The 72,089-nt window shown below is 35.8% G+C and overlaps 1 protein-coding gene across 1 annotated transcript; it reads left to right on the top strand.

The window, feature by feature from the left end:
• Positions 1–34,434: 34,434 nt before the first annotated feature.
• On the top strand, positions 34,435–61,091 carry LOC131052568 (uncharacterized). Its single transcript, XM_059211741.1, has 25 exons — positions 34,435–34,633; positions 34,948–35,055; positions 35,151–35,246; positions 35,363–35,455; positions 35,535–35,617; positions 35,730–35,996; positions 36,136–36,275; positions 36,384–36,476; positions 36,569–36,722; positions 42,290–42,581; positions 42,890–42,997; positions 43,093–43,191; positions 43,308–43,400; positions 43,480–43,562; positions 43,674–43,763; positions 51,797–52,028; positions 52,117–52,224; positions 52,318–52,413; positions 52,529–52,621; positions 52,699–52,781; positions 53,108–53,359; positions 53,496–53,635; positions 53,970–54,144; positions 60,525–60,712; positions 60,956–61,091. The coding sequence occupies exons 2-25, from the start codon at positions 34,980–34,982 to the stop codon at positions 61,089–61,091; spliced, it is 3,270 nt and encodes a 1,089-aa protein (XP_059067724.1). The 5' UTR covers positions 34,435–34,633; positions 34,948–34,979.
• The last annotated feature ends 10,998 nt before the right edge of the window (positions 61,092–72,089 follow it).

Here is a 72,089-nt window from a genome sequence, read left to right as displayed (position 1 = left end):
TTCAAAATGAAATCAAAGCAAACCAAATGCAGATATCTCCTTCATGTGGCTCCATTGTTCTTCTTTCACCTTCCAATTTGATGTTGTTCTCACCTACAAAGTGCATTTGCAAGTGGAAAGCAAGTTGTTGATGAAATCTATAGCATAAGGTTACTCGAAAATGTGATTTATTGATCCCCATCTTTTGATTGAAGAAACTCATCCAATTTATAGACAAATTGGAGAGAGGACAAGATTAGCATGAAATTGATATTAGAGGCAATTAATTTCAAAAATGGCGAAATTGAGTTGAAGGAAGAAGGTTATGACACCTTCTATGTCATGAATTATGACATATTGCCAATGCAAAGGTTAGAGGACTAAAAGCTTATGACATCTTTCTATGTCAACGATATGATGCATGAGAAATTCATGCTTCCACCGAAGCACAAAAATAGGGAGAGACTAGAGAGGATTTGATTAGGTGGAAATTGAATTTAGCAAATTAGAAAATGAAGTGGAAATTAGGAATTAGGAAAAATTAGAAATGATGAAATAGAAATTAGGTGAATTAATTAATAGGTTTTCATCCATTAATTAATTCATGAAAGAGACCTAGGACTAAATAAATAGATTTATTTAACCCACAAAGAATAAGAAAAGGATTAAATGAACAAATCATAAAACCCTAGAAATAAGAGGACAAGGAATTAGGTCAAGACAACAAGAAATTAAGGTTCGGTCATGATTCTGACTGACAAAGGACCAATGTTGATAAATTATTGAGATTGGTTGACAAAAATCAATGACAAATTGACCAAGATTGACAAGGAGATCAAATTGAAAAGCGCCAATTGATTGAAGAGGACAAGGATCGATGATGAATCAATCGCAAAATGACAAAATTGGCAAGGACAAGGATCGATGACGAATCAATCAAAAAATTGATGATATTTGACAAGGACAAGGATTGATGACGAATCAATCGCAAAATGACAATATTGACAAGGACAAGGATCTATGATGAATCGATTGCAAAATGACAATATTTGACAAGGACAAGGATCAACCAAAATCATGACTGAAAATTGCTATCGACAAGACCTAATTCAAAAGCAAGAAAAATGAGGAATGCAGAAGAAGGACTCGATGCTCGCAAATGATAAAGACCAAGTGCACAACATAGAAGAAATGTTAATGTGACGCAAGAACCCTAAAATAAGGCAATGCGCAAATGTTAAAGTATGACTCCGCAAGCGTTGACCATTTTTAGATGTCTACAACTACAACGAAAATTCCTCCAAAGAAAACAAGAGAGTGGTTTAAAGACAAGCCTTGGGTCTCAAAACCTAAGCGTGATTTTACTCCTCTAGATGAATCATATGAATCGAATTTTAAAACTTTATTTGCAAATAATATGATAACATTGCCAGACAATTCCAGACCATATGACCCAGAAATTAGACCCATATGGTGGAGAGAAAATGAATACTGCGACTATCATCGGAACAAGGGACATAACATAAACAACTGCATGAAACTCCGGCATGAAATCCAAGATCTCATTGATGCAGGAAAGATCATTGTTGGAAGTCACACGGCTAATGTTGATCATAAGGCTTTTAAATATCCCTTACCCAACTATGAACAAGGAGAATCCTCAAAATCCAAGGGAGGAGCTAGAGTCAATTATACTTACACTAATAACAATAATGTGATCAACATGATTGAATCTGTTCAACCTGAATATTGCAATGTGATCATAGTCCAAGATCATCAAAGTCAAACACAGACTGCTAATGTCGTGACTCGCACTCAAAGGAAGATTTCTCTCCCAGGAGCTAGTCCCCCAACTTTTGATCAAATGACATCAAAATTGCCAAATAGACAAACAGACACAATCATGGCTAAATCGAAACAACCAGCTTCATCATCTTCTCCTGGTTATAGTATTGTCGAACAATTGAAGAGAACCAATGCTCAAATCTCCATTTTAGAACTGCTTAAGATCTCTTCTTCTCATAAAGAGGTCCTGGACAAGGCTCTACTTACCACCAGTGTCCCTAAAGATTCAGACGTAGATTGGTTTCAATCTATGGTAGGTCACCTGACCTCACCCCATTACCTCACATTCTCTGAAGAAGATGATAATTCACTGAGTCACCCACATAACTAGCCATTACACATTGAAGCCATGATTCATAAACATCGCGTTAAACGTGTTTTGATAGATGGAGGCGCTGGGTTGAATATTTGCACCTACAATCTATTGACACAACTAGGATTTTCTGAGAATGTCATTGATCCAACAAAGAAGATAACAATCAAGGCTTATGATGAAGAGGAAAGAACTTCTAAGGGACTGGTATCATTACCAATCAGAGTAGGACCTGTGGAAAGAGATGTCATTTTTCAAGTCGTGGACCTTCATCTTTCATACAACATCTTACTAGGTAGGCCATGGATTCATGAAATGAAAGCAGTACCATCTATGTATCATCAATGCCTGAAATTTCCCTATAATGGAATAAAAGTCAATATTCCAGCCGATACAGGCTATACCTGCAATGCATTAACCCAGGGTGCTGATGCTTTTGTTCCTAATAATAGAGCAGCTTCTGCAGCTAAAAGTTCAGAATCTTTGCTAAAATATTTGGAAAAGAAACTAAGAATCACAAACACTGGCATGGATGGTTACAAGATAGAGCCTATACTCTCACTAATGTCTCTTCCTCCATCACCAAGACAGTCGGGAAAACCATCAGAGGGTATGAGGCCTCAAACTTCAACTCCAAAAGTCATTTATGATGGCATCTTTATACAGTCCTCTACTTCTCTTGTAGGTGAAATAGAAGGGGGTGATGTCCTTAAATCGCTCTTCAAAGAAGACAGTGCAGATAAAGAAATATGACATTGTGAGATTTCTCTGACACAATATGGTCCAGGCTATAAGATGCTTCAACGCGTGGGATATTCAGGTATTGGTCCTCTTGGCAAATGTCAAAAAGGTATTGTTCAACCTATTCAGTTACAAACTAAGTCTGCCAATGATAAAGTTGGACTAGGATATGATCCAAGAAAGTCATCAAATCATAAGCTCACATCTCACCATCAACGTAAGTGGAAGAAAAAGGTACTACCTTTAACAACACAAGAAATTGATACTCAACAAATTCAGGAGGAATGCGATGGTGAACAAAAAGAATTGCCCACCTAGAGAGAGGAAAGAGATGGTAATCAAGTTCCAGTTATATCAGCTATAATACCATAGGAAGTAGAAGTCCCAGAGGATATGAGAGACAAAGTATACATAATCAGAGAATTGTTTGCACCGTTGAACATTCCGGTCACATATACTGGCGGACAACAAGTAGATGATTCAGAAACTAATTCAAATGAGTATGAATGGGGTCTTGGCCATCTCTCAGATACATCTACTATAGAAACCCCTGAAGAATCCAGAGTTATTATAGATGACGCACAAGAGATGATACGCCTAAGAATGCAAAAGGAAATAGAAGAAATCAAACTAAAAAGACAAGAAGACTATGAACGACAGCTGAAGAAAGAAAAGACACAAGCAATTTCTTCACCTACCAACCCTCCTAATGAGATAGGACAAATCAGGTATGAAACTACACAAGAAGAACTAGAAGCTACAGAAAAAGAACCAGTCATTAGTCCAAAAGAAGCTGAATGGAACAGACAATAGGGATTAACAGAACCGTCAAAGTCATGTCCACAAGTGTGTCAAGTACAAGCAGTTAATGAACCGAATCACAAAGGAACTTGCAGCCTTGCAGCATCAAAGATGTAGGTGTTGATACTATATATACCTTTGCTAAGCCACTTGAAGATGAGTCGGCAACTTCATCCTATGACTTTGATGACTCAGACAGGAGCTCTATTTATGACAACAACTATTCAACAATGCATTATGACTACTCTGTCATGAATGATGAGATATTGTCTACTGTTACACCATGGTATGTAGTCTAGTCTGAAGTAGGTCAGTTGAGTTAGGTCCAATAAATACTAATATGAATTTCAATAATCGTGTCATAACTCTTCCTGGTCTTGAGACACATACGCAAGGTAGTCTTCTAGAACTCGACTGGTCAGTCCGAAGCCATGATGATAGTACCGTGAACTCCCTTGAGCCTATTCCAACCTTATCCTTAATGCATCCAGAACTTATTGATAATACTCTTTATAACCAACCCTTGAATGTACCTACCTTTGCCAATGACTATACACTAGCCTACTATCTCAATGCAGTTGAACCCATGTACTCTTCCACCAGCGAACAGAATGAAAACATGACTGAAGCAGATATCAGGTATCTTAGTCGCAAAAACAAAAAAAATGAGAATAAAAGATCTGATGGTGAAAACCACATTGTGGTAGTGTCAGAATCTAAAAAAGAGAAAATAAAGGACATACCTAAAGGTGAAAACCTCTCTGAGGCGCCTGAAGGTGAGATACTTGATATACTGCCAAGTCACTTCTAGGAGAGATCTTCCATATTGATCGAGCCAACTCAGCCAGTAAACATTGGGAGTCAAGAGACACCACACATCATTCATTTAGCTCAATCACTATCAACAAAAGAGTTAAAGGATTTCAACAACCTTTTTCTAGAAAAGAAGATCAACTTTGCATGGACATACTCAGATATGCCAGGACTAGATCCTGATCTCATCATGCATCACCTCTCTATTATACCAGGAGTAAAACTAGTCAAACAAAAACTCCGAAAGATGCATCCTCATGTGACACTGCTAGTCAAGGCTGAACTAGAGAAATTGCTAAAATCTGGATTTATCAAAGCTATAGACTACGCAGAATGGATATCAAATATAGTACATGTATCAAAAGAGGACAAATCTATTAGATTTTGCACAGACTTCGGGGATCTCAACAAGGCATGTCCAAAAGATGATTTTCCATTGCCCAACATTGACATGATAGTAGATAAGACTGCTGGATATGAGAAGTATTCATTAATGGATGGATTCTTTGGTTACAATCAGATCAAGATAGCACCTGAAGATCAAGAGAAGACAACTTTCGCATGTGAGTGGGGAACCTTCTGCTGGAATGTTATGTCGTTTGGTCTAAAGAACGCAGGAGCAACTTATCAAAGAGCAGTAACCACTATCTTCCATGATATGATGCATAAAAACATGGAAGATTATATTGATGACACCTTGGTAAAAACTATGAAGAGATCTATGCATATTCAAGAGCTAGGCCTCATACTAGATAGAATGGAAAGATTCAAGCTCCGCTTAAATCCAAAAAAATGTGCATTTGGAGCAACATCAAGAAAATTGCTTGGGTATATAATATCAAGAAAAGGAATTGAGGTTGACCCTGAAAAGGTCCAAGCTATAATGGAAATGCCTCCACCCAAGAATATCAATCAGATGAGAAGTTTACAAGGCCATCTTCAGTCAAAAAGGCGTTTCATATCTCAGCTAGCAGACAAAGCTCAACCCTTCACGAAGGTATTAAGGAAAGGGATTCAATATAATTGGGATAAAGATTGTGAATGACATTTACAACAAATCAAAGAATATCTTTCTAATCCACCCATATTAATGCCACCAAGTCAAGGTAAGCCACTGATCTTGTACATATCAGCTACGGATACTTCACTGGGGGCACTTCTGGCACAACAGGATGACAATAAAAAGGAACAAGCTATCTATTGCATCAGCAGAACTTTGGTGTCATATGAAATGAATTATACTATAATAGAGAAAGCATGCTTAGCTTTGGTCTTTGCATCACAAAAATTAAGGCATTATATGTTGGCACACTCTATTAAGCTGGTAGCCAAGATTGATCCACTCAAGTATCTTCTCAGTAAAGCAATGCTTACAGGAAGACTGACCAAATGGGTCATGGTCCTTACAGAATTTGACATTGAATATGTGGAATGTTCAGCCATCAAAGGACAAGTTATTGCAGACCAACTTGCCGAAGCTCCACTGGAAGACGATCAACCTCTGCATATAGAATTCCCAGATGAATCAATCATGCACCTTATTGAATAATCATGGAAGATGTTCTTTGATGGGTCTTTCACTCAACATGGTTCTAGTGCCAGGATACTATTTATTACTCCCCAGAAATACTCAATTCCAAAATCTTACAAGATTCTCTTCCCTTGCACAAACAACATTGCAGAATATGAAGCTTTGGTAAATGGGATCAAGCTGGCCATCGAGTGGAAGATTGTGGAATTACACATCTATGGAGATTCTCAACTCATTATCAACCAAATCAATGATCTATATCAGACAAGAGATGAGAAATTCATGCCTTACAAGAGAATGGTGGATGATCTCAAGCAATATTTTACCTTCATATCATTTCAGCGGATCCCCAAAATAGCAAATAGAGCAACAGATGCAATGGCCACTTTGGCATCTATACCGCAGCTACAGGAGTTTAATTTTCACTTTGAATTCCTGGTGGATGAGTTACATTACCCTACATATGATTCTCCTGAGTCCCAGATGGTATGTTCTATTATTGGACATGACTCATCTCGTTATAGCCACATTTACTCTTACCTATGTGACCAAGTTGTCCCTGCCAATCTTCCCCGAATTGAAAAAAGAAACCTAATCCGAAATGCGTCACGGTACATCATCATTGCTAACGACCTATTTAGGAGAGGTTTAGATAATACTTTTCTTAGATGTCTAGAAACTGAAGAGTCCCAACGCACATTATCTGAGGTTCATGAAGGTGTTTGTGGATCCCATTCGAACGGTCTAACTTTAGCACGAAAACTACTAAGGGCTGGCTACTATTGGCCAGACATGGAGAAAGAAGCTATAAAATTTGCTAAAACCTGTGAAAAGTGCCAACTACATGGGCACCTTATTCATGCTCCAGCAAGGGATCTCATACCCTTTGTGACACATTGGCCCTTCCAACAGTGGGCATTTGATCTGATTGGTCAAATATATCCTGCATCATCTAATGGACACAAATTTATTATCACTGCCACTGAGTACTTCACTAAGTGGGTAGAAGCAGTTCCCCTCGTCAAGGCAACTAGCAAACAAGTAGCTCTCTTTATTCTTAATTATATTATCTACAGGTATGGTATACCTTCATCAATTATAACGGACAATGGAGGACAATTTAATAACAAAGATCTAGATGAACTCTGTGAGAATTTTAAAATCAAACAACACTGGTCCTCAGTATATTACCCTCAAGGTAATGGACAAGCAGAGGCATCTAACAAAAACCTACTGACTATCTTGCACAGAAGAGTGAAAAAATCCGGGAAGGATTGGCATCTGCAGCTCAATCCTGCACTGTGGGCTTATAGAACAAGTATCAGAACACCTACTGGGGCTACACTTTTTTCTCTGGTGTATGGGTCTGAATCAGTATTACCTATTGAAGTAGAAATACCATCTCTAAGAGTTTCCTTGCAAGGTCTTGTTACTGATGAAGACTATAGAATATCTAGATTGCAAGAGCTAGAATTGCTGGATGAGCATCGGCAAGTGGCATTTGATCATCTCAGAGTGTATCAAAAGAGAATGTCTAGAGGATATAACAAGAAAGTTAGACACCAAGAATTTCAAGTTGGTGACTTAGTTCTAAGAGAGAATCCTAAAAATCAACAGTTTCGAGATAACAAAGGGAAGTTTGAACCCAACTGACTGGGTCCCTATATTGTTACTACATCTTTTGGCTCTGGTGCTTATCCACTTTCAACATCAGAAGGAGAACAGCTCCGCGAACCAATTAACACCATCCATCTGAAGAAATTCTTCACCTAAATATTCTCTGCTCCAGCAGCTTTTACAGCAGAAAAAGTCCTGAAAAAATCATAAAAATCAGAAAATGTCCTGAAGAAATCCTAAAAATCAGAAAAAGTCCTGAAGAAATCATAAAAATCAAAAAAAGTCCTGAAGCAATTCAAAAAAAAAAGAAAAAGAAAAAAAAGAAAAAAACAAAAAAGAGAGAAAATGCCTTGGTGAAAACCTGGTAAACAGGCACCTCGGTAAAAAAATAAAAAAATGAATCTCTGCCAAGCAAGTGAAAACCTGGTAAACAGGTGACTCTTGTACTCAAGTGCTCCATCTATCAACGTAACGTTGGCATTCTTGCTTTCTCTTGTACATATTTCAGTCACTTTTGTGACATCCTAGTTCGTTGGAACCTTCATGGCTTGAAACCGATCAATGTCTCAGTCTTAGGTAATCAACAGAGCACATTACATGTCCTAAGCAATATCAACCAAGTCAATCTTACGTCAGTGAAACCTGGTCATCCACTCTGAGTTAGTTACCTGTCTCCTGACTACTGAAGAGTTTTATCACTGAGTTAACAAGCAAAACAACATAATGGAAAACAATCACTAAACAATTTGAGCTATGCATGGAAATTTTCTTTGTGTGCTATCTTTTATATTGGTTTTTGATTATTATCCCTCTGAGTAACTCGAGGAAGTATATCTTAACTAAGAGGAGCAAGGATTGGGGGAATAATATTTTTTTTGTTTTCTGCTTGAAGGAATGATCCCAATGATCTGGAAACATCTAAATTAGCTAGGTGTCTGTGATAAGAGCCTTCACATCAAGGTGGAATCGCCTCACATACCTCGACTCCGCTTATTTGAATGCTACAGGGAGGCCCATATCATTTCCTTGTCTGGTTTGAGGAAATTTATTTATCATGCAATCCAAGTCCCTGTGAAATCTGTCCAAGGATATGAACAAAAAAAGGGTCATTGCGGACACGATCATTAATATTGCATATACAAAGAAAGGAACTCTACTCTGCCCGCTATAATTGTAAAATGCTTAATGATGACAATTAAGCTTTTCAAAGTCCAGTGACTAGGTTTAGGTTGCATCTCATTTTTTGTATCTCAGTTTGCATTTCATTCTGCATTTTGTTCATTTAGAGTGATTTTGGTATAGTAGCAACACTAATCTCTGTATCGTCTGAACAAGAGTCGGGAGCGTCATCATTTCTTTGCTAAGTGGTCTCTTTTTCATCATCGTTTCTCCAATCGAGTACTTGTGTTTTGAGATGTTAGCTGCATACATATAGATTCATACATTTACTATCATTCATTTCCATTCATATTATTGCATAGAAAATGAAAAAATTGCATCATTCACTATCATTCATTTGCATTCATCTTATTGCATGGAAAAATAAAAAAATTACATTACTCATTACTCATTCACATTCATTTATTTGCATATGAAAAGAAAGAAAAATAAGACATCCATATTCATTTGCGTTCATACATTCATACTGCAAAGAAATACACACATATAGAATAAAGCATATAAAAGACATCTCATAAGCGAATCAACACAAGTACGATGAAGTCAAATCGGATCTCGTATATATATATATATATATATATATATATATATATATATATATATATATATATATATATATATATATATATATATATATATATATATATATATATATATATATATATCATGTCAAGTATAAGAGTACAAAATGATGTCAAATGACATATACAAACTCCCATCAGAGCAAGAATCATATAGGCTACAAAAAATGGGTGTGTCTACAAAAAATATCCGAGCTACAAAAAGAAATAATCTAGCTCGCACCTTCTCCCTCATCGCCTGGTGGAGGAGGAGGAGCCTGATGCTCAGGATTTTGTCGAGGTGCCTGAGCTCCCTTTGACTGTGCCATATACTATGAATAGGGTATCACCTGCTACGCAATAGGAACTATAACACTAAATGCTGCAACATAGTAGGTTGCCCTACTACTCTGGTGAAGGACCTCCTGTCGCAAGGGATCTATCTCTGCTCTTAGTGCTGCAATCTAGCGATCACGCTCGACCCTCACCTTGGCAAGTTGTTGGTCCCGCTCTGCTAGCTGAGTCTTAGCCACTATCATCTGTGACTGCAGCTCTGCAAGATGTGCCCTCATCGACCCTCCAGCATCCGTCCCCTGCTCTCTCGGAGGCTCCTCACCTCCACCTCCACCTCGAGCTCCACCCTGCTCATCCCTGCGTTGCCGGACCTGTCTCAGAGTTGCTCGCTCCTCCTTAGTCCCACCCAATCTCACATGGACTCCTCCTAGGGATCCACCCTCACCCCTCTGTTGTCCACCCTCAACAAGCACCCTGATGCTGCTAGCACCAGGATCACCACCTGTCCGCCGTGGAGCCTCAACTCTCTATGTCTCTCCCTGCCTGTGACCCGGCCTATGGCCTTGTCCCTATCCCTATGCTGGTGCGGGGTCATCATCCTCAACATCCTCAATATGAGGAGCCTGCTCACCCGGATCTGTAAATCACGGGAATGGATGCTACTAAAAATGATCTCTATACTGGGGCAATACCCCCGCATCTGCTACATCGTCCAAGTAATCCCACCTCAAGTGATGTAAACCTGTCAGCTCCTGCATCACCAAAGTGTATGATAACCATGGAGACCATCCCTGTCTCTCCTCATCTACATACCGAGCATAAGTTGTATACTCTTGCGAGATCCCCTAAGGCCGGCCATACTGCCTCATCACTCAAGAAATGATGAATCGCTCCACAATGGTCTGTGATCTCCCGATCAATGGGTATATAACAAACAGGTCCCTGTGAACTAGCATCCAGTCATCCCATAGCTCTAAACCTCTCTATGGTCTCCATACAATGGTTATCAGGTCATCGAGCTGGCGTCTCCAAAAATCTGTCTTTCCCAGATGGGGCTGTGTAATATATCCAGCATACCTATAAATGATCGGCTGCCCAAGCTCTCTGTTGTCAACTACTATCAGCCGACAAATGGGAAGGTGCTCCCAAGCCCACACCTACAAAATATATACCCGGCAGCCATGCTCCGCCCATCTCTGTATACGATCTCATGCATCTCTCGATACATGTGGGCCAATAAACAAGTGCCCAAGCCAAGTCTCTGAGGGGTCTCTATCAACCTCTCTAACATTCAACCCCATCCGCACTAGAAGCCCTGTTGCCCTCTATCTGGCATAAGAAAATAGCCTATGAATCCTACTAGGATGCATGCCAGAGGATACTCCTCACTGTACCTGCTCATAAGAATATCCCAGCTCATGGACCGCGTCAAAATGTCAGGATCATCGAAGACATGCCTGACTACCTGCAATCTTGGAAGGTGCCCTGAATCATAATCCACCTTATCCCCAGCAAAAGGGATACGGAGGATCTTGTATACATCCTCAGGAGTGATGGTCAACTCCCCCACCGGTAGATGAAATGTGTTATGCTCTGAATGAAACTGCTCTACCAACACCGTTCCTGTGGTTCACACGGATATCAGGTACTTTCAACAAATGACTCAAGCCACACAAATCAATATGAGCTTGCTCAACCTTAGATAAATCTTGCACTAATGTCATCGTGGGAGGATACACGCATCTAAATAACACAGGCGGTAATCGAACTTGCAAAAAACCCAATAACGAAGCATTAGAAAACATTCCAAATGAGCCTACAAGAGAAGTAAAACATCACACAAATCCAACTAAGTCAAATGCAAAATCAAAATTTCACATTTACACCTTCAAAAATGCTCATTGTCTCTCGAATGACAAAACACAGAAAAGCAGCATCTCATACGAGCCAAGAATAGTTGTAGTACAACAAACCAAGCTCAAACAACAAACTTTTAGACCCCGCACGACAAAATGGTCTTTTTACAGACCTGTCGTACGACACATGGGTGGCCCTAGAACGACAAAACTAATGACCTTAAATGACGACAAAAAATTTACCAGTTTTTCGTACGAGACAGGATCCTGTCTCGCATGATAAAATGTGATGCTCGACCCCAAACATGCGGAAAAATTGAAAAATGAACAAAAAAATTCAAAATTGGAAACACAAACAAGCTTAAGATCGATCACTTACCGATGGCTCATAGTTTCGAGGTCGATTATGTCTTCTCTGGCAGTTGAATCGATGCTAACGAGTACGGACCACCATTTTCTTCGCAGAAAGCTTTTTGAATTTTCAAACTTGGAGGGTTAAAATGAATTGAAAATGACACTTTTGTCCCATATATAGCCAAAAACCTAATTTTTCAACTTGCTCCGATGGACACGAAAATTGTACCCTTAACTAATTTGACCATTCTGATTCCATTTTCAGGATCGAAATCGAAATTCGAGATCATTTTGCTAGTCAATTTCAGAATTTTGACCACTTAACGCTTTTCATCAAATGATAATTTCTTTCTTCAACTTTACGCTCAATTTCTCATTAATCAACACTGAATCTCAATTTAATTTCTACAAATCAACTTTGCGCTCAATTTCTTGCTAAATTTTCAAAAATTCCTCTAAATCAATTTGTGCTCAAAACAACTTATCATCGCTAAAGAAATTGCCTATCATCATATACCCTCGCTATCTTTCGATTTCACTCTCGAGGGGCATACTTGTGACCTTATAACCTCACATCTTCAAATGTCGAGAAAATTTTCAAATCTTCATCAAAAGTCAAGCAAAAAATCTTTTTCAACTAAAGAAAATCAATCAAATAAGACCTCATCGCTAGGGGCATCTCAACTTCATCGCTTTATATCAAGTTGAGATTTCTCGATCATTTGAATCGAAACAATCGCTAGGAGCATATCAGTTTCATCGCTTCATATCAAGCTAATATTTGTCTTCATCTGAATCAATCTCTTAACGTTAATCAGTTTCATTGCTTTTCATCAAGCTGATTATTCGTTTAAACTCAATCAAGGGTTTAAAGAGTTTCTTTAATCACACTAAATCTAAGCAGGTGTTCAGTATTCATTTCTTGATCAAGCTGAACAGTTTATCCTTGCTCATCGTGTCTTGATCAATCAAGTTCAAGATCGATTTTTATCATCACTCACTATGTCTAGATCAATCAAGTTCTAGATCAGTAAGATCTGCTTCTTGATCAATCAAGTTCAAGTTCGGTATCTTTTGTTTTCTATCATTGCTAAGTTCAATCAACTTCGGGATCGATAGCGCTTTAATTAGACTTCATTCAGCTTTGTCGCTTTGAATCAAGCTAAACACCTTGCTTTGCATCTAGTTCGTGATCAATCAAGTTCAGAACTGGTATCTCCTAGACATCAAATTTTCTTTGAACCAACGCACTGCTTGCACATTAATTCAAAGAGGGGCAAATGTAATACCCTAAAAATGGTCATCTAAACCATGAGCCCCTAATCTCGACAACATCACTAAGGTCCTAACCAAAGGCAATTAAATAAATATTGAGCACACAATTAATTCTTTAATCATCAAATGTCACATGGCAAAATTAATCAATCAATATTAATTAAATATTTATTTAATTAATCGATCATTCCAAGAAAATTATTTTAAACAATTATCTTATTTATTTTGTTAAATATCCTAGCATATTTAATTAAATAAATCAATTTGCCATTAAATCATCAAAAAGAGGAATTTAATTAAATAAATCAATTGAGCACAAATATTCAAAAATGGAAATAAATCAAAAAAGGAATTAATTGACCAAGAAAGAACTAAAAATTTGAGAAAAGAAATCAATTGGAGATAATCTTGAAAAACAAATTAAAAATTGATAAATAATCTCAAAGAAAGCAATTAAAACAATTAAATATTAAAATTGAATGAAATAGAGAATAAATCAGTTTTTTCTGATTTTATCTTAATTTTAGTTCAATTTCCTTTAAAACTGAGAAAAGCATCCAATCACATCAATTCACTTGGATTGTGCTTCCTCTTTGAAAATCTTGACCACTCATCATCATTTCATCTTAGCCGTTGGTTTCTTTCTGAATTTTCTATAAATTTAGGCTCTCATCTCTCATTCAAAAATCCTGGAGGCTAGAGAATATATTGTTATTATACTGTTTTTGCTCTAGGTTCATTGATATATTGCATATTAATTATTTCACATTGATTAAATCATTTAGCTTAATATTGCAAAAATCTTGTTAGATTAATATTGCATCCATCTAGCATTCATCATGTTCATATAGATAAAATCCTTCGTCTTGATGTTGTCTAGTCACTAGTATTGCTTATAATCTGAGAGCAATCATATACTCGCATCTTTTAGAAGGCAATGGGTTGATTTGTTATGGTTTATTATTCATTGATTATATCTAATTAACCATGCATGTAATGACTTGATTGAAGTGTTGTGCAACAAAGATTTGTTAGTAGTTTGGCTTGTTTCAAATGATCACCCCTTCCTGCAAGCACACAAGTTAGGTAAATTTTAAATCCAAAAGACTTTGTGAAATAAGGGCCTTCAACAAAATGATTTTGCTTTCAAGACAAGCTGCACCAATTTTGTTAGCTAGATCAGAAAATGTTAGCTCAAAATAAACCAAATCTGAAATCCGAATGACGAAATAAAACCGCAAAACTGGATAACAAACCGAAATGCAAAAGCTGAAACACAAACACGGTTAAACCTAACACAAATGCTACAGAAAAACGTAGACACATCTAGATTTGACACAGATGCGTCTTTGGGACACAGATGTGACTACAGAACACAGACGTGTCTGAAGGCTTCACAGACGCGATTTTGGAACAAAAACGCGACCCAGGAATCTGCAAAAAAAATAAAACTAGTGTCAAAGATGCAGACGCGAGTCCAGAGATTACAGACGTGGCAGAAAATCAAAAACGTGATCTCAAAATGCACAAACGTGAAAATGTCAAAATATTGTCGGAAATGTCATATCTGCAGCTTCAAAAACACAAAATCTGCAACAAAAGATGTTAAATGAAAAAGGGACAAGAGTCCCACCGAGCGTGTCAAAATGTTTATGATGAAAATGGATAACAACAATATTGAAAGACTAAATGAATTCAACCACAAAACCCTAGCCTAACAACAACAAAGATCCACCATAACATATGAAGATTACCTAAGACAATGCAAATCAAATGTCCAATAGGGTTTGGATCTCCATTCTTCCTATCTGCATTGATCTTTCTTGATATATTTGCTCTCAGATTTTATGTGTGCACAAGAGCTCAACAAAGAACAGAAATGTGGTTGCAAGTAGGCTTGATCGCATATGAAAGTTTGAAAGCATAGAGTAGTCGGGGGGAGTAGATTGAATAGATGATTAGAATGATTAGGGTTGATAATGAAGGAAGCATCCTCTTATATAGAAGACACTGTAGCAAATTTACGGATAAGATTGAGAGGTGTAAAAGATAAATGATCGACTATGATTAGAGGGTAGGTAGAGGAAATAAGAAAATAATGAGAGGGTAGGTAGTGTAGGAATTAAGAGATGAATGACATGTGTCATAGGTGGAAAATGCTAATGAATTAATTAAATAAATAAAGATTCATTTAATTAATAGGGGAAGTGGGATCAATTAAATAAATAAGATATTTATTTAATTTAGAAAAAAGATAATTTAAATAAATAAAAGTATTTATTTAAATGAGAAATAAGGTTAGAAGAGAATAAATCAATTAATTAAATAAATAAAGATTTATTTAATTAATAGAATAATTAGGCTTAAAATAATTAAATAAATAAAGATATTTATTTAATTAGACAAGACAATTTTAGGTGTCTACAGATGTCATAATGGGTCGTATGGTGTCCTAAGGGGTCATATGGTGTCTTAAGGGGCCATATGGTCTTCTAACACATGTCTAACCCCTTAGGACCCCATATGATTGCTTTTAATATCCTAGTACATGACATGACCCCTTATGACACCATATGACCCCTTAGGACAGTATGATGTCCTAATGGGTCCTATGGTGTCATACGATGTCATATGGTGTTCTAACACATGTGTGGTCCCTTGGGACCCCATATGACCCCTTAGGACAACATATGACCCCTTAAGACAATATGATGTCATAATGGTGTCCTAAGGGGTCATATGGTGTTCTAACACATGTGTGACCCCTCAGGACCCCTTATGAACCCTAACGACGTCATGTGACCTTTCATGACACCATATGACCCCTTAGGACAATATGATGTCCTAATGGGTCATATCGTGTCTTGAGGGGTCATATGGTGTCCTAAGGGGTCATATGGTCTTCTAACACATGCCTAACCCCTTAGGACTCCATATGACCCCTTAGGAGACCATATAACCCCTAAGGACACCATATGACCCCTTTTAACATCTTAGTACACAAAATGACCCCTTAGGACAATATGATGTCCTAATGGGTCATATGATGTCTTAGGGTGTCATATGGTACTCTAACATGTGTGGGCCCTTAGGACCGCATATGACCCCTAACGACACCATATGACCCCTTAGGACAACATATGACACGTTAGGACACCATATGATGTCCATATGGTGTCCAAAGGGGTCATATGGTGTTCTAACATTTGTGGGCCCTTAGGACCCCATATGACCCCTAACGACACCATATGACCCCTTAGGACACCATATGATGTCCATATGGTGTCCTAAGGGGTCATATGGTGTTCTAACATATGAGTGGCCCCTTAGGACGCCTTATGACCCCTTATGACCCCTAATGACACCATGTGACCCCTCATGACACCATATGACCCCTTAGGACAATATGATGTCCTAATGGGTCATATGGTATCTTAAGGGGTCATATGGTGTCCTAAGGAGTATTATGGTGTTCTAACACATGTTTGGCCCCTTAGGACCCCATTTGACCCCTAACAACACCATATGACCCCTCAGGATACCATATGACCTCTTAGGACAATCTGATGTCGTAATGGGTCGTATGGTGTCCTAAGAGGTCATATGGTGTTTTGACTCATGGATAGCCGCTCAGGACACCATATGACCCTAGAGAGGGAGGGAAAGGGAAGAGAGAGGGAGAGATAATGAGAAATGGAGAGAGGGGGGGGAGAGAGGGAGAGATTAGGAGAGAGAGACACCTGAGAGAGGAAGAGAGTGAGATAGAGGAGGTTGAGAGGGGGAGACTTAAGAGATAAAGAATGAGAGAGAGAGAGAGAGAGAGAGAGAGAGAGAGAGAGAGAGAGAGAGAGAGAGAGAGAGAGAGAGAGAGAGAGAGAGAGAGAGATGTGAATAAGAGAAAGGAAGGGGGAGGGAGAGAATGGGAGAGAGATGCAATAGAGAAAGGAGAGTGAGATAAAGAGATAGAGGTAAAGATGGAGAGACATAAATGAGAAAGAATTAGAGAGAAATAGAGGGAACAAGAGTTAGAGAGAGAGGGATAGAGAGAGAGAGGGAGAGAGGGAATGAGATGAAGAGAGGGAACAAGAGTAAGAGGGAACAAGAGAGAAATAATGGGAGAGAGACACTTGGGAGAGGAGGAGATAGATAGATAGATAAAGGTTGAGAGTGAGAGATTTGATAGAAAGAAGGAGAGAGACTTGAGAGAAATAGGGAGTATGGGAGATATGGACAGACCTGAGAAGTGGATGGAGGGATTGTGAGAGAGTCTTTAAGAGGTGGAGGGAGGGAATGTGAGAGAGATGCCTAAGAGGTGGAGGAAGGGATGGTGAGAGAGAGAGAAAGAGAGTGAGAGATAGAGAGGGTCTGAGTGAGAGGAAGGGATGGAAGGAGAGTATAAGAGACTGGAGAGAGAGAGATGTGAAGAGAGGGAGAGAGTGAGAAAGAGTGATAATAAGAAAGGGAAAGAGGGAGGGGGAGGATAGAGGCAGAGAAAGGGAGAGAGATACACTTAAGAGAGGAGGAGAGTGAGATAGGATGTGAGGGGGGGAGAGAGTGAGAGAGGGTGAGAGAGAGAGGGAGAGGGAAGAGATGGGATGGGGGAGGGAGAAAGAGAGAGGGGGGAGGGAAACAATAGGTGGGAGAGAGGGAAGGGATAGGATGGGGGAGGGAGAGAGAGCGAGAGCGAGAGAGAGTGTGAGAGAGAGACGGAGAGGGAAGAGATAGGATGGGGGATGGAGAAAGAGAGAGGGGGGAGGGAAACAATGGGAGGGAGAGAGGGAGAAAGAGAGAGGGGGGAGGGAAACCATAGATGGGAGAGAGGGAAGGGATAGGATGGGGGAGGGAGAGAGAGCGAGAGAGACTGTGAGAGAGAGAGAGAAGGAGAGGGAAGAGATAGGATGGGGGATGGAGAAAGAGAGAGGGGGGAGGGAAACAATGGGAGGGAAAGAGGGGGAGTAAAGGGATAGGATGGGGGATGGAGAGAGCAAGAGAGAGTGAGAGAGAGAGGGAGAATGAAAGGGTGGCGAATGGTTCTAACTGATGCTCAAGTTCCTAAAAGTTTCGTTCCCATTTCCATACGTGTTCCTACATAAGCTCTTGTTTATAAAGGTTATGTTCTGACATTTGCTTATGTTTATGCGAGTGTAGTTCCGGGATTCTCTTATGTTACTAGAAGCAACGTTACGGCTTAGCTCGATGTTCCTATTAAATGTCTGATATCCCATATTGTTCCTAGAAGTAGTGTGTAAGGACGAATACCTGAATGTTCCAACAATAGCATTAGTTCTGTAGAATAATGTTCCCATATTCAATGCATCTGAGTACATAGGTAGATTGTTGAGTATTTCATGAGTGGATAGGTGTGGTGAGGCAACTCAATAAAGGTAAACACTTAGTCAACTGGATTTGGATATGTTAGAAAAGGGGCTGCCTTTCAAACTGGCTCGAATGCTTCCTTTATTCCGACTACTACTAGTTTTCGGTCAACTTCAAGCACTGCCCGCTCTCTGAATATTGGCTCTCTTGACCTTCTCTATGACTTTATATAGGCCATTTGCTACCTACGCTTAGGGCCCTACTACTGATTGATGATGTCTTTTATGATGCTAACAGATGATGTGTCATTTTATGTTGCTAAAGATTTCTGATTGATGTGATGGTGCTACTGGTTGATGTGTAAAATGATGTTGCTAATGATTGATGAGAGTTTAATGCCGCTAGAGATTTCTACTGATGATTGACATGTGATTCGATGCTGCTGATGATTGATATGTGATTTGATGGTGGATAGTAATTTCTAATGATTGTTTTACAATGATGCTGATGATTGTTGTTGATGTTCTGACTGGTTGATGCTGCCAATGATTTGATGAGAATTGAAGTTGCGATTCGAGTGAGACTCAATGATTGTTGCTACAAACTAATATTTCATGTTGATGGATGGATGATGAAATAGTGATACCAATGTTGACTGTGCTAATGATAATTTGATAAAGTGATTCTAATCTTGAGGATGGTTCGTTCATAATATCATGGTTGTGATGAAATGGATCAATAACTTGAGGTTGATAGATTGATTTGATAGTTATGTTTTGGTATTGATGTTGACTAATGATCTTGATGATGTTATTTAAACGATATCAATGTCGAAAATGGTGATGTTTCTTTTTTTATGATAATGCTCTTAACGAAATGATGCTCGGTATTGGTTGATTGCTTATGGACTAAATAATGATGTTGTGACTTGATGCTATTTATTATTGACGATGGTGTTGGTTGACTGATTAATTGTCATTTCCTAATGGTGATATTGGTATATTGATTTGATGACGTTGTTTGTTTGATGTAACATTTGAGGAAATAGAAGGAAACAAAGCTTGGGAGAAAGCGATGCAGGACAAATAGAATGCCTTGATGAAAAATGAGACTTGGGAGTTAATTGAATTGCCACAAAAAAAGATGGAAGTATTGAGAAGCAAAAAGCAAAATTAGTAGCCAAAGGCTTTGTACAAATAGAAGGAATATATTAGAATGAAACCTTTGTACCTGTAACAAAAATGAGTCAAACTAGGACGATTTGGTAATGTTGCACAAAATAATTGGAAAATTCATCAAATAGATGTTCAAGTGCATTTTGTCATTACTTTTTGGAAGAAGGTATCGACATGGACTAGCCACGAGGATATGCAAAGAAAGGAAAGGTACATCCTACATGCAAACTAAAGAAAGCACTATATGGACTGAAACAAGCACCGAGAGCATGGTATTTGAGAATTGATGCACATTTTAATAAAAAATGATTCCAAAGAAGTCATTCTAATCCTAATTATCAAAATTTTGAGAGAGGTCTAAATGTCTTATGAGTCCTAATCTAATAAAGATTCTAGTGTTAGTGGCAGAGGGAAAAATGAATATTAATGACCCACAGTAACTATAGGTTAATGAGATAAGTAGTTTTAGAACTTGACATGGATCCCATTGACAAAGGGACCTTGGGATGGCGGTGTATGAAGAGCAATGGATTATGGTGATGGCCTGGTTGATTATGGGATGAGTTTGCCCTTTATCCCCTTGAAAGAGGATTTGACTCAGAAATGGGAAAAGGACAAGGTCAACCCTGGATTGGATCAAGGTTTTTTTGAGGTGTTGGTTCTTCAAATGAGATTGGGGCTATGGATAATAATATACCAATGGGAGGGTGTTAAAATTACCTATCATTCTGACTAGGTTATAAGGAAACTATCCCTCATGGACCTAATCCTTTGGTCTTTATGAATGATCCACAAACATTAGCATTGGAGAGTAGGGATGTCTTGGCTTGTCGTATTAGTACTGACGCCCCTTTTAGAGATACGAATACCCTCAGAGGTCAACGTGGCACGTGTTAAATTGGTACTGCAAGCATTAGATCTATGGTTGATGGCTCAACCTCACTAGACCTACAGATCGTCAGGATCTTGCATCTCAGAATCTTGCATAGTAGGAGTTCACGCAAGAGCCCGAGCCCTTCTTCCTACTTTTGGGATAGCCAAGGCCTTACTTAATTTTGTACCCACCACTTCCTGATCCACAAAGGTAGTTGATCACCCAGCACATGTTGCACTTGACCCGGTCCGATCGGACAGATTCATGGGAAAGTCCTAGCTCTCCTTCGTCTGGTTCCAAATCCGATTCCATTGCCAGGAGGCAGGAAAACCATACTTTTGGGAACTCTAGAAGTGTGAAGGCACCTGGTCGAGATGGGAGTTTAGGAAAGGAAACTGCACTTTTATCAGGCATGGAGCTGTACTAGGTCATTCCCTAGGGCAGTCCATGGGTAGCTTATTAAAAAATGATTCAATTGCAGAATCAACGGTTGCTAGTATAGGTGCTGCTACTGTGACTGCTGCTAGTCCCGCCGCTGGAGCTGTTGGATCAACGACTTCTGTTGGTGGTGCTTCCCATCCCCCTGCCCCACCCCGATTTCACTCTGCTCATGGGAGCGCACGAATGCATCGTATATATTTGCTCTGGTCCAATCCCCTGTGATTTCACTTCAGACCCTCAGGATTGAGAGCCCCTCTTTTCTATTCTTGTCACCGAGCCCAGATCTGGTAATTTTTCACGAAAGTCAAGTGGGAATACGGGATAGGGCCTTTAGCCTCCCACCTGGTGTATGCCCCCCACCCAACCCCACACACGGGCTCCCACCCACAACCTCTCAGGAGTAATAGCCAGTAGGTGCAGTGGTTGATCCATCAATCCGACAATTGATAACTCGCCAGTCCCACCCTACCATTCCGGCCCCCACCCCAGAGGAAGGGCTTCGATTCGACTGGCCCTTCTATTTATAGGCAGCGAACAGACTATGCCAGCATTTGGTTGAGGAGAATTAGTCACTCGGGACGAGGTCGGTCTGGGAGGCCCCTTCTACCTATCCCTGGGCCGATAACAGAGGTGCACGGGATACTACCAACGAGAAAATGGGACTAAGCATATCGGAGTTGTTTAGGGGGAAGCAATGCATTTAATGGAAGCCCAGTCATACTTCAAATGTTTGGTTTATGTTGGCTCCTCATCGGGTGGAAATGACAACCTTGTCCTTCGGTATGACGATTGATAGGTAAGATATACCGAAGGGCAAGGGGAGATAAGATCCTAACTCATCGCCGACATCCAATTTTGCCTTCTTACTCCCTCCTCCTACCGGATGGGCACGGGGGCTCGACACGGAGAGAACTAGGATGGGAGGGATTCAGGTCACTTCTCTCGCACGTGGACGACCCAAAAGCGTGGGGATTCGAAACATTAGGCACATCTCTTTCTTCCTGGCAACTCCCTACGGAACACTGCACTTTCTCTAGGAAAACCTGGGGGATAGAAAAGAGGGCAACTACAGTTCAGATTACGCCATAAGCCTATAGTTTATTTAAGCAGCACCCTTTACGAATAGTAGGGGCTCACCCAATTCTATGGGTAGGGCAATAAACCTGCACTAGATAGTTGCTATAATCGAGCTAGAATAACCATTTGCTGCTAAGTGGCAACTAGAAGCCCGGAACCTCTACCTTGATTCTATACGTAACATGCCAACTTTGACGGAGGGGGAGGGCGAATAGGTCGGGGCTCCCCCTACCCTGAAGAGCCCCACCCGCCCCCTACCCCTGCAGCAGGGTGGGCATGTTACCTATAGAATCTTAACCCCCTACTATTCGGCAAGGGGGCATGTTACGTATATAATCTGAACCCCCTACTATTATATTCTATGGCATCGAAATCGGAGGACAACGGCTATCCACCCACCCCCACCAATGAATAGTAGGGGCGGGGAGCATTAGCTAGTGGGAAACTATAGTTCCTACTGCCCCACACACGCCATAACTCGGTAGGGGGTTGAACCCATTGATTCAGCTTCCGCAGCATCACCGACAGCAATAGGGTAGGCAGGGACACAGCCAGTTGAAGCACCCCGCATTAGTTTCAGTAGTTGACCCATATGAAAATTGATTCAGTTGGCCAAGCTTATGAACGTCAAACTAGCTGTTGTTGACCCTGAATCAATTGATCCAGGACCAGTAGCAAATCCAAAATCTCCACCTCGATGAACAGGATCCCTTCCTGTTCCAACATATGTTGTTCCAATTTATAAAAGTTTGATGTATTGGCTACCGGTGCCTCAGATATGCATATGCAAAGAGACGGAGAAGGAAATATGGACCCGCTAACTAGGCGATTATGAATGTTGGGCCCCGGTTGCAACCTCTCAATCGGCAACTATAGTTTGAAACTTCAGCTGCCTAGAATTCTATAGGGAGGTGGTTGGGGTGGGGTTACATCGAAAGATAGATCGATCTATGGTTTGCCTATTAGGTTATGTGGATTGAGCCATTATTGCGTGCGGGCCCATAGCATCCCTTTCAGTTTGAAAGTCGTAGCCAATTGATTGAGTTTACCTTGTTGACCGAGAAATAACACTCGTTGATCTAGCAGATGATCCAGCAGTTCCAAGTTGCTTACTTGCCTCCCTATCTGTTCCGACTTATTGTACATCCTACCTTGTTCCGAGTTTCGGTACATCAAGGGGATAAACAACTTTTGGTACATCGGTGCTTGTTCCGAAAGGGTGGGAGGATCTAGAACAGTACATCCCAGGCTGTTCCGACTTTTACACCTTATGAAGCACCCGTTCAGCTGAAAGCGACCATTAGTGAAAAAGCACTACAGTGCCATGAATGATATCGGTGGCTATAATAGTGGTGTAAGAATCCAATGGTCGACCATTCTGTCATAATATTATGGAGACGGATAGTGGGCGGGTTCATCAGCAAATTTGGATAATAGAACCCCCCCACTAGCAAATTTGATGACACAGGGGTTCCTTTAATAGTCTAAAAATGACACGAAGTGTCAAAGGATACCAGGAAGAAATAGAAAGCGAAATTAGCGATAAAACCATCAGCAATTCTATAGAATCCGAGGAAGAGGAGGAAAAGATCCGACACTGGCTATCCAGGGGAAAATTTGCACCGCCTGGATAGTCGTGCTTCCTCGGTCCGTGCCTTCTGTGCCTGCCACTTCCTGCAGCATTGTGCAATCCTCTCTCCCGTCCGTGCAACTCTGCGGCTTCGAAGAGTGTGCCCTTCGCTTTGCTGTTAAAAGGAATTACGCTGCCCCTTTAAAAGAAATTATTTATTGTTTTGTTAAATTTTGTATATATTTTTTTATATTTTTTTAAATGTATTTTATTTATATTATATTTTTTATATTTTTATTTATTATTATATTTTAAATTTTATATATTCATTTATATTTTGTTAAATAAATTTATTAAAATATGTTTAATATATATTTTTATTTTAGTAATGTATTTTATTTTTAAATTTTTAATATACTTCTATATTTAATTTTATAATTTAAAATTTAAATTATAATATTACATAATTCATAAATAATTATATAATCTATATTTAATATAAATTAAAATATATTTTCTATGTATTATATAATATTTAAATATATTATATTTTATATAATATTTAAATATATTATATTTTATATAATATTTAAATATATTATATTTTATATAAGTACTTTATAGTATAATAAATTTTATATGTTTTATTATGATTCAAAGTGAATAGTGAATACGCTTTTACTTATAATTCAAAATCACTAAAGTAAATTATAAGTGAAAGTTTATTCACTTTGAATTATAATTGAAAGTTTATTACGTTTTGAATTATAATTAAATTTAATAAATTTATAAAGTTTTAGTTTTTTTCAATTTTAAATTATAATTACACTATGAATTATGTAATATCTTTTGAAGTATAAATGAAAGCTTATTCACTTATAATTCAAAAGCATAATTATGTAATATCTTTTGAAGTATAGATGAAAGCTTATTCACTTATAATTCAAAAGCATATTATAATTCAAATTCAAAAGCTTTCATTTATACTTCAAAAGATATTACACTATGAATTATGTAATATCTTTTGAAGTATAAATGAAAGCTTATTCACTTATAATTCAAAAGCATATTATAATTCATGTAGTGCATAAAATTTATTATACTATAAAGTACTTAAAAAAATATAATATATTTAAATAAGTGAATAAGCTTTCATAATAAAGCATATAAAATTTATGTAGTGCATAAAATTTATTATACTATAAAGTACTTAAAAAATATAATATATTTAAATAAGTGAATAAGCTTTCATTTATAATTATGCTTTTGAATTATAATATGCTTTTGAATTATAAGTGAATAAGCTTTCATTTATACTTCATAATTCATAGTGTAATATTACATAATTCATAGTGTAATATCTTTTGAAGTATAAATGAAAGCTTTTGAATTTGAATTATAATATGCTTTTGAATTATAAGTGAATAAGCTTTCATCTATACTTCAAAAGATATTACATAATTATGCTTTTGCATTATAAGTGAATAAGCTTTCATTTATACTTCAAAAGATATTACATAATTCATAGTGTAATTATAATTTAAAATTGAAAAAAACTAAAACTTTATAAATTTATTAAATTTAATTATAATTCAAAACGTAATAAACTTTCAATTATAATTCAAAGTGAATAAACTTTCACTTATAATTTACTTTAGTGATTTTGAATTATAAGTAAAAGCGTATTCACTATTCACTTTGAATCATAATAAAACATATAAAATTTATGTAATGCATAAAATTTATTATACTATAAAGTACTTATATAAAATATAATATATTTAAATATTATATAAAATATAATATATTTAAATATTATATAATACATAGAAAATATATTTTAATTTATATTAAATATAGATTATATAATTATTTATGAATTATGTAATATTATAATTTAAATTTTAAATTATAAAATTAAATATAGAAGTATATTAAAAATTTAAAAATAAAATACATTACTAAAATAAAAATATTTATTAAACATATTTTAATAAATTTATTTAACAAATTATAAACGAATATATAAAATTTAAAATATAATAATAAATAAAAATATAAAAAATATAATATAAATAAAATACATTTAAAAAAATATAAAAAAATATATACAAAATTTAACAAAAATATAAATAATTTCTTTTAAAGGGGCAGCGTAATTCCTTTTAACAGCAAAGCGGAGGGCACACTCTTCAAAGCCGCAGAGTTGCACGGACAGGAGAGAGGATTGCACGATGCTGCAGGAAGTGGCAGGCACAGAAGGCACGGACCGAGGAAGCACGGCTATCCAGGCGGTGCAAATTTTCCCCTGGATAGCCAGTGCCAAAAGATCCACAGTTGTTGCAGAAGCAATCACCAAAACTGATAAGACTGTCATTTTCTCGATGGTGACTTCAATTCTTTCTGACATTGTATCGGAAGTTGTTCCCAAAGTGAATAATATTGCTTGCCTTCGCTGATCTGGTAGGTCTTTCCTTACCAGCCGCCAGAAAGGTCCCTTGATGTAACATAAATTTATGCCGTGTACCATTGCCTGCTGCCTCCCCCTCGTGTACTAGGGGATTTCCGGTCGCTGGGCTGGCCAAAGGACCCTTACAAAATTATCCTCTTTGCCCCTTATAAATGATTCCCCTAAACAGTTAAGGCCGAAGGCGCTAGGCCGAAGGCTTTATTGGCCGAAGGCGCAGGGTCAAGTCCGGAGCCGGTTACTTACATGTATCGTAAATGAATGGATGGAAGCATTCCCGGCCAGTGATAGAGTGATGGCTGCTGATATTTAAACCATGCATCGTTACTGAAAGGAACCAAAGGGAACTATAACCAGTTAGAAGGAAGGATGGAGGCATTCAATAGGCCGGTGATAGATCGATGGCTGCTGAGATTTGAGAAAAACGCATAATGTGATACGTAAGAAATCGGTACTAATCGGGATATCTCATCTATATAGTTACCGAAGGATACAAGGGTCGGATTTACTACCTAAAGGAAATGAAAAAAAGCCGAAGCAGATTGGGTGTTAGCGTCTTTAGAGCATCTCCCGCCCCCCGGATACTCTGAAGTTCGTTCTCAGGTCCCCGCATGATGGCCTATCTGGATCAGCCGGGCCCACACGCATTCTCAATTATGGAAACTTCGTCATCATGGAGTCAAGTAGGAAGAGTGAGGATGAATGGTGCCGGTACGCAGTCGCGAACTCTACAGTTAGGTCCAAGAAAGGACGAGGATCTCAAGAATAGCCGAGCCAAGCCGGTTCATTAATATTTCAATTTTATGACAAGGCCCTGCCCGCCCTGTACGACTTATCACAACCTAGATGGCACAAAATGATCTTGATCTAATGGGTACCATTTCCCAAGCAGCCTACAGTAGAATCGGGTTACAAAATAGTAGGATAGTAGGATCGGTAAAATAGTGAGATCGGTTAATGAGAACTCCGATAGGAACCACTCCGAACCGAAAAATAGTGGGATCAGTGACATGAATGATAACTCCGAAGAGCGCCGTCAAGAAGAGTTTGCCTTCTTGCTTCTTTCTTTACAGGAGAGGCGCTTCTACACATGGTTCCGCACTGTCAGGGCTTTCTTGACCGTCTGCAAAGAAGGATTTTACTCGCTTTCCTGGGTGGGATAAACTTTCTACTGGATAGGATATATTGATTGGTAAACTTAAACTGAGAAAGAGGGGCCTGTCTGCCGAGGTATACCTTTCATTTAATAAAATGAACTAAAGTAAGGGTGAGCATCGCCTTATATCTCTGAAAGTTTAGAAAGAAATAGTTCGTTCCCACCACTGCTGCTATCTATTGATTTGTGTCAGATATAGGTAGTAGGGGCCCTAATCCTCTAGAACTTTGCCCCGGGAGATCAGGTAGTTGGAATTGTATACGTGATACAATCCATCACAGATTTGAAAGGCCCCCCACCCCAGGATTGGGGAGGGAGAAAGAGAGAGGGCGAGGGAAACAATGGTAGGGAGAGAAGAAGGGGGAAGAGATAGGATGGGGAGGGAGAGAGAGTGAGAGAGGGTGAGACAGAGAGGGAGAGGGAAGAGATAGGATGGGGGAGGGAGAAAGAGAGAGGGAGGAGGGAAACAATGGAAGGGAGAGAGGTAGAGGGAAGAGATGGGATAGGGGAGGGAGAGAGAGAAAGAGAAGGTGAGAGAGAGAGGGAGAGGAAAGAGATGGGATAGGGGAGGGAGAGAGAGAAAGAGAAGGTGAGAGAGAGAGGGAGAGGAAAGAGATGGGATAGGGGAGGGAGAGAGAGAAAGAGAAGGTAAGAGAGAGAGGGAGAGGAAAGAGATAGGATGGGGGAGGGAGAAAGAGAGAGGGTGAGAGAGAGGGAGAGGGAGAGGTAAGAGATAGGATGGAGAGAGAGAGAGAGAGAGAGAGGAAAAAGAGCTAGAGGGAAAGAGTGAGAAAGAACGGGAGAGAGAGACACCTGAGAGAGGAGGACATATATATATATATATATATAAAGGTTGAGAGTGAGAGACTTGATAGAGAGGAGAGAGACTTGAGAAAAAGAGAAAGGGAGCAAGTGGGAGAGAGAGAGAAAGAGAGATAAAGGGAAAGAAAGACTTGAGAGAGGATGAGAAAGGGAGGCGGAGGGAGAGGAAGAGAAAGGGAGGGGGAGGAAGAGGAAGATAATGGGAGAGAGTGAGAGAGATACTTGAGAGAGGGAGAGAAAGAGAGAGCCTAAGTGAAAGAGGGAAAGAGAGGAATAGATGAAAGATAGAGAGAGGGTGAGGGAGATGGGAAAGAGAGGGAGAGATACCTGAGAGAGGAAAGGAAGTAGAGAGGGAGAGACCTAAGAGAGAGAGAGAGAGAGAGAGAGAGAGAGAGAGAGAGAGAGAGAGAGAGAGAGAGAGAGAGAGAGAGAGAAATAGGGGTTAAGGAAGAGAGAGGGGAAATGCAGGGAATAGACGAGAGAGATAATGTTGATACGAGCATGCTCATTACTGAAATTTGACTATCTGAAATTTATATGAATACTCAAAAAACTAGAATCTACATTATAACTCCTATAGATATGGAACCACTCTCAAACATCTTGACAATATATACATAAAATATAACTTCAAGTATACATATTCCAAGAGAGAGAACACTATGTGCTTCCTATCATGAAAAATTGCTATGAAATTCATTTGGCGCACACTATGTGCTTCCTATCATGAAAAATTGCTATGAAATTCATTTGGCGCACACCAAATGAATATTTGAATTTTTTTTCATTTGGCATGCACCAAAGTGGTGCCTTGGTAAACACCAAGCCAAAGGCTTGGATTTTCCTTGGGCATCCAACCCAAAGGCTTGGACACCCTTCTCAGGCCTAAGATGTGTTTTCCAACAAGTATTGAAAATTTTCTTATTTTTTTGTTCATGCTCTTTGTCAGGTTTGCACGTGTTTCAATGAAATAAAAAAAAACACCACACAATCTTCAAGCTCTCTCTTAGCTATCCAACCATATAATTCTTTTCAAATTTTGATAATGTTAAGGTCTTCATCCATAATTTCTTTTGTTAGTGTGTTCTTTTTTGGTCAAAAAACAACATGTCGTATTTCGACCATAGATTTTTACTTGTTTATCCAATTTTGAAAAAAATTACATTTTCAGAAACTAGACTCCATTCTATACAATTTTTAAAATATATATATTTGATTAGTTTTCACAAATTTTTAGGGGGAGCACGGTCAAATTTCATTAAAAAATTAGTGTCCACTTTGAAAACTGGTAAAAAATCATATATTCATTAAAAAATTAGCTGAAAAATTGGGCATAAACTACATATTATTAGCTAATTTCTCACAGGAGCGACTTTTAAAATTCAAAAAAAAGTTGACATTTTAGGGGGAGCACACCAGGGGCTATGTTATTTTTTTCTGAAAAAACGGCACCTTTTTGTGTGCTCCCCCTTGTTGAAACCCTTAATCTCCACCATTTTCAAAAAAAAAATAGTAGTTTAGAAAGTAGACTTGGAGCACTAAAACTCTTGTTCTTACTGCATCCTCATATTTTGAGTGTAACTATCTTCATTTTCTTGTCGAAGTTCAGACTTTGTTGATTTCAGAAAAAAAAAAAAAAAAAAAAGTGGCATCTTAAGACTCATTTTTGGTCTCCCATCTTTGTGCATTTACCCCTATAGGTTGTGTTATTGAAGGTATTGAACCGCTTGAGCAACAGAATGAACGACTTATGCTATTAGTATCAGCTATAGGTCTAGATCTTGAACCGGACCAATGTACTCCTTATACATCCAACTAAATCTGGTCATGGATATGGAACCAGAATATAGGAGGGAATAGGCCTAGGTGGTGCTAGTGAGGAGCCAAGTGTTGGTGAATCTGTAACCGTGTGAATCTGTAACTAGTACTACTGAAACTTCTGGTGCTTTTACTTAGCTATTGGCAGGGGTATAGCTGCTTCTCCAGACCATATAATAGTTCGAGCTATGGCTCTATAACTAGGTCTTGATCTGAGAGGTTACTAGGTATGCTATTGAAGCCTTAGGTATCCATGTCTATCTAGTTCTTACTCTCGCCTCTACTCCTAGAACAAGAAGGGGGTGTTATGCACTTCATAGATGGACGGGGTGTCGCCTCTACCTCTACTTCTCCCATAACTTCTTCCCCTACCAGGGTGGGGCCTGGGAGGAGGAGAGAGGGTATGGATCTTCTAGATATGGATATGAAGGCGAGAAAAATATTTTACTATGCCTATGCCGCTAGGAATGGATAGGGGTAACAGGGGTATAGATCTAAAACTAGATCATCGATTGGGCCTGGATCTATAGGGCATGCTATTGATGTGTAATACGGATAAGCTACTCATGTTGTTAATGCCACTACTAGGTATAGATCTCTATATGGATCTCGATCTGGAAGATACACTAGACGAAGTGATGGTGGGTGAGCGAGGGAAGGAGGGGATGTTGGATGGGGGGGGGTGAGTTCACAATAATGGTTCCCACTTTTACCCATGAAGGAAAAATGCAATGGTGAGAAAAAAAATTCAGAGGGTGTTCGTTTGAACTGGGGGCGTCTGTACGAACTAACCTTTGGGGTTCAAGTGAACCCTCCACTTCGCTTGAACCTACCTTTTTGAGTGAAGCCCCTTCAACGGTTATTTTTGTCAATTTTTAATTATATTGGGGGGGTTCGCTGGAACCCATGTTCGAACGAACTACCTTTTTTGAGATCTCTCCCCAAATTCTTCAAAATTCTCAGAAATTTTGGCCTTCAAACCTCTGGTTCAAGGCTCAAATGAAAGAATCTTGATAACCCAAAAATATAATATGGTAGTGCTCGGAGAAATCTTTCCAACGAGTATAATTTTATTACATTGTGAATTTATTATGTTCTTGTTTTTTTAATTTTATGAAATATTGGTTTTTCACTGAACATGAACTTCTCTGTTCAACACATTGGGAAAAATGGGAAACTAATTCAAAAAATATATGAAAAATATCTATGCCCTAGGCATTGATGTCTTCTTTCTATCAAAAAAAAAAAAAAGAATTTCGATATATATAGAACAAATTATGTGTTCAAACCTAAACCCATGTCTGAATTATAACTAGTCAGACTTCAAAACTTAATAAAATTAAAATATTCAACATGTCACTATCAAACCAAAAAAAAGCCCTAGATATTGATGTTACAGACCAAAATTAGAAAGAAATGAGTTTTTATCATTTATAGAAAAAAAGTTATGTGTTTCGGGAGGCACATCACTCTTAAAAAATGTAGTTTGCTATAAAAAACTACTTTTCGAGGGAGATGAATTTTTAAAAAAAAAAATTGAAAAAAATATATTTAGAATCTATAGACAAAATGCTAAAAATCACTAATTTACATCATCTTCAAATTCTTAATAGTTTAAAAGTTATATTTATCGAAAGTTGAAGATGATTTTAAAAATGTTCATCTCAGTGTCAAAAGCAGCAAAAAAGTGGGAACCATTATTGTGAGTTCACCCGGGGGTAGTGGATAAGAAGATAGTGTTGATGGATAAACTACTCCCACTTCATATTCATATCTCCCTTGAATAAAAGGGAAGTGGGGGGGCCTACTATTCGCGAGGTAGACGATAGATTATGACCTACTATTCAACAACTATGATGGCCCCCCCTAGGAGGTAGATTAATATTGTGGTCTAACTACAATCCCCGCCCAACCCTGCGATTATAACTAAATTAGTAATTATTGATTTGGGGAGTGGGGAGGCCTACTATTCTATGGGACGTATAGAATTTGGCTTCACTACTCCATAGAATTGTAAGGCATTCCAACAAACTTTTCACTAGAATAATTTTGCATGTAGGGTGGGCCCATGGGTGGTCAGGGCCCCTACAATTATATGGTAGTGTAGGGGGGTTGGATGGGTAGGACTCTTTTCTTTATTAAGACATCCTAGAGTGATGTCTATTTTTAAACATCTTAGGATTACAATTTTCAAGTTTTAATGGAAGAATTAGTGAGTTATAGTTAATTAGAAGAGAATCAAATTGGACCTATTAGTAAATTAAAAAAAAATAAAAGTTAACCAATTAATCAAATATGACTTAAAATTGCGTTAAGACTAACTCCCAACCTTATTCTAGTAAAGGCCTTGATATGGTAGAATATGAAAAATGTTTGAAGGAAATTTATATTTTTGAATGTCAAAATGGAAATGTGAGGTTAAGAGAACCCAATCAATAAAAATTATAAACCAAGCCAACACATCTAAACATATCCAAGATAATAAAAAACATTGGGAAAAATTATTAAATCAAATTGTAGTAAAAAAATAATAATAATTAATTAAAAAAATTAAATACAATGAATATTAATTAATTAAAATTTAAAACGTAATATATTTGACTTATAATTTAAAATTAAAAAACAAACACATATAACAATCAATTTTAATTAGTAAAAACTCAAAACCACATTCATATTTTATTTACCTAATATTAATAAAATTGAGAATACACAAATTACGTCAATATTAGACGTTTGTATAACCAAATGTTCAAAATATGGTTTAATTAGTTTTGAAGAACATCAAAGTAGTCAAGTTAGAATAAATGAATATTGATTTTTTAAAATTAATAATATATTGAGTAACATAATATAATAGCACTATCCATTTGAATACATTCAACATTCAACATTCAACATTCAACAATAAAATAAAATGATAAAATAATATTTTCAAAATCTTATATTATTAAATAAATTATAAATTCATTATGGACATCATTTTGGTCAACCATGTATTATCTATTATATAAAAATTATCATTAACTATATTATTATTAAAATATTGATTATTTGTAAATAATTTATTATTCAAATTATATTATATTAATTATTTATTATATATTATAAAATACAATTTTAATATATTTTAATTAACATATTAATATTGTAATAATATCTATAAAACTCAAAATGTAAACAACAAATTTTCCTCTAATCAATATTTTTGAAACAAATATTATGTCACTAAATAATATAAGTTTGTTCTCTAATACCTTTATAACGGTGTGCCCAAACCTCACCCCATGTCCCCATGCGCTTAAATCCATTTTCTGCTTAAAAATAACCAGTTAGAGTGTCCCCATACAAATCTTTAATCATGGGAAAAGGATATTTTGGAAAAGGATATTTTGGAATCTTTTCCTATTTTTGTGGAGCAGTCATGGCTTAAAAAATGAAAACAAGCCGTGGAAAAAAGAGGGGGGCTGGAAATAAGCAGCCAAAAAGAGGGGGGCTGGAAATAAGCAGCCACTACATATTAAAAAAATTGCCACATGACAGCACAAATTTGTTTGCCTCCATTTTTAAGCATAAAAAAAATTGATGGGGCCACCTACTCCACAAATTACTCCTTAAAATATTGAGTAGTGGCTGCTAGCCAAAATAAGCTAAGGGTTGAAGGGTTTGTTATAAATAGATTAAAAAAAAATTTAAAAATTGAACCTGTTTGATGGCAAGGCGAGAATAATTACTAATGTGATACAAGTGAAATGACCATTGGTGGAAAGTACGTTTCAAGAAAGAGTAATATATGAAAATGTCATTTCACCTTTCTAATATTTTTTTGTTTTGTTTTTGAAAATTGAATTTTATGTCCACATAAATTGATATAGACCAATTAAATCAAAGAAAAATCAGATTTAAAATAATTTTTATTTAAATTTTTGCATGTTAGCTTTTGAAAAAATAAAAAATTTATTTAATTTTAAAAAATTTAAAAACTGATCAATTAAACAGGACAATAATTAATAATTATTTAAACTATTTAAAAACATAATAAAGCATAAATATTCCTGCCATAAACAAAAAACCAGATGTGTCAAAAAGTTGTTTATATTTTTATTCCTTTTGATCATACGCCTTTGTCCATTGACGCAAACGAATATGCTCATAACCAAATGAAGGCACCTATTTCGTAATCTATCGATAATGAATTTGATAAAATCAAAAGATCCTTCAAAAATGATTGCATGGAAGCCCAGTGCCGATCAACAGCTTGTTCCATTACTTTTAAATATTTCTATGCCGCCGACTTTTTGTCTTTGCTGCGGCTGTTTACTCTCAATCAATCATAATCGGGTCTTTTTATATCAAACCTCTCTTGCTCACCAGGCAAATCATTTGTTCAGCATGGAAAACTTAAGAAACCTGTTGGCAATGTCACTTTTAGCTCTGTTGATCACACATTCTCACCAGCTTAGTCAGCATCAAGTTTTCTCAGAATTTTTGGAGAAACTGTCTGCACTGTCTGCTGTAGGAAGCCAAACACAAGAATGGACGCCTCCTCCCATTAACTTCAATCACACTTATGATCAAGATGGACTGCAGGAGAATGACAAGATAACTTCTCTGCCCGGCCAGCCAAAAGATGTAACTTTTGCACAGTATTCAGGCTATGTGACAGTAGATGCACAGGCGGGCAGAGCTCTCTTCTACTATTTTGCAGAGGCTACACAAGACCCATCTACTAAGCCTCTCCTCCTCTGGCTCAATGGAGGTATTATTGGAAAAGGAACGACTTAAATCACATATATTAAGCGTATATTTTTAGGTTCAAAAGTGTTATATTCAGTATTGACTGACATGTTGAAGTTTAATATGTTGCTTAAGGTATGTTGTCACACTAAGAATACATTTCTACACTTAAAATGTTAAACGCTCAGAATCTACTAAAATCCATTAGACTTAATATGTTGCTTAATGTATGCTATTTAAGATTGGCCGTATTATTGCCTTATTCTTCAATCTTCGTATAATTGGAATAATCCTTCATTATGCAAAGCTAATAGCAATAATGGCGTGAGATTTCAGGGCCTGGATGCTCATCGTTTGGAGTGGGAGCAATGACTGAGCTTGGACCCTTCGTTGTTCAGCCTGATAACGCCACTCTCTCTAGTAATCCCTATGCGTGGAATCAAGGTCTTCTTTTCTTTTCTATACCCACCCACCTGTATTTTTTATCTTTCACCATTGATGTTTCTTATTAACTTTCATTTCAATCCATTTTTTTACAGTGGCGAACACATTGTTTTTGGAATCACCTGCTGGAGTTGGATTTTCATACTCCAACACCACTTCTGATTATGATAACGCCAATGATAACAACACTGGTATTTTAGTCAGAGTTTTGTTAAAAGTATGGATGCATACCAATTTGTCTAGAGAAGTTTTGTTTCATATTTAGTAATGAAAAATATATTTTTGATGTGATGGGTAAAAACTGTAGCTCGGGATACGTACATGTTTCTACTGAATTGGCTTGAGAGGTTTCCGCAGTATAAGAACAGAGAATTCTATATCGCAGGGGAAAGCTACGCTGGTAAGTCTTACAACTCGCTGATATCTGAATACACAAGAATAATAATCAGTAAATACTAATTTACTCTGTTTTTGTGCAGGCTTTTATATCCCTGAATTGGCAGACACTATTCTTAAGAATAATAACTCTCGTACATCGATTATAAATCTTAAAGGAGTTATGGTGCGATTCCTCTCTCTACTTCTGTCTTTCTAGAAAAATACTATAAATAATATATATTAATATTACAAATCATTAAAAAATATTTATTTGTTAAAAATTTGTGTTTATATAGATTGGAAATGGAATAATCAACTTTGAGACAGATGATTGCGGGATGGTTGACTATCTATGGTCACATGCATTAATATCAGATGAAGATTATGCATATTATCGTTGTATTGCATCTAATTCAAGTTATGGAACTCAAAGTCACAAAGTTCGCTCTCAATCGGAGTCATATAGGGGAGAGATAAATATCTATAATATATATGCACCTCTTTGTCCTTCCCATCCCGATCCCATATGGAGACTTTCTACTTTCAGATCTTCAGCTTTGGCGGTAAGAAACAAATGTACTTAAGTAGATCCATGATTTTTTCTAGAATCTTTTACCATATTCTGTTTTGAAGTTTATTAATGTTGGGTCATATGACAAAGTTTACAAGATATAAAGAAATACGAGATCATCTTTATTACAGGATGCTGCCCCTACGAATGGATTAGATGGATTTGATCCATGTAGTCCTGGGTATGTACTCACCTACCTTAACACACCTAAAGTGCAAAGTGCTCTTCATGCAAATATAACAAGCTTACCTTATGCATGGTCAGAATGCAGGTACGGTTACATGCAACTCTTTTAAAAGCTAAGGTAGATGTTTGATCTTAATTAATGATCACAAGATCATTATCTAAACTATAAAATTTCTCATTTTTTGCTCAACAGTAATGTGCTCACATACAATGGCATAAATGTGACAACTATGTTACCAATTTATCAAAGAATGATGGCAGCGGGATTGAGAATACTAGTCTACAGGTAAAAGGGAGAAATTACACTTCTTTAGAAGGCTATTATTATTCTTACTGATATTGTAATCCTTAAATAATAGCATGTTCTTTTGGTTGCAGTGGAGATATAGATGGAAGGGTACCAGTGACTAGTACAAGATACTCAATTAATGCATTGAATCTTCCAATTGAGAAAGCATGGTATCCATGGATGGATGGAGATATTGATGTAGGGGGTTATAGTGTAATTTACAAAGGATTGATATTTGCAACAGTAAGAGGAGCAGGGCATGAAGTGCCAAGCTATCAACCATCAAGAGCATTGACCATGACCAAACACTTTTTAGCTGGAAAGCCTCTACCTTCATAACAATGACACATTTGGAGATTAATATTGGTATTTATTTTGTTGGCCATATAAGAGGCTTTATTTAGCTACTTTATCTTAATCTAGTGAAAAATATGGGGATCGCGTATCTTTTGGTTATTGCTACTTATTATTGTACTCATATTATATTTTAACTGAATTAGATACCTATTAAGGATACATTTGGGAATACCATTCAAAATTTTAGCTAAGCACGTGTTTACTTAAGGTTCAACCCGCTCTCATTCATATATCTTTAATGCTCTTCAATTCCATCACGAACCCTTATTTTACCTTCTTGATGATGAATCACTAACCTTGATGGTAAGAATAAGTTCTAAGATTGTGAAGTAGCAATTTTGGTACCAAACACCTCGCATGCATTTCCTATAGAGAATTTTTCTCTATGCTACTTTACTAAGATACAACCTTTAAATTTTTATTTTTTATTTCTCTATCAAAAGAATATAATTTTACCATTTTATATTTACACAGTAAGTCTACACCATTGAACCTTAAATAAATAAATCTTATGTGTTATAACAATTATTAGTATTTCTCAATGTTGCATTACATATAATTATAAGATTTTGAAAAAAAAATTGTTCATCTATACATTTTTTAGTGAGAACTTTAACATGATTTAAAGTGTTACAATGATGAATTTTAAGAAAGTTGGTTTTGTGAAATAAAATAGAGTTGATGGAAGCTTGATGGGTTGAGATAAGACCACAAAAATATTGATGTTGTATTAGATAAGTACACAAATCAAGGTAGTTATATTTATAGAATGGTATAGCTATCCTTGAGGAGCTTATTCAATAAAAACTAAACATTGTCAATTCTTTTGTTATATATGTATTGCACTATATAAATGCCATTTCAATGAAAAAAGAAAATTTCAGTTTTGGTATATTTATGTGAAGAGAATTGTATTACAAAATAATAAATTTTATCAAATTTTATTAATACTAATTTAAAATTCAACCATACATGAAATATTTTAAAAAATTATCATAATGATCAACACACTAGACATTGGAGTTAATGATGTAATTTGAAAAAATCGTGAAAAAAATATTTTGTAGTGAATACTATGTGATATATAAAAAAAATCTTGCTAAAAAAATAATAGAAAAAAAAAGCATGAAAAATTTATAAATAAAAAATGAGAATTGAGATAAAAACTTTTTAAAAAGCATGAATTTACATAGAAATTCTACAAATTCTTCAATTCTTGTGGTCTAATGGAAAGGGTGCAAAATGAGGCATGTAATTTCTTAGGATTTGTCTATTAAGCCTACATAAATTAGGAGCATGGGGCTTAAACTCTGTTTATTCAAGGTGTCATTCTTGATATTAAGTGGACCTAATCAAGTACATGAATTAGTCAAAATATTTCAAGAAAAATGTCCTTAGTAGTCTAGTCTACACTTTGAGATTTATTTTTTATTAATGTAAGCAGGGTTTTGAAAGGGCCCAAAATTTTGTAGATTTTTATGTTTTGTGATTTCAACGTTCAACCTTTTGATCAAAGTCTACACTTATAGTAATTTCAAGATTAAACCTATTTGATTCCCCAATATTATATTTATTTGGAAGGATTGGGTGTTTACAAAATGTTTTACTAAAATCAAATTTGATAAATTGATTTAAGAAAATAATGTTTCTTTTCCTTAGAAGTTTATCTATTGTAGTCTTGAACATAAATGCTCCTTGAAGATGTACAAAGAATTATTTTAAAAGTTTGGAACTCTATTTATATGCAAAATTAGTTAATACCAATATCCTGGGGAGGAGGGGCTGATTCTTTATTATCTTCTTAAAGAAATGTTTACCATTACAATAGGCATAAATGAACTTATGTATTGTTAAAAAGAGTAGGATTGGGGTGTATTAGGAATTGTCGTTGGTCTGAGGAGAATCTATAGTCTAATTAGTGAAGTGGGATAGATGTCGTAAATCATTGAATGCATCTTATAGGTAAGTATGCTCCTTGTTTTCCTTCTACAATTAGTGGTTTCATAAAGCTAATTCTTTGTCAAAATTAACTTATTCAACTAACAGATGGGCAAAGACAATTAAGAGGAATTGGTCTAGTGTGTTAGAAACTAGGAAATCAAATTTTTAACAATTATTGCAACATAAAAGTTGATTGATGGTTTTAATTACCATTCTTTATTGTATAATTTGTGTCTAATTTATACTTAATTTAAGAGGCTATCTACCATCCTTTTAAATTATCTTTTTTCCTAAAAGGGGTTGGAACTATATATTTACATCTTTGGTTGCCTATGTAAATAAATCTTGTCATGACTAGTTAGACATTCCTTTTGGACCTTATATGTTGTGATGATTACGTTTCTAACTTTTTTTTTATACTTTTTTCTAGTTCGAACCTTTGAATTTTTATGGGTATTATGTATAAAATAATAATAAATTTGTTTTCTATGGGCATAAGAGGGTTCTCACGTGCTTGTCAAGGTAACTCACATTTTTTTATAATTTCTTGGAATGATGTCATATATGTAGATAGAAGGTAGGATTATGTTAAGAAGTTAATTGGCGACGATCCTCCCTTTCTAGAGTCTCAAGTTGAAGGAAGGAAACAATATTAGACTAATGGTATTCACTAAGTAACCTTATGATGTTGGTTGGTTCATTGCTACATCCTATTGTTTATTACAAAGTTTAAGAATACATTGATCTTTCAAATTAAATTTTCTAATAATAAAAACATACCTACAATTGATCTAAACATAATTTGAAACTATAAATTCTTAATGTACTTTAGAATAGTTCAATGTATTATTACTCCATAAACATATATATGATTTTACATTAAACATTATTTTCAATGATTAAACTATACCTATGTATATTAATTTATGAAAAAGTCATATACAATATTTTTTCAAAAAAGACAACAAGGGGATAAAGGGTGAATTCAAACCACATGAGATAAAGGAGGACCCTAAGCAAGAGCATAGGAAAGTCAGAACGAAGGGTAGCGAGGAGAAGAGGAGAAGAGCATGAACCGATCACAAACCAAAACAACTGAGAGTTTGATTTAACTGCAAGTCGGATTGTTCCATTGTTTGCTCCGCTGTTTACATTGAGGGAATCTCAAAGGAGGGTATTTTGTTATTTTATTATTATATTAATTTTGTAGATCATAAAATAAAGTTGTTTAAAAAGGATTGTATATGATAAGTTTAATATTATATCTTTGTAAATATTTTATCATTTTATTATATTAACTTTGTAAATTATTAGAAACATTTATTTCCTGAGAATTGTGTAACAGATATGGAATGGAAGAATAGATTATGGTCTAGATAATTGCGGAATGATTGATTATTAATAGTGTGCGTTGATGTCAGATGAAGACTATGCAAATCAGCGTTGCAAATCATCGGATTCAAACTATCAAACTTACAGTAGGACTTTTGACTCTCAATCAAACCCAACCAAAGGAGACATAAATGTCTATAATATTTATGCACCACTCTATCCTTCCTATCCCAACCCCATATGGGCATCTTCTACTTCAACTGTAAGAAATGAATATGCTTAAGTATATGAATATTTTTCTTGAATCTTCTAGCCATGTTTTATAAAGTATATTAGTGTTGGGTAATATGGTAAATGTTGAAAGATATAAATAAATATCAAATCATCCCTATTATAGGAGAGTATCCCAACAAATGGATTAGACAGATTTGATCCATTTAATCCTGGTTATGTACTTGCCTACCTTAACACACCTAAAGTGCAAAGTGCTCTTCATACAAATGTGACAAGCTTGCCTTATGCATGGGAATAATGAAAGTATGATTATATATGAGACTCCTTGAAATGAAGATACTTTCATGATATTACTTAATACTTGGAAGACCATCATCTAAACTATTTTAATTTTCATATTTTGGGGAGGGTTATTTACCATTGGGTTTTCTCCCTTTCTCCATCTTAAGGACTTCACACATGTCCTCGCGCTTGCCTCATGTGAGCTAGCATGTGTGATTGAGAGGGGTAGTTAGATGTTCTATCCTATCTTTCTACCTATTCTTCCATGCCTTTATATGCAAGAGTTTGATTGTATTTTTCACACTCTCAATTTTATATGATAGACATAATTTTGTTTCTAAGTTACACTTGCCAATCAATATTATGCTATTTAGTTAACCCATGAAAGGTAGGTAAAGTGTTCATTTGGGAAAATCTTCAAAGCATAATATTTTTTTTTTTCTTGTTTAGTGATAACTTGTGAAGAATTATTTATCATGAATTTTTATGACCTATAGATTTGTATTTGGTGATCATGGATTCATACTTATGATTATCAATTATATACCTGATTTTCATGTTAAACTCATAGTTATGTTAGTGTTGAGGGTAGTGTTTTGATTCTATTGCCCATATTATCAACAAACAGATTTATAGTAGTCTCATGATATATCACATATCTTTAAAATAATTAATACATCTCTTATCTTTTTTAGTTTTAATGTTAGATTATGTGATTCTATCTCTCATGATTTAATGTGTTTTAAGTCTTATACATATTTAGCTGGTTAACTATTAAGAGTCATGTAAGATCAGTTTGGAATCTATATGTGTATGCTAGATCAGTTTATTCATCTATAGGAATACACCATTGATTTTAACTTTGGTTATGTGTGTAAGATTGTTTGTATCTACTTGAACAGGGTCTTGAAGGTCTTGTAATAGTTGCTAGGATACTACAAGATTATGCATTGGTCCTAAGCTTATCTACTTGATCATGAATCTTGTCATATTGCTCTGAAGTTGATAATCCTAGCCTTGGAAAATTGGTTTATTTTTTTAGGTTAGAAAAAGAGTGATTTGGATCATCAAGATATTCCATAAAATTTGAAAGTATCATTCATAATTTAATATTCTTGTCTAGAAAGAAATTCCTTTATTGACTAATTGATAAGGGGTAGAATTAGTTGATTTTTTTTCTCTTAACCTATCATTTAGAAAACAATGGGGCTATGTAGTGACAAAGGTGAGTAATAAAGATTCTGAATGACAAGAGCATTTCCAAAAGTGTGAAAACTTGTTTATATTTTAATTCCTTTTAATTCCTTTTAATTCCTTTTGACCATACGCCTTTGTCCATGAAAGCAAACGAATATGCTGATTACCATATGAAGGCACCTATTTCGTAATCTATCGATAATGAATTCGATAAAATCAATGCATGGAAGCCAAATGTCGATCAACAGCTTGTTTGATTACTTTTAAAAATTTCTATGCCGCCGACTTTTTGTCTGCTCCACATAACAACGTAGCCTGCCGGCTGTTTACTCTCAATCAATCATAATCGGGTCTTTTTATATCAATCCTCTCTTGCTCACCAGGCAAATTATTTATTCAACATGGAAAATTTAAAAACACTGTTGTCAATGTCACTTTTGACTCTGTTGATCTCTCATTCTCACCAGCTTAGTCAGCATCAAGTTTTCTCAGAATTTTTGGAGAAAAGGAGCTCTACTGTGGGAAGACAGACACAAGAATGGACGCCTCCTCCCATTAACTTCAATCACACTTATGATCAAGATGGACTGCAGGAGAATGACAAGATAACTTCGCTGCCCGGCCAGCCAGATGTAACTTTTGCACAGTATTCGGGCTATGTGACAATAGATGCACAGGTGGGCAGAGCTCTGTTCTACTATTTTGCAGAGGCTGCCCAAGACCCATCTACTAAGCCTCTCCTCCTCTGGCTCAATGGAGGTATTATTGGAAAAGGAACAGTTTAAATCATATACATTAACTTTATATCTTCAGGTTTAGAAGTGTTAAATATTTAGAATTGACTAATATTTTTTAGGTCTAATATGTTGTTTAATATAGCACATTTTTAAACTTAAAAATGTTAAACACTCAAAAATGACTAACATCCACTAAACTTAATATATTGCTTAATGTATGATGTATGCTATTTAAGACTGACCTTATTATTGCCAAATTCTTCAATCTTCGTATAATGGAATAATCCTTCATTCTGCAAAGCTAATAGTAATAATGGCGTGAGATTTCAGCGCCTGGATGCTCATCATTTGGAGTGGGAGCAATGTTGGAGCTTGGACCCTTCCGCGTTCAGCCTGATAACGCCACTCTTTCTAGTAATCCGTATGCGTGGAATCAAAGTCTTATTTTCTTTTTTATACCCACCCACCTGTATTTTTAATCTTTCACCATTGATGTTTCCTATTAACTTTCATTTCAATCCATTTTTTTACAGTGACGAACACATTGCTTTTGGAATCACCTGCTGGAGTTGGGTTTTCATACTCCAACACCACTTCTGATTTTGATTATAAGGCCAATGATTACAACACTGGTTTTTTAGTCTGAGTTTTGTTAAAAGTATGGATGCATACAAATTTGTCCGGAAAAATTTTGTTTCATAATTAGTAATGAAAAATATATTTTTGATGTGATGGGTAAAAACTGTAGCTCGGGATACGTACATGTTTCTACTGAAATGGCTTGAGAGGTTTCCGCAGTATAGGAACAGAGAATTCTATATCGCAGGGGAAAGCTACGCTGGTAAGTCTTTCAACTCGCTGATATCTGAATACACAAGAATAATAATCAGTAAATACTAATTCACTCTGTTTTTGTGCAGGATTTTATATCCCTGAATTGGCAGACACTATTCTTAAGAATAATAACTCTCCTACATCGATTATAAATCTCAAAGGAGTTATGGTGAGATTCCTCTCTCTACTTCTGTCTTTCTAGAAAAATATTATAAATAATATATATTAATATTAAAAATGATTAAAAATATTTATTTGTTAAAAATTTGTGTTTATATAGATTGGAAATGGAATAATCAATTCTGAGACAGATGGTTGCGGGATGGTTGACTATCTATGGTCACATGCATTAATATCAGATGAAGATTATGTAAATTAACGTTGTATTGGATCTAATTCAAGTTATGGAACTCAAAGTCACAAAGTTCACTCTTAGTCGGAGTCATATAAGGGAGAGATAAATATCTATAATATATATGCACCACTTTGTTCTTCCCATACCAAACCCATATGGAGACTTTCTACTTTCAGATCTTCTGCTTTGGCAGTAAGAAACAAATGTACTTGAGTACATCCATGATTTTCTCTAGAATCTTTTAGCATATTTTGTTTTGAAGCTTATTAATATTGCGTAATATGACAAAGTTTACAAGATATAAAGAAATACGATATCATCTTTATTACAAGATGTTGCCCCTACGAATGGATTAGATGGATTTGATCCATGTAGTCTTGGGTATGTATTTACTGTTGGTGTAATTAATTATTCATGTTGGATATTATTACACCTTACTTGAGTTTACTTAGGTACATGCATATCATAGTAGTTTGGGTATGAGACACTTGGGTGTTTGTGCCACATTGGGATAGTGTGTAGGAGAATTTCGACCTTTTGTGGTCTTATCTTCTTGTTACATTCCACATTCGGTGGGTGATCCACCTCATGTGGAATATTATATTGTTTTTCCTACCTACCACAACTATTTCCTACATACCCTTGTTTCTCATTGAGCCACATGTCATGTTTGTGTGCTCACATATCCATATAACCTTGCCTATATAAGCAGGGTCATATTCATTATATGTAACGATTGATAATCTAGTTGATCAGTATTTTCATCTTGATAGAATACAGTTTATTCCTATCAATATTTTGTCTCTATTTTGTACTTTTCATTGAGCTTTTGATCTTGGCAAAACCTCACCTGGTATCAGAGCCTAAAGGGCTTATTTGATTAGTCGTTTTTTGAGGCTTCTATTTTCGGATTTGGGGATCTGATTTTTTGGGGGGTGTTATACGGTGATTTGGACATTAAGGTTGAGTCCGAAAGATCGTTTCCATGAATTTTGAGTATAAACTTGACCTATTTTGATGAAAAGTGAATTTTGGATTTCGAATGAAAATTTTGCCCAACTTGGACGAACGGTACAGTTTTTTCAAAAAGATTAAATTATTTTTCTGTGAAATTTTTTTCTAATTTTCATATTTTCAAAATTTCGCAGTTTTTGAAAAAATTAATTGTAAAAGTTTTTTTTAGTTTTAAAAAAAAAAGAAAAGAATAAAAAAAAATTGTTTTGGGGGGGTAGCCCCCCACCCCCCACGACAACCGTACTCTGTCCGCAACTTTTTTGCAAGGTCGATGTCCTTTGTCGTACTCTCCCGCCAGCCGACCCCACATTTCTTCTGGCCACTACACTGTCTTTCGGGTGTCGTGTTTGCACCTCTCAGCGGGCCCCTTTTCTCTGGCAAACTTCTCTCCATCCGCCGACCGTTTGGGTTATCGCCGGTCGTTTGGGTTATCGTCGACCGCCCGTGTTGCACCTTCGACCGCCGACTACTCCTCGACGACCACCCTGCTCAGGCCACCGTACTTCGGTTTTTGGGCCGCCGCTTCTTCCATTCTCTAGCAGCATTGACAGCTCCGCTGCCCACGAACCTCCGACAGCATTGACAGCTCCACTCTGGGCCTCCTCCCGGTGGGCCCCTTATTTACTCCGACGACCGCTTTTTTACCAATAGTGCCCAGTCAAACGCCCGGTCACCCGCCACATCGGGTCTAGTCAACAGGCCTGTAAAGTCCATACGCCCAGTTGGAACTACACATCATCTCGTCCGTATGACACGATAGTTGTACCAGCTAATCGGATTTTGCCACGTGTACAGTCTGACCGTACGGACTACCATGCAGGGGGAAGTGAATTTTCTTTCAACGGCTAGACGACCATCAATTTTAAGCTCACACTCCACTGACGTTAGCGCCACATCAGCAGTATTTTGAAATTTTTTACCCCCCTCATTGAGCGTTTCAGTTTTGCAGTCCGACTTCAGGTGGCCATAACTTGCTCATATTTGCTCTTTTTTTAGTGCATTTTTTTTTTAAATGGGCTATAATTTTGTGCTCTTCGTAGTGGTGAAGGAATTTTATGGTTTGGATGGACGGATTTTTCATAATTTGGATATTCTCTTGACTGTATCTGTCTGATATTAGATTTTGCAACTTCAGAGGCTTCGTTTGGGGTCATACGACCTCCTTTTCAGGTGCCATTTTTTTCAAAGTGCATAATTTTTTGTCTACTTTCATAATCTTTCATTATTTTGCAGTGATTTTGAGTATAAATTGTACTTTCAATATTTGGTCATTCTTGGCTTATTTGGTACTTGCATTTTGCTTGGATCTCAGTTTAGATCGCTTGTTGTATTTGTTGAAGTCTCTTATATTCCATTTTGAGAAGTTGTAAAATTGAAATCAGAAGTCCATCTTTCTTTGTTTTGCAAGTGGCCCATTGTATACACACTAAGTATAAAGTGTCAAATCACCATTTTTTGGGGGGGAGGTTCTTGATTATGTAATTTGGGGGGGTGTCTTGTGTGATTGTGTCTCTCTCTATCTTGTTTTTTTTCATTTTATTGCTATGGGTTCTCCTAAATTTCCACTTAACTCCTCATAATTATGCTTCATGGAAGATTAAGGCTTGGAGTAAACTAATGGAAAAAGGACTCATTCATTATGTAAATGGAACTATTCCTATAAATATTTTGTCTCTATTTTGTACTTTTCATTGAGCTCTTGATCTTGGCAAAATCTCACAGTTACCTACCTTAACATACCTAAAGTGCAAAGTGTTCTTCACGCAAATATAACAAGCTTACCTTATGCATGGTCAGAATGTAGATACGGTTACATGCAATTCTTTTAAAAGCTAAGGTACTTGTTTGATCTTAATTAATGATCAGAAGATTATTATCTAAACTATAAAATTTCTCATTTTTTGCTCAAAATAGTAATGTGCTCACATACAATGACATAAATGTGACAACTATGTTATCAATTTATCAAAGAATGATGGCAGTGGGATTGAGAATACTAGTCTATAGGTAAAAGGGAGAAATTACACTTTTTTAGAAGGCTATTATCATTCTTATTGATATTGTAATCCTTAAATAATAGCCTGTTCTTTTGGTTGCAGTGGACATATAGATGGAAGGGTGCCAGTGACTAGTAAAAGATACTCAATTAATGCATTGAATCTTCCAATTGAGAAAGCATGGTATCCATGGATGGATGGAGATATTGATGTAGGGGGTTATAGTGTAATTTACAAAGGATTGATATTTACAACAGTAAGAGGAACAGGGCATGAAGTGCCAAGCTATCAACCATCGAGAGCATTGACCATGACCAAACACTCTTTAGCTGGAAAGCCTCTACCTTTGTAACAATGACACATTTGGAAATTAATATTGGTATTTATTTTATTGGCCATATAAGAGGCTTTATTTAGCTAGTTTATCTTGATCTAGTGAAAAATATGGGGATCACGTATATGTTGGTTATTGCTACTTATTATTGTAGTCATATTATATTTTAGCTGATTTAGATACCTATTAAGGATACATTTGGGAATATCATTCCAAGTTTATGCTAAGCACATTTTTTTGCTTAAGGTTCAACTTGGTCTCATTCATGTACCTTTAACATTCTTCAACTCCTTTATGAACTCTTATTTTACCTTCTTGATGATGAGTCACTAGCCTTAGTGGTAAGAATAAGTTCTGAAATTGTGGGGTAGTAATTTCGGTACCAAACACCTCCCATTCATTTACTATTGGGAATTTGTCTCTATGCTACTTTTTTAAGATACAACCTTTAGAAAAAGAAAAAAAAATATGTATCAAAAAAATATATCTTACCATAAATCTAGACCATTGAACCTTAAATAAATAAATCTTTCATATCACAGCAATGATTATATTTTTCAATGTTGCATTACATATAATTTTAAGATTTTGAAAAAAAAATAATGCATCTATACATTTTTTAGTGAGAACTTTAACATGATTAAAAGTGTTACAGAGATAAATTTTAAGAAAGTTTGTTGCAAAATAAAATAGAGTTGATGGAAGTTTGAATGGATGAGATAAGATCACATAAATATTGATGTTGTATTAGAGAGTACATAAATCAAGGTAGTTATATTTATTGCATGGTGTGGCTATTCTTAAACTAACAAACAATGTCAATCAAAAAATTTGTTAAATATGTATTGCACTATATAAATGTCTTTATTTCAATGAAAAAATAAAATTTCAATTTTGTCAATGGGTCTTTGGTCTACTGGTGAAGTTGAATGGCTCCAAATGAGCCCACCAAGGATCAAGTCTTGCTGAGTGCAAGGCTCCAACATCATGTTTTGATACATACATGTGAAGAGAACTGTATAACAAAATAATATATGTTACCAAAATTTATTAATATTAATTTAAAATTCAATCATAAATGAAATATTTTTAAAAATTATCATATGTAAATGATCAACACACTAGACATTAGAGTTAATGTTGTAATTTCAAAAAGATATTAAAATTTAATTTTGTAGTGAATACTATGTGATATGTAAAAAAAAACTTGATAAAAAGATAACAGAAAAATTAAAAATTAGAATTGAAATAAATCTTTTTAAAAAGCATGAACCTACTGCATGGAAAATTCTACAAATTCTTCAATTCTTGACTATTTGTATTGTCTTTAAATGATACAAATTAAAAATTCTAAAACATGTTGATTTTATTTTAAGCATCCTACTTAGGCCAAAAATTGAGACACGCTATTATAGGATCAATTAACCTTGGTAAATCCATATGATCACTTATGTTAGAGTAAGATTGTCTTAGATCATCGAAAAATTACATGACTTTTTTTTATTTAAATGTGCTCGCAACATGAGCTATTTATTATTTGTTAAGAGACTATTCACTTTTCTAATGTGTGACACTATTCTATAAAATAGAACAAAAACTTTGAGAATATTAGTAGGAAATATGATGTCTTTTGTATTTCCTTTGGGTAAAAAATTGTTGCTCATAAATCTAATATTCTTCACTCAAAATAAACCTCCCTTATTAGCCGCTTAGTAGAAATGGTTGGAATTGAGTTAGACCTAATAAATTTATCACATGCATTGGGATTATTTCTTCTCTTAATCTATCCATCAGCGAAACATAGGCCTAAGTAATGGAAATAGTGTGTGACAAGTTTCTAAATGGCAAGGACATATGCTTTCTCTAGCATGTAAGTTTCAATTTTGTTAACATTTGTTATCCTCCTCCACTCTATATTTGTTTTCTTGTTGGATATTATGCCCTTCTCACTTGAATCAAATGAATTGTTTTATTAGAAACTTCTTGTTGTGATAAATGCCTTGAAGGCATGCAATTTCTTAGGATTTGCCTATTAAACTTAAAGAAATTAGGGGGATGGGGCTTAAAATTTGTTTATTCAAGGTGCCATTTTTTATATTAAGTGGACCTAATCAACTACGTGAATTAGTTAAAATCTCTCTAGAAAAATGTTCTTAGTAATCTAGTCTACACTTTTAGAAATTTTTTTATTAAGGTAAGCGGGATTTTGAAAGGGTCCAAAATCTTGTAAATTGTTATGTTTTGTGATTTCAAGGTTCAATCTCTTGGTCAAATTATACACTTATAGATTGTTATCTTTAGTAGTTTTAAGTTTAATCCTATTTGTTTCTTTAATATTATATGTATTTGGAAGGATTGGGTGTTTACAAGAGGTTTTACCAAAATCAAATTTAATAAGTTGATTTGAGAAAATTATTCAACATTTATTTTCCTTTAAAGTCTATCTATTTTAGTCTTGAACATAAATGCTCCTTGAGCATGTACCATGAATTCTTTTAAAATTTGGAACTCTATTTATATATCAAATTAGTTAAGAATACTATCTTGGGGAGGAGGGGTTGATTCTTTGTTATCTTTTTAAATAAATGTTTACCATTGCAATAGGCATAAATGAGCTTATGCATTGTTAAAAAGAGTAGGATTGGAAGGGTGCATTAGGAATTACCTTTAGTCTTAGGAGAATCTATAGTCTAATTTTTTAAGTGGGATAGATGTTGTAAATCATTGAATGCATCTTATAGGTAAGTATACTCGGTGTTTTCCTTCTACAATTAGTAGTTTCATAAAGCTAATTCTTTGTCAAAATTAACTTATTTAGCTTGTAGATACATAAAAAATTTCATTAAAAAGTGTTCGCTTATCAAATCTCAATTTTCTAATCATCATCAAGGTGGATCCATTATAATATTAATTCCTCATTTTTCATTATACTATTCATTATATTAATATTCATATCCATATTTCATTATTTCCATTATCCATTATTCATTATATTATTAATATATTCATATCATTAATTCATTAAGTCCAAAAAAAGATACATTTCATTATTTATCCATTCCATGTATTTAAAATAAACAATAAACACTCCTTACCATTTACCATTTTCCATTACCACTCATATTCTCTCCTTACCATTCATTCTTCCTATACCCCTATTATCCCATATTCATCCCACAATCTAGATCCACCCTGAGAATTTCTATTTAATCCAACCCCTCTCTCTTTAAATCCATCTAGCTATCTAGAAATTAACTCACTTTTGTGCTCTTGCATTTCTCAACCTTTCTGCATTTTTATTGCATATTTTGCTTTGCATTTTAAATCTCCAATAAATCATAGCTTCTTGTGTGTGCTTCTGAGAGTCATTTTACTTACATAAGATCTTTGATTTAAGGAGTGCAATGGAATAGTTTTTTCATAGCATGCATGTGTGTTTTAGTTTAGATTTTTATTTTGCATGTGTGTGATTTGCAGGAACTTCATTGTTGATGTTGGAAACAAGTTTGAATCTTTGATTCAAACGTCTCATTTCCTCCATCTACACAACTAACATATGGGCAAAGACAAGTAAGAGGAATTGGTCTAGTGTGTTAGAAACTAGGAAATCGAATTTTTAATGATTATTGCAACATAAAAGTTGGTTGATGATTTGAATTGTGTCTAATCTATAGTTAATTTAATAGGCTATCTACCATCCCTTTTAAATTATCTTCTTTTTTAAAAGGAGTTGGAACTATATGTCCATCTTAGGTTGCCTATGTTAATAAATCCTGTAATGACTAGTTAGACATTCCTTTTCATTATATGTTGTGATGATTAGCTGTCTAACTTCTTTTTGATACTTTTTGTTAGTTTGAACCTTTGAATTTTTATGGGTATTATGTATAAAAAATAATAAATTTGTTTTCTATGTGCATAAGAGGGTTCTCATGTGCTTCTCAAGGTAACTCATTTTTTTTCATAATTTCTTGGAATGATGCCATATATGTACATAGAAGGTAGGATTATGTTAAGAAGTTAATTGGTAACAATCCTCCCTTTCTAAAATTTCAAGTTGAAGGAAGGAAACAATATTAGACTGATGGTATTCAAAATGTAACCTATGATATTGATTGGTTTGTTGGTACATCGTATTGTTTATTACAAAATTTATGAATACATTGATATTTCAAATAAAATTTTCTAAACTAATATAAAGCTAATGAAAACATACCTACAATTGATCCGAACATAGTTTGAATCTATTACTCCATAAACATATATATATTTTATTTTCAATGATTAAACTATATCTATTTATATTAATATGTGAATAAGTCAAATATAGTTTTTTATCCAAAAATACAACTAAGGGATAAAGGGTGAGTTCAAAACAGAGCAGATAGAGGACACAAAAAGAAACAAGGATCCTAAGCAAGAGCATAGGAAAGTCAGAAGGAAGGCTAACGAGGAGAAAAGCATGAACCGATCACAAACTAGTACAACCTATATTGTTTGCTTTTACTGCAAGTCGGATTGTTCTTATATTGTTTGCTCCGCTGTTTAGGTTGAGAGGGTCCACCAATCCATCTATTTATAGCAGACTCTCCCGGTGACCAGGCAATCTGAGCTACATCATTCATTTCAAAATGAAAAAATTAATAACCCTGTTGCTAATCTCAGTTTTGGCCTTCTTCCTCGGTCCTTCTGTGGATGGGCAGCCCCAAGAATGGACGCCTCCTTCCATTAACTTCGATCACATTTACGCTCAAGATGGTTTGCAGGAGAATGACAAGATAACTTCTCTGCCCGGCCAGCCACCAAATGTAACTTTTGCACAGTATTCGGGATATGTCACGGTGGATTCAAAGGCTGGCAGAGCTCTCTTTTACTATTTTGCAGAAGCTGCCCAAGACCCATCTACTAAGCCTCTCCTACTTTGGCTCAATGGAGGTATTATTACCTTACCCTTCAATCTTCATATCATGGAATAATCCTTTCATTCTGCAAAGGTAATTGTAATAATGGCGTGTGATTTCAGGGCCTGGATGCTCATCTTTTGGAGTGGGAGCAATGACTGAGCTTGGACCCTTCCGCGTTCAGCCTGATAACGCCACTCTTTCTAGTAATCCCTATGCGTGGAACCAAGGTCTTCTTTTCTTTTCTATACCCACCCACCTATATTTTTTATCTTCACAATTGATGTTTCTTATTAACTTTCATTTCAATCCATTTTTGGCAGTGGCAAACACCTTGTTTTTGGAATCGCCTGCTGGGGTTGGATTTTCATACTCCAACACCACCTCTGATTATAGAAATGGCACTGACGATAACACTGGTATTTTGGTCTGATCTTGTTATAGGCGTGAATGCATCCCAATTTATTTATAGAAAATCTTTTTCAATTTTATTAATGAAAAATATGGTTTTGATGTGATGGGTAACAACTGTAGCTCGAGATTCGTACATGTTTCTACTGAATTGGTTTGAAAGGTTTCCGCAGTATAAGAACAGAGAATTCTATATCGCAGGGGAAAGCTACGCTGGTAAGTCTTTCTACTGGATGATATCTTAATACACAAATATTAGAAAGAATAAATATTTGTTTACTCTTTTTGTGCAGGGTTTTATATCCCTGAATTGGCATACACGATTCTTAAGAATAACAACTCTCAGACATCTTTTATAAATCTCAAAGGAGTTATGGTGCGATTCCTCTACCTGCATTTACAAATTCTTAGAACTGTTCTCTGCTAGAAGCGAAGAGTATATATATATATATATCTATCTTTTGTTTCAACGTACACTTAATAATATTTTTAATATTAGGTTGTGTAGGATATAGTATTTTAATAAGGATAATATATGATATGTTATTTTTTTATTAATCTTGTTAATCAATATATATAATTGTTTGAAAAAGGATTGCATATGATAAGTTTAATGTTATATTTTTGTAAATATTTTATTATTTTATTATATTAATTTTGTAAATTATTAGAAATATTTATATATTGAAAATTGTGTAACAGATTGGGAATGGAAGAATAGATTATGGCCTAGATAATTGTGGAATGGTCGACTATCAATGGTCACATGCATTGATGTCAGATGAAGACTATGCAAATCAGCGTTGCAAATCATCTGATTCAAACTACCAAACTTATAGTAGCACTTTTGACTTTCAGTCAAAACAAACCAGCGACGACATAAATGTCTATAATATTTATGCACCACTTTGCCCTTCCCATCCCGACGCCATATGGGTATCTTCTACTTCAACTGTAAGAAATCAATATACTTCAGTGTATGAATATTTTTTCTTGAATCTTCTAGCCATATTTTTTAGAGTATATTAGTGTTCAGTAATATGGTAAATGTTCAAAAAAATAAACAAATGTAAAATCATTTCTACTGTAGGAGACTACCCCAACAAATGGATTAGATGGATTTGATCCATGTAGTCCTGGTTATGTACTTACCTACCTTAACACACCTAAAGTGCAAAGTGCTCTTCATGCCAATGTGACAAGCTTGCCTTATACATGGGATGAATGCAGGTATGATTATATATGAAATTCCTTGAAGTGAAGATACTTTCTTGATATTACTTAATACTTGGAAGACCATCATCTAAACTATAAAGTTTTCACATTTTTTCTCCAAACAGTAGTGTACTCTCATACAACACCTATGTGGACACTATGTTCCCACTATATCGAAAAATGATGGCAGCAAGGTTGAGAATACTAGTCTACAGGTATAAGGAAGAAAACTATTTCTTTCAAAAATTAATATTATAAATATTTCAATTGTGATATTTTATTAACAATATGTGGTTTTGTCTATAGTGGAGATGTGGATTTTATTAACAATATGTATTTGTGCTTGTAGCGGAGATGTGGATGCAAAGGTGCCAGTAACTAGTACAAGATATTCCATTAATGCATTAAATCTTCCAATAGAGAAACCATGGTACCCATGGATGGATGGAGATATTGACGTGGCGGGTTATAGTGTAATTTACAAAGGTTTAACATTTGCAACTGTCAGAGGAGCAGGGCATCAAGTACCTAGCTACCAACCATCTAGAGCCTTGACCATGACCAAATACTTTTTGGCTGACAAGCCTTTACCATCATAATAATCTCACATTTGAACATTAATATTTGCATAAATAAAATTTGACAATAATAATTATGGTTTATAAAATCTATTAAAGATGGATATTTTGTCAACATATCTTATTGCTTGGTTTTGATTTATAAATTTAAAAGTTATTAAATATTGTATTTGTTTGTTTTTAATAAACATATAAAATAAACATAACATTTATTTATGTCAAATTATATAAAAAATGATGTGAGCTACATTTCATCTCTATAATAAAAGTCATTCAAGAATTTTATAAGTTGTAGTTATATTAAAATATAATAATAATACATAGATGGAATTATAAAGGAAAATAAATTTGTTTTAAGATTAAAGTAGGCTAATGAAGTAATTTAATTAATTTTATAAAATAGCTAGAATTAATAAATATTTTACACTAATAAATTTAAATTAGATAATTAATTTTAATTATTAATATATGAATGAATAATGGGTTATATCTCTATTGTGGACTTTACTTTTTAACATTCTTAGACCTTAAAAATGTGATCTCTTTCTTAGTGTACTACTTTAGATTTTGTGATATATATAAGCTCTATTTAAGGTCAATTAAATTGCATGTTTAGAAATATTTTGTAGTTGCAAATTCATCCACTATGGGAATATTTGACCTTTCAACTTAGAGTCTACTTATTCTTGAAATACCTAAGACTTTCAACCAATCTTTTGTAGTCAGTAGAATAAATATTATTTTTTATTAGATAAGTGTGATAAAGACCGCACACCCATATGTTTAAAATATCATAAATGATAAGTTCAAGAGTTGTTGCACTTATGCAACAATAGAAATTATAAAGAATAACATAGAAAAAACTAGAAACTAACAAAGATACAACAAACTAAGAGGTCTTGATATTGTGGAGGTTCACAAGAGCATTCCAGTCATTTCCAATTTGGTTCAATCTTTTGTTCCATGTGCCCAATTTATTCTCAATTTTTTCTCCGCCTCTCAAATTTTCATTATTTTTTTGTTCCTTTGTGCCTCTTCTCTTATAGATATTTATTTCTCTTATTGTGATCCTTGTGCAAAAAAGCCATATAAGTTGTCAAGCACTCCATGGGGTTCTTTCTTATTAAGAGAAACCTAGCCAACTGATTTCCAATTTGAGATGCTTTGTTCTCCATTAAGTTTATTTTTACTCTACAATAACTTGTTTATATCCTTTTTTTTCTTAACTATTTAATTATTGTTGTTATATCTAACAATCATTACTATCATCATCATTTTTTCTTAGCATTATTTTTATTGTGAAGTTTCAGAGGATAAATTAGAGCCTAAGACCATAGAAGCTAAGTTGGTTTCCAAAGTCTCATAAGGATTATAATAGTAGTTTTATAATCTTCAAGGTACAAGTTCATGGGGATTTTGTAGGTAGGGCCAATTCTTCTCCTTCACTTTCATTAATATAGTCGACAATCACTTCCAAAGTGTTAATTTCCATCTTATTTTAATCTTTTCTTATAGAAATTATTGTATCCCAACTATTGGTTGCAACAAGTCTCACAAACCTCCTCTTAAAAATTTCTTTCTAGTTATACATACTCTCCTCATTATCATCCTCCTCCTTACCAGTTTCCTTTTTAGGTATTATTTTTCTCTTTTCAGACAATTTCACTTGTTTTGAAGTTTCTCTTTCTCTTATCCACTCACTTTTGGTTTGAACCTTTAAAATAGAGAATACTTTTAGATTATTTATTATGTTTGCATTTGCTTCTTTCAACATAATTCTTACCTCCTTCGCTAGGCATTTATTGAAATGACAGACCCAAAATAAAAACAAAAAACTAAATTATGATTGTAGAGAATGAAACAAATGAAAAATATTAACAATTTGATTCTCCATGATAATATTAAAATGTTGTACATAGTATTACATTTTCCATACAAAATTCTACACTTATTGTAATTGTATATGGTGAAAAGTGGATAATGGAAACAACAATATTGAAAGACTAAATGAATTCAACCACAAAACCCTAGCCTAACAACAATAAAGATCTGCCATAACATATGAAGATTACCTAAGACAATGAAAATCAACAAAATCACAAAGATTATACCATCACATGTCCAATAGGGTTTGAATCTCCATTCTTCATATCTCCATTGATCTTGCTTGATATATTTTCTCTCAAATTTTATGTGTGCACAAGAGCTCAACAAAGAACGAAAATATGGTTGATAGCTTGATCGCAAAAAGGCTTGATTGCATAAGATTGATTAGATAATTAGAATGCTTAGGGTTGATAATGAAGGAAGCATCTCCTTATATAGAAGACACTGTAAGAAATGGAGGGATCAGATTAAGAGGTGTAAAAAATAGATGGTCGGCTAGGATTAGAGGGTAGGTAGAGGAAATAATTAAATGATAAAGGGGGTAGGTAGTGTAGGAATTAAGAGATGAATGACATGTGTCATAGGTAGAAAAGGATAATGAATTAATTAAATAAATAAAGATTTATTTAATTAATAGAAGAAATGGGATCAATTAAATAAATAAAGTATTTATTTAATTTAGGAAAAGGATAATTTAAATAAATAAAAGTATTTATTTAAATGAGGAAAAAGGGTATAAAAGGATAAATGAATTAATTAAATAAATAAAGATTTATTTAATTAATAGAAGACTTAGGATAAAATAATTAAATAAATAAAAATATTTATTTAATTAGACAGGACAATTTTAGGTGTCTACATTTTGGCCCTCTTTGAGACAATGTAGCTTATTGTGTTGGCTCAAAGAAAATAAGATGAATTGATACAAAGTTGCCCCATGATGGGAATGATATGCCCCCTCGAGATATTGGATGAAAATGTTCAAAAAGATCGCAGACAGTCTCTCGATAAGAAAGAAAGGATAAAAAAGATTGACAAGATAGGATAGAGTGGCAGAGTCCTGGGATAAAGAAGACTGACTCGGGAGACGAGGGCTAGGGTAGTCTATAAGATAGATTATGAGGGAAATAATCCTAATTGGCATCCACACACCTAAGAGATCAAAGTGCAGGGAGAGCAGAGCGCAAAGCAGTCAGGAAAGATGGCATTGGTGCACAGATTCGACCGTGTTCACCGATATCAAAGGCTAGCTGACGCAGGAGAGCCAGTCAGTACCACAAAACCTCTGTGCACTTTGGTGTATCAATTATTGTCATCAATGCATGTTAGGTAGGTCAATAAATACATATTAGGTATGTCGTAGAAACTTGTCAAGCGGAGCAAAAGACGTTAAGGCACGTCTGCGTTGGTGTCAGGTGCGTCAGGGTAGGATAGGCACGTTTGTGTCTGACCTAAACGCGTCTATGATTTGAAAAGAATCCATGATAAATGCGAGCACGTTTGTGAAATGTAGAAACGTCTGTGCAGGTCAGGCGCGTATATGCATGACAAAGGCACGTTTGTGTAATCCACGCGCGTTTGTGAAATGTAGGAACATTTGTGTATTATTTAAGCGCGTTTATGTCTTCAAGGTCGAATCGGCAGTTTTGTGATAAACATACGCTATCGATTGGATAATTTGTTGAGAGGATACACTCAAATAGGTCCTCTAGGGAAGACTAGGATAAAAGATATGGTTGAGATTGACAATTATGTGATAGAACATACATTGCCAATCAGGAAACTACTCAAGAAAGTACACTCAAGCAGAGGCCCTAGGATAGGATAGAGCGAGGTACTTTATGATGAACAGGGAGTACCATAGAAATTGACAATTTTGTGATAGAACATACGTTGCCAATTGGATTAGGCTGAAATTGACAATTCTATGATAGAACATACGTTATCAATTGGATAAGCTACTCAAGAGGGTACACTAAAGTAGGTGCCCTAAAAGATAAGATAAAAGAAGCACTTTGTGATGAACAGGGTCTACTACTAGGATAGAGTGCCATATGATTGTAGCATCCTAAAATTGCGACACTTGCAATTTCGACCGCATTTGGGTCTTCACGATGGCGACGCAACACTGAACCTGAATGGAGACCCCGAAACTTGCTCACGACACCAAAAACTGCATTTCTCAGCACCCTGGCCTGATCCTCCTTGCACCCCGTTGTCCCTAGAGGTGGGACCATGGCGCCCAGTGCCCTAGTCCTTCAGGACTAGGGCGCCCAGCGCCCTGGTCCCCCAGGACCATGGCGCCCAACGCCCTGGTCCCTGGCCCTATTTTGGGCCCGGTCTCCTATGGGACTTCGGGACTTTTTGTTTGCAATTTGGAAAATAACATTTCCTGGTCGGCCTAAGGTCGGGAAAATCAGTCTATCAACCCTAATTGGCAAGTATATAAACTACTTTTCCTCTCTCATTTTGAAGATGAGGGAAAAAGGCGTGGAAACGATATTCAAACATTCAAGCATTCAAGCATTCAAGCATTCCTTCAAGCAATTGATCATTCTAAGTCTCCATTCAAGGCTAGATGTTGCATTCAAGACAAGGATTCAACCATTGAAGAGGAGATCACATGCTACAACATACAACATACAACAAACAACAACATCTATACCTTCGCATATAAGGATACAAACATCCTTACAACAAGGTACTAGTACTTGTTTTACATTACAGTCATTTACATTTACAGCATTTCTCATTTCTTGGTTAATTCCAAAACCGGGGTTTGACCTAAGGGCAAACCCCTAATCCCTAACCCCCCAATCATCTTCTCTTTTCTGTGTGTAGGTTGCAGGTACGTGGCTGAAATTGAAGATCTGGAATCCTTGTGCAGAGACGAACATATCCCCCTTCGTTTCGCGGATTTTTCGGAGGACCGTGTGCACGCCGGGCGCCATCGTCCCGTCAACTTTTGCTCAAATTTGCAGGACAGCGCCGTCTCGACATTTTACTGCTAATTCCAGGTCCGCAGCTTCATATCATATCCCTATCTCTATTTATAAGTGAATCTTTCTTGCTTCTACATGCATTCCTAGTTCAATCTTTCTATCTACATTCTTTACAAAAGAGGGTATCCTTGCTATCACAACCCTTGAAACTCATATAGAATCCAATCTTGCATTGCGTGGGATTGGATCTTGTGGGTTTCAACCCCTCTTTTGAATGTAAAGTCCTTCCTAAGTGAAAACCATCAACCCTAGTGACTCTCCCTTCTCTCTCCTCGGAGTTGGGGAGGGGAGAACGACTAGGGTTCGATTTTTCCGCTTTACAATGATATATATAAGCACTAGAGGATAAAAAAGCAGCACTTTGTGATGAACAAGGAGTACTACTAAGATTGACATAGTTGATTGGCTTGACTGTAGGAGGACCTACCTATGCTAGAGTCATGGGAGAGGTACCCTTCGACTCAAGGATTACGACTAGAGTTGACATTGGAGGATAGAGCAGTAGTTGAGGCCATGGGATTATGATACATTATGTATATGCCTAAGTTTCGAGCGAACATGGGGTTGTTGACTGCATTAGCCAAGAGATGGCACTCAGAGACATGCACTTTTCATTTGTCAAAGGGTGAGATGATAGTCACCTTAGAGGATGTGTACAGGATACTGTGGATACCGATCGATGGGGAGTTGGTTCCTTACAATCGAGAGGGAGATCGAGAGGCATTGAGACGAGTGTTCTAGGATTCAAGGCTGGAGATGAGAGAAGGACATGTGGCCTAGACCACCATGATAGCTACAAGATTGGCTCTATCGGCGGTGCTAGTAGGAGTTATCAGTGGGTTCCTCTGTCTAGACAAGGGGACACGAGGGATGGTTGTGGTTTGGGGGAAGACTCTGGAGACATTCGTGATGGAGCACACCAGGTTTGCATGGGGGTCGTGTCTGCTAGCACACTTGTATTATGAGCTGCATCAATTTGTGTATCATCGATCAACAAGATTGGGGTGCAGAGTGACACTATTGCAGGTATGGGCATATGAGCATCTTCCAGTTACACAGTCGATACACTTTAGAGGAAAGGGACATGGGTGCGGTTATGTACATTTGTATGATATGATTACTTCCTAGCCACGGATTGGGAGGCTAGAGTACTGGCACCGAGTGATTGATGAGGTAGACAGTATAGTATGGAGGCCTTACCGAGACTGTGAGGAGTGGGAGGATGACGCAATTGAGCTGCCATATATGTTTAGGAGTAGGTATCTGATTGGGCAGACACCATATGTTATTGAGCGACAGTTGATTGACAAAGTATGTAGGAAATTTGGCAGGATACAGCGGATGCCACATAGCTCAAGGATGTATGCATGGACGGTGAGAGATCAGGCACATTTAGGTCCTTTACTGTCTTATGATTAGGCAGTTGCACAAATGCAGGAGATGGTTCTCATTCCTTGGGATATTTGGGCAGATGTGGAGGACGCAGGGATGGATGTCGAGTACAGTGCATTTTGGGCAGAGATTCTGTTTCCACGGCTGATAGATCCAGGAGAGCTGATAGAGGGTGATGGAGGGGATGGTGGAGATGATAGTGGGGATGGTGCAGGCAAAGGCAGACGGTGGAGGTGAGGTGTAGTAGCAGAGAGGAGGGTAGCTCAAAGGAGAGATGGAGGAGAGGAGAGACAGGCACATGCAGTCAGAGGTAGAGGTCGACTACCTTTACAGGTGCTAGCAACCCAGGTTTCAAGACACGGATAGCCACAGGGACAAGGGGAGGAGGGAGGAGAGGAGGATGAGCTACTCTCCTTGAGAGAGATCTGCCAAGGACATGCAGATGAGATTTAAGATCTAGAGAGGGATGGGGCTAGGCTCAGGAGACAACTGAGGGACACTGGGCGAGAGAGGGATAAGGTTATTCAGCGCTACATGGAGGCTGAGGAGGCACTAAGGGCAGGGAGACGAGGAGCAGAGGACATTGGGGTCGAAAATGCCTATGTTCTATGAGCAGGGGAGGAGATAGCCTACTAGAGAGACCTGTAGTATGGAGTTGTACCACCTGATTAGCAGGCTAGGAGCTTCCAGGGACCATCACGGACTATGACGACCACTAGAGGGAGAGACGGGAGATAGGCGTCTAGTGGTGGGGTCATGGGTCCTCCACCACCACCAGATAGGAGGGTAGGAGAGATGATTATGCGAAAGGGACTTCCAGGGCTTAGACTCCATTGAGGTCGGCTAGCTTCGAGGGAGGGAGTTCATCATAGTCTTAGAGGGCTCCCTATGTATCAGTTTTTGAACCATTTTTTTATGACAATGTAGACACCTTCGGGTGATTTTGTAGCCATATCTATTTTGACATCATTGTATCATGACACTTATAATTTTTGAGATATATATATATATATGAGATGATTCATCCTTGTGACAGCTATATGCATGTGTACCTATGTGATGTTGCGTCTATGTGATGCATATTTCTATGTGATGCTTATGATAGGGATGCATATATATATATGATGAAATACAATATTTATGTTCTTTTATGTTTTATATGTCATGTATATGTGAATGTAAATGTATGAAATGTAGATGAATATGATAATGCAAATAACTATTTACATGAGGAGAATGTAAAATGTGCTAACATGTGTTGTGTGCAGGATATGGTGCAATTGTGATATCTATATGTATGTATGAAATGCTAATACGTGGTGATGCAGGTGCAATCTACATGAAATGTAGATATTTTTGGTGTGTCATTATACTCAGTCAGGTGATAGTAGGCTACACGGACACAAAAAGGATGATGGAGGTCAATCATGAAAGGGGGATGGAAGATAGAAGATATAGAAGTGAAAGAGCTTCTTGTACTGTATCATCATTGAGCTTTATTATGGAAAATAGGTTATGACAATCTAGGTATAGGTTCGACCCAGAAAGTCATTGTACTCATTCGCATGGAGATCAGACAGTCGCAAACAAGGAATGCCCCAGTTCATACTAGACTCACAGTGTCCGTGTATCCTTGGACAAGTCATAGCATTACTAAGAGACAATCCACAGACAGCAAAACAATAGGTGAACATATACCATCCTCGCCTTTCTAGTCAAAGACATCCTAGAGATATAATCTCTAGTCAGAGACATCCCAGAAAAGCTAAAAGACATGTCACCAAAAGATAAAATCAAAAGAAAACCAAGACTCGACATCAACATCCACTGTAGTCCTCAAGTTTAGTGTCTCTTGTCACTTGTATAAGTCGATTTGATTTTAGTCACAATGTTTACTTTTAGAAAAAAGGATAGATAACACTGAACCATAATGTTGTCCGAGTTTGTTGAAAGAGTTGATTTGTTGAAGCTTATTGTTGTTGTGTACATCTTATCTGAAACTAACTGCATCCATGAAACTGATACCTTATTGCGGAGAAGACGAAACTTTATTGTGGAGTTGTGATGTATGTGTTTCTTTATTGTGAATTGTGTGCAGATAGACTGAAGAAAACTGGAAGAAATTGTACTCCTCAGAATGTGTGATGCTCTTAGTTCCACACCCATCACTAGACTTAGTATTTTCCTTAGCCACAGATAGGAGCTGATTTATTATGGATGGAAAGGGGTGAAAAGGAGGGATTATTATGAATGGCTAACCAATCTTAGGTAGATCAATAACAAGCCATGATGGGAATGGGTAAGTTTACTATGGATGGATAGGTTGTGAGTGTGTGCAAAGTGAAGGATGATATTGAATCTTGAAGGAGGGAGGAGCAATGTCTCTACGCATGGCGTTGGTAACCCGGTTTTCACCATGGTACTTGCCCAGGGCGCCACCGAAGTGGTTTTCACCGTTGGATGAATTTATTTCTCTTTACTTTTTTTTATTTTTCAATTTTTTTTGTGTCACAAGGCGCCTGTTTTCCAGGTTTTCACCAAGTAACAATTTTTTATTTTTGTGATTTTGTTTTTTGTATTTTTGAATTAGGATATTCTGAAGAGCTATGTGTAAAACCTGCGAAGGTGCATGCTATTGATAGGATCCTCCAAAGGTTCTCCCTCTGGTGTCAAAAGTTGATATGCACCTGATCCATAGACTATGGTGATGACATAGGGACCAAACCAATTTGGTTAGAACTTGCCCTTCTTCTCTCTATCTTGTTGATTTCTAGGATTTTCTCTGAGAACTAAGTCACCCACCACAAATGTGAGAGGCTTTACCTCATGATTGTAGTTGTGTCATTCCTTGACTGAATGATATGTAGCTCGAGTGACAGCCTTCTTTTATAAAGGAACTAAGGCAGAATTAATAATGTGTGAACTACGTAGGCCCATATGTGTGTCACCTAAAGAAGTTTGGGCATCCCTGACAACAAATTCCTTCGAGGAAGTTCCATTAAAAGTCCATGATATATCGCTAGAAGGGAAAGGATGTGCAGAACAAGTGGATGAGTGATGAAGGCTTATGATTGCGAAAAGAAGTGAAAGTAGGATAGCATGATGGAGACTTAGGATCAACAAGTATTCCTTTTTACTTGAAATTTTAGAACTTTTTCCCTAGTTATTTTGGTATTAGGGAAGATTATCTCTTTCTCTTTTTCTTTCATAGGGTTTTTATCCTTGACTTTGATTTTTGCAGAGTCCAATAGCTTTTGATTTTGATTTGGACTGAAGGACTTCTCTTTATTTTTGACTTTTAGATTTTTCTTTTCAAATCTTAATTTGTGATCCCCAATGAGAAAGGGCTTTTGTGATTCTTGTTGATCCAAGTCTAGGAGAGGAGTGGACTGGGAATGAATAGATGAAATGGTAAGGCTATAGGAGTTCTCAAGAGGTCTGGTGATACGCTCAATAGGTTATTTGTTGGAACCAAGTTCTTAGGACTATTGATATCAGGAGTTGCTTGCACCACTAGAGGAGATTTGTATTCAGACTTAGTAGCCACAACACTAGGTGGTTCACACCCAATTCCTTGGCATTGCAAATTGTTTGTAGATTGTTCCTGTCGAATGAATACCTTAGGAGATAGTGGGAGTTGATCAACATGAAATATATACTCACCACATCCCATGTCTTTAATCTTGAATTTTTCTTTGATCTCTGCTTGTTTTGATGTAGAAGCTTTCAAGGATTCTGGATCAACATATGTTGATGAAGGAACAGTCTCTCGATTGACTGGGATTGTTATTTCTAATCTAGGTTGCAGATTGTTGCAATATATGAATGGGTTTGGATCAGCTTTGGCGGTCATTTCAACTCCATTGTGTGGGAACTTGATACATCCATGATATGTTGAGGGAACAACTCTCATTTCATGAATCCATGGGCGTCCCAAGAGTATGTTGTATGTGAGATCTAGATCAAGGAATTGACAAACCACATCCTTCGTAATTGGCCCAACTCTAAGCGGTAAAGTGATTGTGCCTTTAGATGAATGCTCTTTGTCATCATATGCTTTGATGGTAATTTTGTTTGTAGCATTCACAGCTTTATCCAAATATCCTAATTGTATTATTGTGTTCAAAGTACATATATTGAGACCGGCTCCTCCATCTATTAGGACTCATTTTATTTGGTGTTTGTGTAGGAAGGCATCAATGTGTAAAGTTGCATTATGCGGTTGGCTTACGGAGGCATCCTCATCTTTGGTGAATGTAAGGGAATGTGGAACGGAAAGGTATCCCACCATGGCTTGAAACTGGTCCACATTCAGATCAGTGGATATAGAGCTTTCTCTTAGGTATATCTTTATGCGAAGGAGAGATACGCAATAGTTCTAGGATTGAGATAAGCGCGGGTGTCTTCCCTAATTGTTCTACTAGGTCGTACTCAGGTATGGCCGATGAGGAAGTGGTGATTTTAGATGGAGCACCTTGCAAGGTGACCTTACCTCAACGAGTTATGACATTACATTCGGAGGTAGATTCAAAAGAAGGTCCAATGCCTTTTAGGAAAACTTTGGTTCTTTGGGTAGGACTTTCAGGAGTTTTGTCCTTTATGATAATAATAGAAACATAATTGTCCATCAAAATGTAGTTAACGGTTGAATCATAGTCGTAGGACACTTTGGTATAGTTGGCTTGATTATTTCTGGCTTTGGCCTTTCCCTTGTCATGTTTAGGGAATGATTCCCTAAACATTTCATGTTCTTGATTGGATGTATGTCCATCAATCTCAATGTCACCTCTATCAATAAGATCTTGTATAATGTTCTTCAAGCGATGGCAATTTCTTGTTTTATGTCCCTTTCTCTTGTGATATTCACAATACTCATCGTCATTCCACCAATTTGGTTTGACTTTTGGCTCATATGGAGGATTGTCTGGAATTGTTATTATCTTGTTTGCCACTAGCTTCCTAAAAGTTGACTCAAGTGGTTCTCCCAATGGGGTGTATTTCCTTCATGGTTTTGGAGTTCCTTGAGTATTTACTTGGTTGTTTGTAGAAGAACTTGGTCCTGAAAGAGTGATTTTTGGTCTCACTGTATTAGCATCAACAACACCATCATTTACTGTGTTCTTGTTCTTGTTCCAGAATCGTGGCTTGTCCTTTCCTTTAAAATCTTCTTTATTTTCTTTGAATATCTTGATGATACCTTGCTCAATTAAGACCCTCTCTGTTGCTAAGCCTCTCTCAATGACTTCCTTGAAAGTGGACAAACAATATTTCCTCAAGTCATAACCAATTTTTCTATTGACATTCTGTGTAAACATCTTTACCATTTATTTTTGTGGAATTTTGCAAGAGCATCTGCTGGCTAAATTCCTCCATCTTTGTAAGAATGATGAAAATGACTCCCCATCTTTCTGTTTGCTATTGCACAAAGTGGCAACTGATATATCTGTCTCGATGTTATATGAGAAATGTTGGATAAATGTCTCTGCTAAGTCACCCCTTGACTTGATTCCAGGTGGAAGTTGGGAGAACCATTCCATAGCTTGTTCACCTAAGCTTTGTGGAAACAATCTCATCATGTATGTTTCTTCTACTGCTACCTCGATATAAGGTGTGAAAAATTGTCTTATATGTGCCTTAGGGTCCCCTTTGCCTCTTTACTTTTCAAACTTTGGTGTTACGAAATGTGTAGGAAATGGAGGCATTGGAATGTTTCTAACAAATGGATAGGGACATATATATCTTATTGTGTAAGATGGTTTTTGTGTATTGATGTCCTCCATCTTTTTTTGTAAGTCCTTGATCTGTTGTTCCAAATTGTTTTTGGGTGGAGACCGACTTCTTGGACCATATCCCATGCCTGAGCCATCGGGTGGAGGAGGAGGATAATTCATATATGGATGGTATTGATCGTAAACATGTTCATATGGAGGGGTTTTATAATGATAATGCATGTAGGGACCACCTGATATAGGGTCATAAGGCATATCATGAGTTTGCTTTTGTGTATTTCCCCCAAATTTGACACGGGGTTTTCTTGTGTCCAAATTTTGAGCATGCCTCTGGGTATCCAATTGCTTTTGAGTTTGGTCCTTAGTATTGGTATGTGTTTGATTGTATTTATCCACATAATATTTCAATAAGGGTCTGTGTAGATGGAATTGTTCATTAGATGTTCTTTCTTGAGTATCATAAGCTTGACCATGTGTATTTGGGATCTCAGGTTTTTGAATAAAGGATGATGGTGACTCAGGCACGAAACGTGGCCCTCTATTACCTCCACTATTAGGTCTCCTTTGATCCATGTTGACTTGATTTGCTTGGTTTGTATCATCCTCCAAAATCTGTGACATATCAAATCCATGAGGTATCCTTGTCCCACTTTGTGCCATGACTTGTATAAAATATTATCTATCCCTTTTCATGATTTCTTGAACAAATCTATTAAAATGGAGATCCATGATAGTTTCCTCAACTTCTGCAGAATCCACAGATGCATTATCATTGTCATTATCATTGTTATTGTCATTGTTGTCACTATCTGGTATATTACTGCGGTGTTCAAATGGATTGTAGAATTCATCTCCATCAAACTCATAGGTACTCGTATTTAAAGACCTTAAAGCTTCTTCAGCTTCCCTTCTAGACCTTTGTGAACGGGTTTCAACCATGGACTAAAGTCTTGACCAAAATGAAAGGTAGGATGAAAATGCAAAGACTATGGAAGACCAAGAGGTGTATGAAGTGTAGATGAATCTAAGCTAAACTTGCATTGTCCAAGAGTGTAAGAACAAAGTATGTATGTGTGAGAGTATGGTGTGGCTTCCAAAGAGACGATGGATCTCTTGATGAGGTAAGTTGACCTTGACTCTAGGTATGTATGTTTGAGAGTAAGGTGTGGCTTCCAAAGAGATGATGGATCTCTTGATGAGGTAAGTTGACCTTGACTCAAGAAGAGCAAATGAGACCCTAAGATGATGGATCTTGATGTGGGACTCACCTAGTGTTGTGTTATAGTATGTTTGCAAAGTTTGATGAGGATAAGCAAAGTAACCTTTTGACTCAAATTTGGAAGATATGTATGAGGGCAATACAAGTGAAGGAAAATGATTGACTATGTGTGACCAAGATAGGTTGACTGAAGAATTAAGCCCTATAGGAAGCAGCCTTAAAAGCTCTTTAGATCTGAAAAACTTAAGTCCTTATTGTTCTCAAGAGTTTTTGTAATCTCTCAACTGTGAATGCAAACACGGTTTTAACAAATCCATACGTGATTTTGAAAATGATTTACAATTTTGTCCAATTGTGAAGTTGTTGAATGTGACCAAATTTCAATGTTTTGACTCCTTTTGTGGCAAGAGGACACAATAACAATGAAGACTCAATGTTTGAAAGTATCTTGTCTAGGATATCAAAAATGTTTCCAAATGTGGAGTATAATGTGAAATAATTTTGCATACACTTGAAAACACGGTAGACACAAAGTTTCTTTGTTTTGTTTGAAAATGTTTGAGTGTTTTGATCAGGCAAGCACAAATCCTAGGGTTGGTTGGGACAATAGTTGTTGAATCTCACGTGGGGGGTTACCCCAAGCTACACAATTCAGACTAGATACTTAGGTTCTTGACCCCACTGGCTCCACCCTCGGCACTCACTTCTCCGGGGAAGCCAAGCACCAGTCCCCACGAAAACTCCCCGTGGTGAACTTTGTATCTCTACTAAGAACTATAAGAATGTGATCCGCTTCAGAGGTCCAACCTCTTGTGCCAAAAACTAGAAGGTTTTTGTTCTTTCTAAAACAAAAAGGTGCTAGTAAGGGTTTCCGTTAGGAGACTATCCTTTATAGTCGCACGAGAACGATTGAGGCCTATAGCCCAATAAAGTACCAAACACTTTAGTAGTCATGCAAGCATGATTTAGACCTCAAGGGCCCTACAAAGTGCTTGATATGAGATAAATCTCAGATAGCTCCAACCTCTGAAATTTTCATCCCAAGAGGCCTATTTATTATAGTGAGTTGGAATGCTTGGGTTTTAGTTGTGCTCACTTGGGTCATTCACTCCTAACTAGTATTCCTAGTGACCACACGAGGAGGTAGGCCATTAAAGATAAACACAAAAGAGCCTAATGCTCAAAACACAAAAGACACTGGTTCAATTTTAGTGCACCAATTGAAGTGTTTGCTAGACTAAGAAGACAAAGAAAGAAATTTTAAAATCAAATCTTTGCCAAAGTTCTTGCACCAAAATTATTAGTGTTTTTTAAATAATACCCCACTTGAAAGCACACAAGTTAGGTAAATTTTAGATCCAAAAGACTTTGTGAAATAAGGGCCTTCAACAAGACGTTTTTGGATAGATTCAAAGATCTGATTTTTCATGAGTTATTTTGCATCATAAAAACAAACCACTTGTAAAATTTCAATAAATTTCCAGAAATGTAATAAAATTCAAAAAAATTGCTAATTTGCTTCAAAAATTATTTTTTTATGAAAAAACATAAAAAATTCATAGAAAATTCAAAATTGATCCACAAAATCTGATTTTTTTACTGGAAACTCTTGATATCCTTCCCAAATTTCCTAAAAAAATTCTTGCAAAAATTCCAAGCAGTTTGTGAGATATGATCAAAATAATTTAAAACCCTATTTTTTAAAGATCCGACTTTTTATGAAATATTTTATCTCAAAATTAAAATCACAAAGAACAGATCCTATGTATATATCTGATAAATTTCCAAAATTGTAAAAAAATCCAAAAAATTCACTCATTTTCTCTCAAAATTATTTTTTTATGAAAATTCATAAAAAATTCATAGAAAATTCAAATATGCTCCAACAAATCTGATTTTCTTATTGAGCACTTATGATACTGTTCTTGACCTAAAAAAAAAACATTTATGCAAAAATTATAAGCTATTATGGGATCTGAGCAAAATAATAAAAAACCCTAATTTTTAAAAATCTGATTTTTTATGAAATATTTTGCATCAAAATTTAAATCACAAAAAATAGACCCCTTGTATAATTTTGAGAGCTATCCAAAACTGTAAGAAAATCCAGAAAATTCTCTCATTTGCTCTCAAAATTATATTTTATGAAAAATCATAAAAACTTCATCATAAATTTAAATATGCTCCAAAGATTCTAAATTTTGAATTAAGAGCTCTTGATACTATGCTTAACCTACAAACAAAATTTGTTGCAAAATTTATAAGCCGTTTGTGAGATCAGATCAAATATTTCCAAGATCTTGATCTTGTGTCCAAAACCTTAGTTGCACAAGGTTATTCTCCAAATCGTTTTACAAAACAGCAATATAGAGTTCGAAAAACCTCCAAAAAAAATAATAGATCTAACAAAAATCCATGTCCCACTGGGCGTGCCAAAATGTATATGGTGAAAAGTGGATAATGGAAACAATAATATTGAAAGATTAAATGAATTCAACCACAAAACCCTAGCCTAACAACAACAAAGATCCACCATAACATATGAAGATTACCTAAGACAATGCAAATCAACAAAATCATAAAGATTATACCATCACATGTCCACTAGGGTTTGAATCTTCATTCTTCCTATTTCCATTGATCTTGCTTGATATATTTGCTCTCAGATTTTATGTGTGCACAAGAGCTCAACAAAAAACGGAAATGTGTTTGATAGCTTGATCGCAAAAAGACTTGATTGCATAAGATTGATTATACAATTAGAATGCTTAGGGTTGATAATGAAGGAAGCATCTTCTTATATAGAAGACACTATAAGAAATGGAGGGATGAGATTCAGAGGTGTAAAAGATAGATGGTCGGCTAGGATTAGAGGGTAGGTATAGGAAATAATAAAATGATAAAGGGGGTAGGTAGTGTAGGAATTAAGAGATGAATGACATGTGTCATAGGTAGAAAAGGCTAATGAATTAATTAAATAAATAAAGATTTATTTAATTAATAGAAGAAATGGGATCAATTAAATAAATAAAGTATTTATTTAATTTAGGAAAAGGATAATTTAAATAAATAAAAGTATTTATTTAAATGAGGAAAAGGGCTAGAAAAGGATAATGAATTAATTAAATAAATAAAGATTTATTTAATTAATAGAAGACATGGGATAAAATAATTAAATAAATAAAAATTATTTAATTAGACAGGACAATTTTAGGTGTCTACAATAATAACTCCCAATATCTAACTATTTGTTAATTTAGTTTATTAACTATTATTAACAAGCAACTAACATCTATTTATTTATTTAATTTAATCTAAACCTAAACTATGATGTAATAACTCCAATGTCTCATCCTTATTACATCACTCTAAACAAAGGGTGGAACATTACAAGGATCAAACATAGTAGCCTGAACCAAAGACTTTGATGAAGCATCTCCACCAATTCTCTTTTGATAAATGCTTGATAGTTAGTTGATCAATAGAAAATTAATCTATACAAAAGAGATAAATGTAGTTATAATGTCCACTTGTATCGACCATCTACGAGAGTCATAAAAATGTAATAATATAACTACTATGCTAACAAAATTGAAGGCATGTAGTTTCTTAGGATTTTTTTATTAAGCCTAAGGAAATTTAAAAGAATTAAATTTTGTTTATTCAAGGTGTCATTCTTGATGTAAATTGGATTTAATCAAGGACACATTAATATTGACTTTGGATTAAAAAATAGTTTCACACAATTTGGTTAGTATCTCCATAGAAAAATGCCCTTTAACAATCTATTGTACATTTGTCTAGATTGTTATATTTAGTGAGTTCAAAGTTTAAACCATTTGGTTCCCCTATATTATGTTTTATTTGGAAGGACTAGGCATCAACAAGAGGTTTTATCAAAGTTAATAAAATTTAATGAGGTGATTTCAGCAAATAAAATGTTTTTCCTTTTAGGTCTATGAATTGCAGTCTTGAACATAAATGCTTCTTGAGCATGCACCATGAGATGTTCTTCTAAATTTTGGAACTCTAAATACCTAAACTTAATTAAAAACATCATTTTTGAAAGGACTTGATTCTTTGTTTCATTATAATGTGCACAAAGGAGCTTATACATTGTTAAAAAGAGTAGGATTGGAAGGGTACATTAGGAAGGAGCTTTAGTCTTACGAGAATCTATAGTCTAATTTGTGAAGTAGGATAGATGTTGGATAAAAGCACAAAATTGTGTCATGTTTCAAGTTAACTTATAAGCACAAGTGAATTTAAGTAATTCTAACTAAAAATTAATTTTAGTCAAACATATGGTCTATAGAGATGCATTATAGCTATCTTATATATGGGCCACAACTTTTCCAATTGGAATTGTCTACTAAATGTATATTTTATACCACTTTGGGTCTAATTATCAAAAAAAATTGTTTTTTTGAAAAACTCTATGTTTCAACAACCCCTACTCTTATAATTTTTTTATTTTTATTGAAATGTAAAAATACTCTTTTATAGATCTATAAGTGAATTGTTAAAAATATATATCTATTAATATTTTAATTAGTTTTTTATGTTTTATATTTTATATTTTATTTTTATTGAAAGTAGGTCGTCAACACTAAAATATAAGGTTGATTATCTTGTAAACGAAAAAATACTAAAATTTATTTA

This window comes from Cryptomeria japonica, chromosome 9 (genome assembly GCF_030272615.1).
Source record: "Cryptomeria japonica chromosome 9, Sugi_1.0, whole genome shotgun sequence".
Lineage (NCBI taxonomy): Eukaryota > Viridiplantae > Streptophyta > Pinopsida > Cupressales > Cupressaceae > Cryptomeria > Cryptomeria japonica.
This window is presented reverse-complemented; position numbering and strand designations above follow the sequence as displayed.

Excerpts from the sequence above, each read along its gene's own strand:
- LOC131052568 (XM_059211741.1), top strand. The coding sequence starts at position 34,980 with ATGACTGAGCTTGGACCCTTCGTTGTTCAGCCTGATAACGCCACTCTC. Across the intron at positions 43,401-43,479 it reads CGCAGGGGAAAGCTACGCTG|GATTTTATATCCCTGAATTG; the intron begins GTAAGTCTTTCA and ends GTTTTTGTGCAG. Across the intron at positions 52,414-52,528 it reads TGGCACTGACGATAACACTG|CTCGAGATTCGTACATGTTT; the intron begins GTATTTTGGTCT and ends TAACAACTGTAG.